The sequence below is a fragment of the Dipteris shenzhenensis genome, chromosome 8, assembly GCF_047967505.1.
Source record: "Dipteris shenzhenensis isolate YYH24624 ecotype China chromosome 8, Dip_SZ_1.0, whole genome shotgun sequence".
Classification (NCBI taxonomy): domain Eukaryota; kingdom Viridiplantae; phylum Streptophyta; class Polypodiopsida; order Gleicheniales; family Dipteridaceae; genus Dipteris; species Dipteris shenzhenensis.
The window spans coordinates 14,299,132-14,371,220 of NC_141603.1; the positions used below are offsets into that span (position 1 = coordinate 14,299,132).

General features: G+C 41.7%; 2 protein-coding genes across 2 annotated transcripts; one reads left to right on the forward strand and one right to left on the reverse strand.

The window, feature by feature from the left end:
• Positions 1-15,285: 15,285 nt before the first annotated feature.
• Positions 15,286-52,959, reverse strand: LOC147899156 (uncharacterized). Its single transcript, XM_087378397.1, has 7 exons — positions 52,862-52,959; positions 50,455-50,668; positions 50,215-50,296; positions 45,513-45,579; positions 17,706-17,891; positions 17,543-17,603; positions 15,286-17,360 (listed from the first exon to the last, which is right to left on the reverse strand). Exons 2-7 carry the CDS (start codon positions 50,573-50,575, stop codon positions 15,787-15,789), a joined length of 2,091 nt encoding a protein of 696 aa, XP_087234523.1. The 5' UTR covers positions 50,576-50,668; positions 52,862-52,959; the 3' UTR covers positions 15,286-15,786.
• Positions 52,960-67,701: 14,742 nt separating this feature from the next.
• Positions 67,702-69,295, forward strand: LOC147899157 (GDSL esterase/lipase At1g28640-like). Its single transcript, XM_087378246.1, has 5 exons — positions 67,702-67,975; positions 68,057-68,284; positions 68,399-68,550; positions 68,708-68,972; positions 69,060-69,295. The coding sequence occupies exons 1-5, from the start codon at positions 67,702-67,704 to the stop codon at positions 69,293-69,295; spliced, it is 1,155 nt and encodes a 384-aa protein (XP_087234372.1).
• Positions 69,296-72,089: the final 2,794 nt, after the last annotated feature.

Genomic DNA, 72,089 nt, shown 5'->3' on the forward strand with positions numbered 1-72,089 from the left:
CTTGAAAACAGAAATCCACTTCCCTCTTTCCGTTTTACATGATCATGCTGTCAGGTGTTTTTGGTTATTGTTCTAGCCCTTTGTCAGTAACACCAAATCATTTGGATACAGTAGTAAAATAATGACAAACGTAGCTATTTGGCTGTTTTCTTCTATTGAATATCTTAAATAAGGTTGGGAAGAGTGGGTAGCTTTATTTCACCATGATCTCACTAGTCAAGGTTTCATTTTCTTCCCTTTTGAGCCATCTACCGTACATCTTGCCAGCCTGATTAACGTATTTGCATATAATTATGTCCTTGGTGATTTACAAAGCTGACCTTCTATTCCATAAGCTCTACCTCGGCACTATGTCATAATGCTTTCATATAGAGTTCACAAAAAAGTTGAAGATAGCTTTTCTTTTTCATGAGAGAGAGAGAGAGAGGATATGAGTCTCAAAATTAGTTTTAAAAGTACTTACATCTTGATAGATGGTGTTTTGGGAAAGTATATGTTAGCTTCCTAACAAACGCAAGGTGTTTCAAGTCATTGGTAGAGTCATATGTTCTTACTAGTGATGCTCTTTAAGATGAGTGCGTGGAACACGTGTGAGCAAAGGGAACCTATTGTGTATGCATCTTGTGTAGCAAGTGGTACTCAAAAGTGCCCATGGAGATGTTTTGATAAATGTAAAAGATGCGTTGAATATTATCCCCTATAATGTAGAAGCTAGTGCGAAGGTTTTACAACTCAATTCGTTGAATAACCACTTGGTACCTTGGTTTGGTCTAGGGCATGATGTTGTTTAAGTTTCACTATGATCCTATTGATTGGCACACATTTGATAGTCTTTGTATTGGAAGCATGACATCATCATTTCTATGTTTTTGAGGCTTCTTTTGTCTCATTTTCTTGGTTCTTAATATTGTGCCTTTTATTATTATTTGTTTAATGGAGATTTTCATGTAAATATATCATGTTTTCTCTTAGGTTGATTCAAATTATTTCTTTCATCCCCCCAATGTGTGAAGATGGCTTTGGATTTGCTACGATACTTTCAAGGTGGAGCATTAGTCTTATAATAGTGACACAAAAACTTGATATCATTTATTTGATATTGGTATTGCTTGTATGTACACTTGATAAGGTTGTAAGGATCAAGCGGCAACCTTCTAGTTATCACTTTATTTCATTTTGCAAGATATTATAAGGGATTAAGAGGATGAGTGGAATGAATGATAGTAAATACTAGTTGTATGAAATGATAAATACCTTGTATAGGATGAGAGTTATTTGAGAGTAAGATATTATGGGGTTTTGAGATAGGAAAGTGAGTCATATAAAGAGGTGGGCCTTATATTCATGAGTGCTCAATAATATAAGAAAGATCACATGCCAAGTATATGGAGGGTATCTAGAGGAGTGAGGACTCAAGAAGGAATCCTTCCAGAATTTCTATGTGGAATAGGAAGGATGTGGACATTCGAAAAAGAGGGGGTCCCTATGGACTCCACAAGAGAAGACTCTTGACTGTCTCAAATTTTAAAGAGTTGTGTGCATCTTGAGATGGGACACTTCTCAAAATGTTCTCAAAAGGAAAATGGATGATGATCCATGCTCTTATGTCACCAAAGGATAAAAATATCAACTGACTGGAAATGTAACAAGATGTAGGAGGGTGAGAATTGCTCTATAAAAGGAGCTTCTCTTCTTCTTCTCAAGTGTCTCATTCTTCTCTTTGTAGCTATGTCATCCTCTTGTATTTAGTTTTTCTTATAATGCTTCCTTCTCAAGGCTCTCTTAATCTTGTAATCCTCCTCAATGGGCAAGTTTCTTTCTCGTGATAACTGAATCTATATTGTCCTTTTTCCTCTCCGCTTTAGAGCTGAGTGTGTCTACATGAGAGTTATTTCTAGATCAGTTATGATAGTATGATCTACTCCCTTAAGCAACCTGGAGTGTCTACATAAGTGAGTTGTTTCTAGATTTGTTATGATAGTATGATCTACTCCCTTAGGCAACCTCAATTAACTATACATCTTAGAAGCCACAACTCTAAAGAGGTAAATCACTACCTCTCCCTATAGTTGCACTTGGGTATGGACAGTTTTGATAGCTTTTCGTAAAATTGAAATAACTTTTCGCTCCAATGTTCATTTCTTATGAAACCTATATCAAAATCTTCATCTTTTCAAGATCTATTGTTTGATGTTCTTAGTTTTCCGTTTCGAGTATCATAGAAGAAGTTGTTATTGAATGATCATAGCATATTATTCTTTATGGATAATTTTGATAGCTTTTCGTAAAATCGTCATAACTTCTCACTCTGATCTTTGTTTTTTATAAAACCTATATCAAAATCTTCCTCTTTTCAAGATCTATTGATTGATGTTTTCAACTATTCGTTTTGAGTAGCGTAGAAGAAGCAATGGCTGACTGATAAGAGTAGATTGTTTATTGAGGATAGTTTTGACAATTTTTCGTAAAGTGGTTGTGACTCTTTGCTCCAATATTCGTTTCTCCTGTACATATTGTACGACTGTACGGATTTCTGAAGTCTATCGCAGCGCAGCTCCTTCCCGTACCATCAATGTGCACATCGTTCGTACAGTCTAAAAATCTGTACCTGTAGTCCTAGCGTCATTTCAGCACTCACCTTCCGTACAGCGCCGTACACTGTCGTACAGTTCCTCTCACTCATCCGTATTGTGTACGGATTTCGTATCATCGTTGAGCGCCGTACACCTCTGCAGGATTCCGTACATCCGTACAGCACTGTCCGTAAAACGCATCTTCCGTTATTTGCAATGCAAGCTTTGCCCAAAAAGAAACAATTACCACTAGTGGACTGCGTGGTGTCATAGTCTCCAACCCAATCTGAGTCATTGTATTCTTGGCTGAGCAAGAAACAATCTAAAGTGGCTACTTCCTCATGTGAAGCTGAGTACAGGGCAGCTTTCACAGCGACAGTTGAATGTGTTTGGCTGCGTCGTTTGTTTGCTGATCTTCATCTCTTATTGGAGGCACCTATATCTCAATAGGCAACAAAGCTTCAACCCCATAAATAAAGTGGAAACGAGGGAACTGGGTGCTTCCAGCCCATCCCATGTTTTCTCATGACTTTGAGTCATCTTTCTAAGCATGATCATTAATTCACCATTGAAAATTTCATTCATTCCATTGCATTGTGGAGAGTAAGGAGTGGCATATCCGTGTTTGATTTTTTAGCCTTTCACATAAAAGATCCATCAACTCACTCCAAAATCTGGATCCTCTATCTGACAAGAGCTCTAATGGTACTCCAACCTCGTATAAAATTTCCTTATACACGAACTTGCATACCTCCTTTGCATTCATTGCTTTCACTGCCTTAGCTTCTGTCCATCTAGATAAGTAGTCAATGGCTGTAATTATATTTTTCATCACGAGCAATCCTAGGCAATGGTTCAATGGCATCTATCTCCCACCATTCAAAGAGGTTATAAGCAAGCATGATGTTCCTTTGTTTAAGATTTAAACACCCTTTTTTCCATTCTCTGACATAGGAAACAAGATCAACACAATGTTGCACATCCTTTTGAATGGAAGGCCACACATAACCTTCCAATAATATTTTTTGCACTGTGATTTTAAAAGTAAAATATCCTCCACATATCTTTCCAAGGCAGCCTTCTCAATATCAAATCTGGTCGTTTCATGAAAAGAGCATCACCAATAATGCAAAATTTTTTATATTTCCTCACAAATTGATACCCCAATTGCATTTGGCACTATGGAAGGGTTAACATAAAATGTTTTGTCAAATTCAAGAGCTTTTAAATTTGAAATCTCTCCAACTATCTCTTTGACTTTGCCAAACACCTCCTCACACTCTTCATCCCACTAAAGAGGATCCTTCTTGATTGCCTGTTGAAGTGGATAAAACAATTGTGACAGTAAACGCATAGATTTGGACATATACTTCACCTTTTGAATGAGTGTATGGAGTTTCTTCATGGAAGTAGGAGTCAATGCTTTCACTTTGCTGGGATCAGGTTCTATCCCATTCTTTGACACAACATGCCCAAGAAGCTGAATTCTAAGATGAGCAATAAAATATTTCTCTAAAATTAACTGCCCACCCCTTGAGTCCAACCTTTGAAATATATGCTCCAACTTTCCACAAAGCTTCTTCCTTGAATTAAAAAACATAAATATCATCCAAGAAAACCTTAACGGAGCAAGTACTTCATCAGAATGTTGTTAGTAAAATGGATGAACCATTTGTCACACCAAATGGCATGGCTCAAAAACAAAAATAGCCCCAAGTTGTAATAAATGTTATCTTCTCTTAATCTTCTGGTGCAATAGCTATCTGAAATATCCTAAATATCTATCACATATACTCATTCATGGCCTATAATTTTATCTAAGATTTCATCAAGGAAATGTAATGGATAGTCATTTCTCTTAGTTTTTTGCATTTAATGGCTTCTAGTCCATGCATATCCACTATATGTCATCCTTCTTTGGCCTTATTGCTATTGGATTTTCCCAATCAGCATTCTCTACCTGATTAATAAAACCTACCTCCAAAAGCTTCTCTACCTTTGTCTTGAGTACTTGATTTTCTTTGGGTCCCAACCTTCTCAACTTTTGAAACACCTACCTTGCACCTTCCGTCAACGTATCCTAAAAGGTTCCCCTAAAAATCCCCTTATTTCCTCATATAAAGTGATGAAAAATTTTCAAACATCTTGAGGTATTCATACTTTTCTTGTGAAGTGAGGAAGAGACTCCTCTCCACCAATTCTTGCTTTTGGGTTGTGGAACTTCTGGTTACATTATATTTTCCATGGTTTCTAGTATTTCCTCCTCCTCAACATCAAATATAGCCATTAGCTACACTTCTCGAGGGTCTTCCTCGGCAAGAATGAAAGACACTTGACCTTCCTCCTCACTGGAATCCTCAACATTATATTAAAAAATTTTGGACTTTTTCTCTTGTTTTGGACTTTTTTCCCGAACCAATCACCTGCACTTGATATTGACCTAGTAGACTCAAAAAATGGTATTTTTACAACACTATATATATCTATCTCTGCAAATTATGATATGTGGAAGCAAAGATGCAGGTATAGTGAGTGGGAAAGTGAATGTGAGGGGCCACATGTGACACACCCCTTAATATGTGGCCACACAAGGCTTGATCCTTACATGTCAACCTAATACTTGAGCATTCTATTACTATCTAATTTTTAGTTATTTTTTTAAATTTATAATCTATTCTTTAATTATTAATTTCTATTTATTTTTATTATTTTCTTAATTAATAATTAATTTTTATTACTAATCCTTTTCTATTACTAAATAAAATTTTAATTAATTGTTAACTTATTCATTTTTATTACTTTTTGTTAATTCTTTAATTACTTTTATTACTAACTAGTTTTTTGATTAATTATTAATTAATATCTTAATTTAAACTTAATTATTAATAGATAGAATTCAAGAGTTGTTCATATCAACATAGAGGTGCTGTAAAGATACACCATTTTGGAAAACGATGTATAAGATCACCGAGAGGGGACCGCCACATAGGGATATATGATCACTGAGAGGGGACCACCACATAGGGACATATCTGCTCTTATGCTTAGGAATCTCTTTCTGAGTCATCAGACTTTGTTATTGCATCTTTAGTCGGATCAAGTCTACCCAAACAATGTTTGATATGTGCGAGGCTGCTGTCAAGGATCGTGATACTTTTTTCCACATCATCCCCATTGGATGATGCTACTCACGTCCACTTTAGCCAAGTCCTCTTTATTTAGAACCCATTCCCGTTTCTTTTCCAAACAACACTCATAAAGCTGTTTCATCGTATACCTCTTTGGGAGATTTTTTAATGGTTTGGGTTCATACCATAATGCTGTGAATGTGCTAGGGATTCCCATTTCATCCCTTGCTATCCAAGTAACCTTTGCAACCCAAATTGGTCCCCCTTGGTCATCCAAATCTGATTTTGGATTTGGATCTGCTGCACAAATGACAACAAAAATTCCCTCTTGGATTTCATCAGATGGTACAAACTCTGGCAAGGGCTTATCACCCTTTCTACCACAAAATTTACGAGACAAAAGGCATTGCTCAGCTTCTTTCATATCTTCAGCTATAGTGGACTCTCTAGCAAATGCAGAATCTTTTCTTGATATATCATGATCATGAAGAAGGGACTTTGGGATGATCTCATCCCGATGCCAAAGCATTCGTTGTGCTTGTATGTCAATAATTTGACATTCTAGTAAGTCACCAAGTGTTTCAAAATTTCCTTGCGGATACTTCAAATCCACTTCAAGGTGAATCACCTTAGTGATTATTATCACACACCTTTTCTCACCACAATGTTGAAAGTGACACAAGCTTATGGGATCAAGACTTTGTATTTGCCCAAAGGCAACCACTTCATTTTTTCTATACAATACCACATCTAAACCCTCTTCAAGAGTGAAATCTTGCATTGGAAACAAAGATCATTTAATTTAGTAATAAAATTAAAAAAATATAATGTAATTTCTTTTAAAATAATTAAAGTGCTTAAGATCTAAACCCTAACCCTAAAATCTAAAGACTAAAATAATATATTTAGTTAATATCTATTTATTTAAAAGTATTTAAATTAAGATTTAAATATAATATTTATTATAATTAATTAAAATATATTAATATTTTAATATAGTATGATATATTAAGATGCAAAGTATATCTTGTAATTTTTTAAAAACTTTCATATAAATTAAGATTTAAATATATTTATTTAGTATTAATAGGGATATCTATCTTCAAATATATTAAGGTTTCATTATATTAGCATATATTAAGATTCTACAGTTGTACATGTTGCTCCCACGTGGGGACAAAGAGTGAGTGAGAGAGAGAGAGAGAAGGGGGGGTGATAGATAGATAGAGAGAGAGAGAGAGAGAGAGAGAGAGACCCAGTGGAGCACATATCTAACTCATTGTAGAAAGGTCCTCGTACTCATCTTTCTTTCCATGAATCATGTAAGGATGGATTTCTAACCTATGTATGTATCTTTGATGGACATGATGCTTTGCACAAGACTTTACTTTAGTAAGATTAAGGCCTGTGCAAAGTATCAGACACCTATGCAAAGTATCAGATACCTGCAAGATCATTTGCATAGTTGGACATGCATATTTTCTTGTTCACTTACTTGAAACCATGCATCATGCATGAGTATTAAAAGCATAAAGCATGCTTCTTGTGTTTTGGATGGGCATGATACTTTACATAGGCCTTAATGCAAGTCCTTGCAAAGTATCATACCCTTGGAACATCATTTGCATGGTTGGACACACATATTTCCTTGTTTTTTAATTGAAACCCTAAACCCTAAACCCTAATTTAATGGTATAAAATTAGGAAAAAAATCAAAATGTACAAGTATTTTTGTAAAAACCCTATCTTTTTTAAATTAAATTTAAAAAAAATCAAACTGTGAAGAATTCTTTTAGAAAACCCCCATTTTATGCTATCAAATTGAAAAAAAAATCCAAATGTGAAATTATATTTTTTGGGGAAAAAATGCAAACCCCCATTTTGAGCTATCAAATTGAAAAAAAATCCAAATGTGAAATTATTTTTTTTGGAAAAAAATGCAAAAAAGTTTAAATCTGTCTTTTTTTAAGTGAAAAAACTCATTTTTGCTAATAATTTGAGAAAAAAGGAAAAATATCTAGAAACCCCCATTTTGAGATATAAAATTGAAAACATCATTCAAAAGTTCAAAAGTTATTTATGGATTTTGGACAGAAATTTATTAGAAAATCAAAGTAGAAACGTTTTCTTAAAAACCCTCATTTTTGCTATTAATTTGAATTTTTTTCTCAAATTTAGAAATATTTAGATGAAGGTATGGCTTAAGTCACACCTTCAAAGGAAGCCTTCTCTAAAACAACATATGGTGTATGCCATATCTTAGATTGTTTTCAATTAAAAATGGAAAGATTTTGATTTCTTTTCTTAGAATTAGAACTATTTAAATAAAGGTGTGGCTCAAGCCGCACCTTCTAAGGAAGCATCCTTAATTAATCTAATTAGAGTAATAAATCTAATTAATTAGTTTATTGCTTAAGTAATATAATTAAACTAATTAATTAATTATTGCTTAACTAATCTATGAATCTAATTAATTAATTGATTAATTAAATTTACATAATTGCGTTTCAATTAAATACATTAATCAACATAATGTCTAATTGAACTTATTAAATAATCTAACTGTAATGAGAGGGAATCCTTGCCACACTGATCTACCCAACATCTACGAACAAGAGAGATCACCACCACTAGTTTAATTATATTTTAAATTAATTAATTAATTTAATCAATTATGCAAATTAATATAATCAATCTAAATAGATTCATTAGATTACTCTAATTAATTTAAATGTATTGGAATTAATTAATTATTTTGCTTAATTTTGTATTCTTTCTCTAAATGAGCTAGATGGTCAAAAATAAGAGGAGATGTAGCGTACACCATATGTGAATTAATAATTTGGCTTAATTTTGTATTCTTTCTCTAAATGAGCTAATGTTCAAAAAAGAGAGGAGATATGGCATATGCCATATGTTTCACATTACCTTCATTTTGATTTTGGACTTTTTTCGGGAATCTCGCTAGAAGTTGAAAGCCTTCCCACTAGCTAGTACTTGTGAAATGACTGACACTCTCTTTATATATTCCTAGTCTTTTCAAAAAAACTCTTCCCGCCCGTCTTTCCCTCTCTTTTACACTAAAATTTTAAAATTTAAACACTTCCCCCCCTTGGATTAATGCACAATGACACACGCCTACCCCATCCACCTTTTTCTCAATCACGCACACCTACCCCATCCACCTTCTAAGTCACCATTTCAAAAAAATGCCTCAGATAGGGTTCCTCCCTTTCGCCACGTTCTAAGTCACCAAAATGATGAATGGCATGTATGCTACTACCACTGCGCCTATTGAAACGGTGCATAATCTGTTCAAGCTGCAAGTGTTCAAGGGCTACTCTAAATGAGATAGTGGTGAAAAATTTTGGAGATTGATGATGGCTCACGCACCCACCCTCCATTTTATATATTCCTACAGTCGTCTTCGTCTTTCATAGCCTCCATAGCCAATAGTCGTCTTCATCTTCCTAATATTTTAAAATACACCTAATAGTCGTCTTTGTCTTCGTCTTGCTCATCGCCTCACCTCCCACTTCATGCTCACCATCTCCATCTCCCTCACCTCCTACTTCATGCTTCCTTTCCTCACTCCCTTCCACCTCCCTCACCTCCCACTTTGTGCTTCCTTTCCTCATTCCCTTCCACCTTCCTGTTACCTTCTTCTTCTATACTTTTGTACTTTTGCCTCATGCAGTCAGTAATAAGTGGTTGTACAGTGGACTTTGACTCATGCTAGATCTGCTCCTTTTACACATGCATTGCAAACCAACTGCCGCAGCAACAGTGCCCATATAGCATCCTCTGTTTCTGAACGAGCAAGTTACTTGAGGCTTCAATTCCTGCAACGAGAATTTGTTGCGAGTGCTGTCAGTAAACAATTCAACTCATTTCAAGTAGGAAGTCTTCTATTATATGCTTTGGTTCGCAACCTTGCATGTTTCCTTGTGCTACAAGTTTTTGTGATGAGATTCCCCCCTGCGCCCTCAACTAGCTTGCTGCGACGATCACCATCCATTGAACAACCCCATGTCGAAAGCGAGGCACGCATGTGGACAATTTCTTCTTGGTAGCTGATTTTGAAGCATTTATCATCCACATTGCACCGAACGTATTGCACCCACCCATGTTACAATATACTCAGTGAGGTAAGGAGCTGAAGACGTAGACGAATCTCTTCAACCGAAGATAAGAGCGAACAGTTGGAAACGATTCTGAAGACTGAGGCAAACCAAAAATGAAGGGGAGGGAGGAGGGGGAGGAGGAGGCAGTGGGGGAGGCGGTGGCCAACATGTGGCGTGCGCCACATGTTGGCCCCTGTTAGTGGTTAGGTTAGGTTAGGGTTCTTTATTAGGTTAGGTTAGCTTAGGTTAGGTTAGTGGTCAATTTAGGGTAGAATGCGGTTTTCTGTTAATGTTGTTGTTGCTTCGGCTGAATGGACTGTTACTGATACTGTTAGGGAGGACACTATTACCGATCAGAGCATGATTTTGAAGTCTTATGGACTTTTTTTAAGTTGTATATACTTGACTCTACCATATTAATATAAACTCGCATTTTAAAAAAAATCACATATGAATTAGACTAATTTAGTAAGATGTAGTTTTATTTAGTTTAGTTAAGTTTAAATTATATTAATTTAGTTAGATTTAGCTTAGTTTAGCTAATTAATTTAGTTAGATTTATTTTACTTAGTTAGATTAATTTAGTTAGATTTAATTTAGTTTAGATAGATTAATTCAATTAATTAGATTTAGTTTAGCTTAGTTTAATTTAATTAGATTTAGTTTAGTTTTTAATTTACTTTAAATTAGTTTAATTTTATTAATAACATTAATTTTAGATTAATTGAAAAAAAGTAAGACTAGTTAATCTACTAAATTAAATTAATTAATCTATTAAATTAATTAACTAATTAATCTTATAATAAATTTAATTTAATTAATTAAATTCATTTAATAAATTTAATTTAATTAATTAAATTCATTTAATAAATTATAAGATTAAAATTTTAGATCTAATTAGATTTAAAAATATTAATTACATATTAAATTAAGATTAGTTAATTTAAATTAATTTAAGTTAATGATTTAAATTAATTAATTGAAGGTAATTTATTTAAACTAATTTATTTAATCTATTCAATTTAAATCAATTAAAGTAAATAAATATTATCTATTTAAATATATATGGTAGTGCTCAGATTTGTGTAATCACACAGTCATGTATGGAGAAGCTGGGATTCAAGATTCAGCTTAGTCTAGGTACAAAATCAGATTGGCCAATCATGCTAAAGTTAACTGCTTTTTGGGTATGATAATGGATTGGATGTGAAAGTTTTCAATATATATTGTAGATCTGAGTCCACCAATCTTAACAAGAAAGACTTGTGTGATTGGAGGCATTTGAGTGGCCAAACTGTGTGATTGGAGGCATTCCTTTAAGTCAATAGACCTACATCCAACCTATCTTTCCACTTAATATAATACTCAATTCTTGAGTTAATTTTGTCTTTTATGCCTTTCTCAAAAAATCAAGGGGTACGTTTCTGATCTACTTTTAAAATTTTGCCTAGGTTCAGCACTTTTTATGGAATCCTTAGCCTTTCAAACACGTCTTGCATGTCTATCAAGAAATCTTTGCTATCCATACCTTCATATTCTTAAGACCCAAGGCAATCGATGATCTAGTCCATGAAACTTTTCTTGCATATCTGTTAAGAAATCTTTTCCTATATATACCTTTATATTCCTAAGACCCAAGGCAATTGCTAATCTGTGACGTTTTCCATACACAAGTATAAATAGGCTATATCCTATAGCTACATACATATGTCACGTGTAAAGGGGCTATATGCATACATAATTATAAACACACTATATTCTAATATCAAGTCCTTAGCATCGTTATTGGGAAATTCCGTCATTGGAAGATATATCTCCCAATTTGATAGTTTGTTGGAGACATATGCCCTAATAATATCCTCCATAAATTGATTCACACTTCCATTTTGCCCCTCAAATTGAGGATGACTAGTCAAATCTCAAGCTTAAAGCAGTTTCCAATTTCTCAAAAACTATTTGCAAAGGTGCCTAGTAAACTTGGAGCCTCAGTTGACTATGTCAACAATCAAATATTAAAGTGTAAAGAGTTTATCAATAAGTTATTTTGCTAATGATAGTTCCTTTATCCTTGTCCTAGTAAGTATAAACCATGCAAGTTTGGTGAGTTGATCAACTACAACACAAAATGCTTCATTTTGTCTACCTATTTAAGGTAATTGTGTGACAAAATCTATAGATATATTTTCCTATTTAGCGTCAAAAAATTGTAGAGATGTAGCATGTCCAATCTTAGAGAGTCACCCTTTATTATTTTACTATTGTTGAGACTTTACCACATAGTCCTAGACATAGCTTTTGTTTTCATCTATAAAAAATTTTCTTTACGGAACCTTAGATCATTTTGTACCAAGATGACCAAAGTCTAATCTTGGAGAACATGATATCTTGTGACACCATGTTATGAGATATATGGCTTGTTCTAGAACCTCGCAACCAACCAACCTCCCTAATGAAAACTCATTGTGGGATGACATGATATGTTTTAATACCATGTTGTAAGCTACATGGTTTGTTCTAGAATTTGTAACCAAACTTCCCCACTCTAATTACAATGTTGTACTTTATGCAATTTGTTTTAAAAACCACAACCAACCAACTTATTTTGAGGGATCGCCGCCAAAAGCTTCTTGAATCACAATCCCACTTTGAGCAATTATTGACTACATAGAAGAAGAATAAAATGCACAAGTATTTGTGAATGTAGATCATAGGAAAAGTGGCTCTTTATTACACAGCTATCAAGGAGCTTCAGTCTTATTCAAATTTTATCAAACTAACACTTTGTCTTTGATAATAAAGAGACAAGGTGGATCTTTTGTGACTTGAATGAGGGCTTTAGTGGTATCCTTGTGCTCACTTACCTTGTAGCTCACGGTTGCTCCAACTTGCCTTGCAATTGCAATTGATTTGACTCACTCATAGCTTGTGATGACTCTTTGAGTTTACTTTGCTACTCCCTTCTTGTGTGACTCACTCAATAGAGTGCTAGACTGCATTGTATGATTGAATACTTGAACTCTCAGAGTTCCAACTTGTAGCTTACGACTCCCTAAGTTCAATATGCAATGTAGTGCATGAGTGAGTGGCTACTTGATGTCACTCCTTGAGTTTATTCCCAAACTAAGTTCTTACTGTTTGAGTTTGTGCATGTGTCTTTGCAACTCAATGTGTGTGTACTATCAAGCATCTATTGGCTATATGTACATAGATCGAGCTTGCTTCCCTACCAATCTTTGAGCAATTTTCTTATGGAGGTTAGGGCTATCTTGCCCCTATCTCTCAACTAAAATAGTTAGCCTTCAATGGCTCTTGACTTCATCACCATGAACGCCAATAGGTCAACCTAGCTTTTGAATCCAATTCAAGAGTCCTACTTTTTAGAATGGAATTTGGAATTCCTTTACATTTTCTTGACCCCCACTTGACCTCTGTGTAATAGAGGCTTGATGGATGCACCACCCATGCACCATTCATTCAAACCCTGCTTTTCAAACACACTCAATTGTTATTGTTCACATTTGAAGTACTTGTGGTGGCCAATACTATCGATGATAATGAAGAGTTGTGGACATCCATGTGTGTAGCAAGTGTGCAAAAGAATAAAAATGATAGAGCAGTCATTAAAATTGAGGATGAGAGACTAGAGGTTAATATTCAAAAAGAGACACTACCTTTGAATTGAAGTTATGAGAACATCAAGGATGATAACTGAAACTTTAGTGATAAGCCAAAGGTTTCCCTCACAAGTGCTTCACCAAAGTCGAGGGGGTTTACTAACCATGTTGACATCCAAGACTAGATTGATAAATATAGTGATGGTGCTCAAAAGGACACAAAAGTTATTGATGAAATTTGATATCCAAGATAGTAGTGAGCATCTTAGTGGCAAGGAGACTAAGGATGATGACTGCCAACTCACCATAGTATTTTGCCATAGATTATGAAAAGACAAATATCAACAATTACGAACTAGCATCTTGAGAATCAAAGATTGGGTTTAAGTGAAAGAGATACCAAGGAATTCACCATGTGGCATTACATAATAAACCATACATTGATAGGTGTCAAAATTTGTCATAGTAGTGGCACACAACTTTATTGCATCCCTCCACAGTTATCAACCCCAAATCCTACCCTCTTTGGTGGAAACAAAGTTTACAAAAGCATACATGAAAGCCATGAAGGGTCCTCTATGACTTAGGGGGTTTACTACGTAAAAAACCCATATAGCACGTGCGATCAAGGGGTATTAAAAAAATGCCTACCTATAGATTTTTAGAACCTATATGCATCCCTTCTATAAATTTTGAGATGATAAAAGTAAATGGATGTATTAAGAAATGACTTTTTGAAGTACCTCATAAGCATGCTACCTTTAGGCCTTTCATGAAGAATGAAGCTTTTAAATTAAGAGTTCAATTCTGGTGTAGCAACTCAAGCCCTCTCAGACTTTTTGGTAGTCATTCAGCATGGGGCAATTCTCCAGTGCTGCTGGAGAAGCAGGTTGTGGTAATTGCCAGTATTTTTTGTTTTGAATGGAGATCTACTCATATGGTCTTTTTTTTCGTTATATTCTCAGGTGTGCAACGTATCTCTCCAATTTTTCTTGTTCTTGCTGCAGTGAGACAAAACTACAGGTTTTCCAGATAAAGACAGGTCACTTTCTTGAAAAAACAAAGGAAAAGCAAACTGACAAAAATATCACCAACGGCATTATTCTCCAGTTAAAACATGTGAAGGCAATGAATTGGTTGCATAGCTTTCTAACAATCTTCAATGTAGAGTTAGTACTGATAGGGTTGAAGAGCAGTTTTGAATCCTTAATCCTCTCACTATTTTCTTCATAACTCTACCCTTTTCTCATAAATGAGTTCCTGGTGGTACGTATGGAGATCCTATTAAATTTCAATGCAGGCGCACCTGGATATAAGGTGCTGGTCAAAAAGAACACTCCTGTGAAATTAAGATAATCCACAGCATGAAAGTCAGTTTTTCACATGAAAACTAGGTCCTGGAGATTGTTGCTGGCAACTTTCATTTCCACATGCTGAATACATGGTAACTTTCAGTCAAATATATTATCTATACACACACTAGAATATATCCAATCGTGCTTTAAAGGAATTTTAAGTTGTTGGCCTTCTGCACCCACGTAAGATATTTCGATATAGTTGAACAGCTGTAAATACAAATGTTAAAGGAAATGTATACTGCTTGTAAATATTTCTGCTGTTTTAGCTTGAGTGTTTGGTACCGCATACGCAAAACCTGTTTATTGGAGCATCGAACGTTAGCTTCGAGGGGCTTGCCGGGGAAGCGCGTAGAGCTGAAAAAGTGCAGATTTGGCCGGCAGAAGTGGGTCTTCCCTAAGAGAGAATCTCAAGATATTGTGATGAATAAGAGTACCTCTTAATATACATCAGCCAAAACATACTCTACAAAGCTCAAGGATACCAGAACAAATCAAAAAAATTGTGTTTACGAATGAATGCTTAGATCCACTACCTACAACTATAATCCAAATTACAGATACACCTAAAAAAGAATATACTGAGCAATTTCAGTGTCAAAGAGTGAAGTAGGCTGCAATGGACAACATGCCACTTGGTACAGAACTTTTTGTGATCACTGACAGGCATCCTGATTGATAGTGTTCCTGGCAGTGAAACCATTGTTTTTCAAAACTCTTCAACACAATGCCCTGGCCCTGAAATATTGCCATCACAGAAGAATCTGACAACCAATATGGGGTCCAGCACATTTCATTTTAATCTCATGAGGTCATGGAAACTTTTGTTAAACTTCGTTTTTCCTATTCTCCTGACAGCAGCTCCAAATATGCTTGCATCAGTTCTGATGGGAGTACAATGAGTACTCATGGACTTCTGCTAATGAACTCACCCAAAATTTTGTCATTGTAAACTATTCTTGTGAAATCGCTTCCCCTTACCTCAATTAAACTTACGGAAGGATTGACTTGAAGTCCCAACTTCTGGGTTTGCTCTGAACCTTCTTCCACTTTTCATCACCATTACCAAACCTCTCCAAACTCAGCTCCTTTTCATTAACATCGCCACATCTCTCAATCCTCATACCTGAAGCACTAGCAGCAAAACCTCTTTGACCATTCCAGCTGTATCCGCTAACCATGTAGCTGTCAGAGGTTGACAAGTGTTTTTCCTTGTTCCTATGGAGGTAATTGTAGCTTGACTGATATCCGAGATAGTCACTATGTAATCTTCTTTCGGTGTGAAATCTGCTCAGATGTGAATAAGGCACCTCATTATTTTGCCATTTCATGTGAAATTTCCATTCACATCCATGCTCTACACTCTCTTTATGAGCTGATTCCCACCCATCATCAAACCTCTGGTTGTGCTGGTTGTGATGATTGCCTAAGTGTGCCTGTCTTTCTCTACTGACGGGTAACTGCCTTCCAGGATCCCCAGCACAGTGCATCGTCTTTCTATCCTCCCTGAATCTTTTCTTACTATGCAACACCCCTGTATGTTCCCTTCTCAAAAACCTCTCTTCATCTTCACTACCTAATTTTGTGCTGTGCTCGACCAGTCTATCCTCCCTGGAAGCCTCCGTCACTCGGCTCTGACTATGTGATTCCCATGTATGTTTCCCTCTGAAAGGCCTCTGCTCATCTTTGCTACCTGATCTTGGAGTCCAGCTACCACCCTGCCCTTTTGAGTGATCCAATGGCTGTGTAAAACCGGATCTTTCATTCGATTCAACACAGGTGCCAAAATGCTTTAATCTGCTTCCAAAACACTGTCTATCCTCTTTGGAAGCCCCTCTGATTCTTCTCTCATTACCGGTATTTTCTTCTCTAGGTGACTTCTTGAGGCTACAATGCCTACTGTCACCTTTTCCAGAACGTACATTTACACCATCAATATGCCTTTTTCTGATGTTATTCTCTTTAAGTGTTTGTTTGCAATCCCTCTGTGCATCTATTCTACTGGGCGAAAAGCCGCTCTCTCTTTTACGACGTCTCTTCTTCACTCTTTCAGATATATCTGAACTTTTAAACTGATCAGACTGTTCCACATGTGATTGGTTTTGCAAAGAATCCTGCTTTACATTTTCATCTGGATTAACCAATGTCAAATCTCTGTTCTTCTTTGGTCCATAGTCAGGTTTGTTCTCATCAGCAAGAACATCACGTCCCCCCTTAGAAATCTCCTTGACAAATTTGCATGTAGCATTTGGATTGGATGACTCAGTGACATCTTGTAAGGGCTGAACAGGACACTTACTAAAACTACTCTGGCCATCGGTCAGGTGCTCTGTATCATTCGTTTCTTCAGCATCGTTTACAATAGCATTTAAGCTTTTCAGTGCCTGTCCAATACCATCCCCAACTTTGGTAGCTACAAAATTAACAGTTACAACAACCTTACTCAAGTAACTCCAGTAAGGGCTTGCTGAATTAATGCTTGGTTCCCCAAAGGGATTTTTTCCAACATAAATCTGCACATTTTCAGCATCACAAAGCCCTTTCAAGTAATCTCGCAATGCATATCCTGCACAATTGCATTAAGAATTCTATAAGTTACTGGGCAGGGCTTGTCCTTTCAGGTTTACGTTGATAGACAATAGATACTCTCCTAGGACTTTTGCTGATATCAAAATTATTATCTCCATTTGAAATCAGTCAAGACAACACAAAACAGACTTAAGATAATTTGAGAGAGAGAAACCCCACCTAGGACATTATCTTCAGATTCACGAGCAGTGTAAGGACGAGGAAATATTCCTGTGTTGGGCTGCAAGGTTCAAGAAATAGATTAGAGGGATCATGCTGCCCTCAAGATGCTATACCATCAATTATTAAAATAAAAGGTCTGTTTAACCATAACTAGGCTTACAGGATTCCGAAGGGCTTTGTAGGGAGTATCATCAATAAGAAGAGAGTTGGAAGGACCATAATCACCCTCTCTCCAAGGTAGATTTGGTTTAGCTTTTCCCCACAACTTCGACAGTTCCTTCAGGAATAGAGGCTTCTTTTTGTTATCAGGAGCTTTCAAACCAGAGTCAGTACAATCTGCCTGATTCTACATAGACATACAAACAATAATACCCATAAGAAAAATTTAATGTAGAAGAGGGACAATAAATAAAATAACATGTTTAATACCAAATCTTCCAGTTAACTCCTAGTTGCTATTAGGTCCATAGGCTTTGGCTTGCGTGAAGGAAAAACATCAGGAAGTGACAAGTGAGAGAAAAATATGTGTAAGTACCTCATGGTGCCAAAATCTCATGTTCAAGATAGTGATGCATACCAGGCAGCCAGACGTAATTCCATTAGACTCCGTGAATTTAAAGATTTGCAAAATACAGCTCTTGAGGATACCCTTCCAACTTCCCAACTTTACAGTGTCTATGACTTTAACAAACAACCAAAATAGAATTGCAGGTATTAAACAGAACGTGGACCACTAAAAGCTAATCAAGGAAGTCTACCAAGAATAAATAATAGGTAGCACATATATCTCGATGAATCCAGGAACATGCCCAAGCTCATCCTCTAAAAAAACAACTCACAGTGCACATTCAATCTCATGATAGTCACTGATAAAGTTCAAAACCATAAACTCCACGCATAGCAGGGACTAGCTACTACGACATCCCCACAGATGCCATCAGCGCCCAACAGTGGGTGTAGACCATAGTATAAACATATGCTTTGAGCATCCATTTATACAAAGGTCTTCATACTGAGTTTTTGTAGGCACTCCAGAGGTGAAGGGCAGACTCAGCGACAAAGGCTAGCACTAAAGGAGACGACTAATAAAAAAGTAATCCACATTCTCTTCATTCAAGCTACAACTGCTAGTGAAGACTATACGATTTCATTTTAGTCTCTCCCAAAAGAGCATCTAAGAAAAACAAAAAATATCTTAGACAATCTAGCTAGGGCAACACACCACTTAAGGTGGAAAGAATTTATCACAATATCAGCGAGCAAGCACCGCCTTACGATAGGCTGTCCAGGGGAGAAGCAGGAACGCATGATTGCGGGGTACCATTGCTAGGCCCACACAAGCTCTAGGAGAGCAATGCAGGCTGACAGGAGCTCTAGGGTCCACATCTAGTCAGCACCCTGCTGAATCCTGATGGAGGGTGGTACATTATGCTCTACATTGCTGTTTCTACTAGCATATTAATGTCTACACATCTAAACTAGTACACACCATCATGGATAGAAGTGATTTGAAATAGCCACTGTACGATTCTTGGGCACTATCCCGTTTATCTATCTTCCATTGTTGCAGGGAGTGTTGGCCTTGGCAAGCAACATCCATGGCCCTCTGTTTTCTATTATTGTATCAAAGCCCTGAAGGAGATGCACAAGTGTTGGGACCCTGAAGGTGAGAACCTTCGAAAAGGAGGATCTTGGTTCAAGCTCATGGAAATTGACTTCTACGTCTGAAGGATAAGTGCCCTAGAAAGAAAAAAGGTGGCTTAGACTGGGACAGGTGTACGCTCCTAAGCCCTTCATTTCCTCATCATGGCAGCTACTAGACTACCCGTGCCCGACTTTGTGAAATTGGGTAAGCTCAACGGAAATAGCCACCCATTGTGGAAGATGAAGGTCTGTAGCCATTTGGTGGTTCAGAGGAGTTGCATCTAAGCAAAACAAAAAAAAGCTTAGACAATCTAGCTAGGGCAACACACCACTTAAGATGGAAAGAATTTATCGCAATATCAGCGAGCAAGCACCGCCTTACGATAGGCTGTCCAAGGGAGAAGCAGGAACGTGTGATTGAGGGGTACCATTGCTAGGCCCACACAAGCTCTAGGAGAGCAATGCAGGCTGATAGGAGCACGAGGGTCCACATCTAGTCAGCACCCTGCTGAATCCTGATATAGGGTGGTACATTCTGCTCTACATTGCTGTTTCTACTAGCATATCAATGTCTGCACATCTAAACTAGTACACACCTTCACGGATAGAAGTAATTTGAAATTGCCACTGTGTGATTCTTGGGCACTATCCGTTTATCTATCTTCCATTGTTGCAGGGAGCCTTGGCCTTAGCACGCAACCTCCATGGCCCTCTGTTTTCTAGCATTGTATCAAAGCCCTGAAGGAGATGCACAAGAGTTGGGACCTTGAAGGTGAGAACCTTGGAAAAGGAGGATCCTGGTTCAAGCTCATGGAAATTGACTTCTACGTCTGAAATAAGTGCCCTAGGAAGAAAAAGGGTGACTTAGATTGGGACAGGTGTACGCTGCTAAGCCCTTCATTTCCTCATCATGGCAGCTACTAGACTACCCATGCCTGACTTTGTGAAATTGGGTAAGCTCAACGAAAATAGCCACCCATTGTGGAAGATGAAAATCTGGAGCCATTTGGTGGTTTGTCGGAGTTGGAATCACTACAAAAGTGGAGCTATTACCACTACTGCTGCTAGAGCACAGACACAGGCAAATCTCGGTGAAGTGAACTGCTTCATGCAGAGGCCCTTGCCATTATCATTGGCATGACTAGATATACACTCCTCCCACATATGTAGCTTGTGGTACATCAATCATCCTAAAGGACATGTATGAGGTGAATAACAATGCGAGGATCCTTGACCTCGAGACAGAGCTGTATGGCATGCACATGGATGAGGGGGACTCAATTTAGAAACAATCACAAGAGCTATGAGAGCTTTGTTATGACTGTGATTGTAGGGCAGCGGTCAGCACCAGTGACTTTCGAGGAGCTAATGCCTTTGCTTCTACAAGAGGAAGCTCGGGAAAAGAAAGGCCTTCAATGTCAAGGACAAGAAGAAACAACAAGCAAAAGAGAAATAAAAGTGCTTCTACTGTAATCAGCCAGGACACTTTGCAAAGGACTGCAAGAAGAAGAATCAAAAGGACAAGTCCAGAAGAAAATCAAAAGGGACGAAAAACAACAGCAAACGTTGTAGTCCTCCAGCTTTTCTTGGTAAACACTCTGAGTGCTATTGAGGTAAAGTACTAGTATGCATGTCTGATATTGAAGGTGGTCTGAAGAGGAATCAACAACCTTTGTGAAGGTGAAGGACAACGAGTGTGCTCAGATTGCTCTGAGTTCAAAGATGGAATCACTACATGACGGATGGCTCTTTGGATGGACAGGGTTAGATAAAAGCTGGGATATTGAAGAGAGCAAAATAGGACTACAAAAGGAAACTATGAGTGCCTCCATGAGGTATATGGCTTGTTTTCAAAGCAAGCAAAGAAACTTGTATGTGCATTCATTGTATGTTCCTTTAAACCTTCATAGCATGCTATGAGCAGATTCTAGGTTGTGAGAAATTGGCGGGAGAAACTCCTACAAGGTGGAAAGGCAAGACTAGCTATTTCTTTGAAGCTCAGATGCAAGTTGCTGGAAGGAGAATATGGTGAAGCCTTCAGAGTGGAGACAGTCACATCAGCAAAAGAGTACTTGCTTGAGAGCTCCAAGTCAAGGATATCTGGAGCTATACTTGGTTTGGGGATCTCTGCAGTAGGGTCTCATGTTTACTTGGCTACGGACTTTACTCATGTGGAGATGGGTTGAAACAAACCTCGGGAGAGCGGTACTTGGAAGACTACAAGCTGCTCACTTATTGTGAGGGGGACATCTGGAATATGGTTGCCCAAAGGTTGTCATGATCACCGGGGAGATCGTGACCAAAAACGGTGATGCCATGGTGTGGTACTTACTCCTGCCAAGAGTATAACTGTGAAGTATGTACCAAGGTGGTTCACCTCCATAGGACCGGACCTAGAGGAGCAAGAGCCACTAGTTTGAGAGACCAATTAGCAAGGAAAACTCCGACTTGCTCCATAGGGCTTCCTAGAGAAGCTAATGGAGCATCTTCAACGACGAGTGGGATTGGCCCACTAACCCACTTCAACGACGAGTGGGATTGGCCCACGATGGGTAAGTGAAGGGGGATGTTGAAGTTTAGATGGTCACCTCCCCATCTGTGAGCCCCCAAATGAGGAAAGCAGGGGCATTCTATATTCCATTGTACAAGGAGTTTGGTGCCTAAATTGGAGCTGCCACCACTGCAGCAGGGAGTTCCAGATCTATAGCACGAGTCTTCATGCCTACACAGCAACAAGTGAAGACGAAAACAAGGGACACTTGTGCCTCACCATGGGGCTGCATTCATAGCAGCAAGGAGGTCGAAAATTCGTGACTGTTTGCAGGCCGCCATGGAGGCACATAGGTCATGGCTAGTTACAGGGGGTGCGGGGCAGTGTTGGCCCACCCTCGAGCTCACTTGTTGCCACCATGTGGGCGCCACATGGGCACTGCCTAGGCGCCTGGGTTGGGGGCCAACCAAGCCCCAACCACCGACCTATTGGTCGGGTTCCACCCCTACCTTGGTTGGCCAATCCTAACAAACTGGGTCGGCTAGGGGACCCCTATAAATAGGGCCTCTCCCCCCTTGTTGTATTCATCTCATTCCTTGGAGGATTTGCCCAGCACTTGACAGCCTTTTCCTGAGGTCTTGTGTAGTCTTTTCGGAATTCATTGCTTGTGGTGTTTGCTCTCTCTTTAATGTTCATTTTCTGCTGCATAGTCAGAATTTGAATTTTTAGGGTTTGTAGGTGAACATGGCAGGCTGCAAGCTGAGCTCATAGTAGGGCCAGCTGGCCCAACCACTTGGCAATAGGAGGGAGCAAGTGGCAAGGAGGAGAGGGGCAAATGTAGAGGTCAGCTCACCATTTGGTGGGCTGAAAGAGATGCCAAATTGAGCCAGCCCAACCCCCAAAAACTTGCCATCTTGGGCAGATGGTGGGCTGGGCCTATAAAAGAAGGCCTACCACCTCCACACTCTATCGAAGCTCCCTCCACTCAAGGTCTCCAATACTCCGTTGACCATGAACACCATAAGCACCCATCGTAAGGGACACCAAGACACTGCCGAAATGTGCACCATTTGATGGGTAGACCAAGGAATCTCAATGTGATTAAAATCCTTGACAAGTGATGCTTGGTTTCCATGTTGATCACTGTGAACACATGATGCTAGGGGACATCGAATACCAAATGCAAGTGCTAATAAAGTGGACTCCTAGGCCACCTCGAGCTGCCGATGCACAGCCCCGCTTCCTTTGGACAGTAGAGATTGCGCCTACAGGGGACCTTGAACACGAGAGGGGGCCAAAAAAGGCCCTGGGGGCACTAACAAGAGAAGGGCCTTAGAGGCACTGCCACCAACCAAAGGGTGGCGTGAGAGGACTGATGCCTTGAGTGGCTTCACGACTACCCAAACGGGCTCAAAAACAGCCTACTGGCATGACTACTTCGCTACTGATGTTGGGTGCAGGATGCTATGGAACAGGAGTGGAGTGCGGGAAGCAAACAAGTTGGAGCAAAACGTAGTACTGCTCAAATGGATAAGAGAAAAATACAAAGGGTGGCCTATATGGCCCCTAAGTCAACCATATGGTTGACCAAAGAAGTCAACTCATAGAGTTGACCTGACCTACAAGGCTCATACCAAGGCTAAGTGCTAACAAACCCCCCTCCATGGTATGGCTTAAGCCTTGAAATATCTCAAGATTACCTGGAAACTACATCATGGTTGCACATATTCATCCCAGAGGGAAATAGCAACCTACGATAAGTACAGAGTGATCCCTCACGTAAGAAAAGGAGCCAGTGTAAAGCATGTCAAAATGCCTCAAACTTGGGCCACGGTAAAGCTTTCATGAAAAGATCTACCAAGTTGTCCTCAGTCGGAACATAGGACAACTGGATGTCTCCACCAGACAGACGCTCTCAAACATAGTGATAGTGGACTTCAATATGCTTTTTGCGTGCATGAAACATTAGGTTTCTAGCAACCGCCAAAGCACTCTAGCCGTTGGTGTAGATTGTAGTAGAGTCGCGCTGAATGATATCAAGACCTACAAGTAACTTGCGAAGCCAAACGCACTCTACTGTAGCTGTGAAAGCTGCTATGTACTCAGCCTCACAACTGGATGTGGCAGCTGTAGGCTGCTTCTTGCTAAACCAAGAGATGCATAAAGCTCCAAGCATAAAACTATTGCCGCTATGTGACACCCTAGTGTCGTAACATCCTGCCCAGTCACTGTCCGTGAATGCATGCAAAACAAGTGGGGCCTCTGAACCATAGAGTAAACCCAAATGTTGCGTGGCCTTCAAGTATCGAAAGACCCGCTTCAATGCTTGCCAATGCTGCGTACTAGCCCTAAGCCTTGTGCATGTACCTGTTGAGCTGGGAAATGGCATACTGAAGATCAGGCTGGGTATATGAGGCAACCAACAGCCTGCTGATAAAGGGATGGACTTCCATCCTCGGAGGAGAAACGAAAGCCAAGCTCCAATGGAGTAGAAACTGGCTTGCAATCCTCGAACTAGAAGCGATCAAGGAGCTGTCTAATATACTTGGACTGACTCATCATTATACCCCTCAACATTTTTTTTTGCGCAAAAAGTAGTGCTAGTTATATTACTTGAAAGCGAGAGTACAAGAAGGCCTTAAGGCCAGCGGGCTGTAATCACAAAACGGATTCAGCCCGAGAAGTCAAAAAGCTAAATACAAGCCTCTTAGGGCATAATCATCGGAGAGTGGACAAACAGCCACGGTGGAGGGGCATAATGCCACTGAAGACTCTGAGTGGAGTGCTGGAAGAATAACTCCCAGTGATCCCAGTCGCGAAGGAAACGTCGTCTCTTTTCCTTCCCTGCCCGGGACTCTCCCTGGATCTGATCCCACTGACCCTTGAGCGTGTGAATAATCGTGCTCTAGATATCTGCTAGGGTCTGGGTAGTAGAAGTAGTCTGAGCTCCTACAGTCTGCGCGCATCTGGAAGTCCAGATATGCCAGCCTGCGATGCTCCCTATGATCTCCCAAACTGGGTGTCGAGGCATCGCTCCTGCATCTGTCTCTGTCAGATGCCATGGGAAGCTGTCCATGTAAGCCCAAGTGGCCTGCGTGATGAAAAAGACGGGATCCTGTCTAGAGAACTCATAGGCCAAGTGATGCCCCGGCTTAGTGCTGCACCAACAAACGGCTCCCCAAGTGATTGGTCCTAGCTCGGGTGTAGCCCTAGCTAAGATCCCCATGATTCCTTTCCAAACCCTATAAGCAAGTATTCTGATTTTGTGTCAACTCTACTCTTTCCTTTCAGTATTCCAACATGGTATCAGAGCCATTTGATCCTCCTTGAGCCCATTTTTGCCACATCATCATCTTCTTCCTCTTCTTCTTCTTCACCATCTCTCCCTCTTCTTCCAAAAATTTGCTTGAGCTTGTTCTCCTCCAATTCTCACCCATTTCCCACGCCCTTCCAGCTGGAGATCCCTCTTGTTGGGGCAAATTTCGAGCTGCAAGCAATTGAAGAACTACGCGCTCTGTTGGTCGCCATTGCACGAAGTTCGTCGAATCTTCTTCCTGCGTTTTCTCTGCGCCTGCTCCGTCTTTGTCTAATTCCTTTCAGGGCAAGCTTCTCCATCCTAGAGCTACCTTGTGCTGAAATTTGAGCAGCAATGGCTGCATATTGAAGGAGAAAACAGAGAAAAACCAATCGACTTTGTTCAAGAAGGTGAAGGCGACCTGACGCATATTTTCGCCTCTTCTTCCCAGAGGATCTACTGTGGTATACCAGCTTTCTTTTGCCTCAGAAAGCCCCCTTTCTTTTGCTTTGAAGAGTGTGCTATGAGCCCTCCAAGTTCAGCTCTCTAGTTTTGACAGTTTTGACATGCTTATGAAAATGATGCTACATAAAATGCTACTCTAGCATTTCTGGTCTTTTGAAGTTTTCAATAACTTCACTACAAGTGTTGCTTCAGTTTTGTTTTGACTTGCTAGACCTGGTTGTGATTGGAAAGTGTTTATTTCATCCACGGAGATCTTCCTCGGACGCCAGCTAGCCCAAAGAGTCTTCCAAAAAGTGCGAAGAAAGACCAAGGATATCCCCTGGGCATACCATCTATGTGCCTGTGTGGGTAGCCCACGCTGGAGAGCTCCAAGGGCACGCCGACCCGTGCGTGCACTGTAAGAAAAGAAGGGGGTAGGGTTCTCTGAGGTCTTCGATGGTGGCCAACGCCACTCCCCTGGGTCCCACTCCACCTCTGACAAGGAGCGGCCCTCCCATATCCAGAGTCTCCAATCCTGGTCCTACATAATCAGGGGGTCTATATGCCACGTCTTCCCTTGCAGCCCTACAATGCGAAGGCGCTGCCAGGGAAGCTGTGGGTCGATCACGGCCTCTCTGCTCTGTAGGCGACTGTCATCAGTGATGGAGAAGAAGTGTACCGAAGAGTCCGAGAAGAGGCCGGCCACCACCAAAGGAATACCTCGTGGAGTGAACTGTCCAAGCCACCTCTCATCTCCCGAGAAGAGCGGTCTGGTGTCTACGGGGATCCTCCAACCTGCAGGGATGGCAGCATCAATCTCCGCTCGCTGAGCCTGGATCCCACGTGCCGTACCTACTGCTGCTGCCAGCTCGCCTGGGCTCAGCTGACTATAGATGTCCCTCCAACCCCGAAACGAGCGCGCGGGCCCACGCTCCCAGAGCGCCCAAGGGATATGGGATCTCTCTCCAAGCTGACGACCTGTATCATCTATCACCTGGCTACTCCAGATCAGGGGCTGTCTGTCTGTCTCCTCTCGGCAGCTAGGAGGGACCTGAGAAAGGCTGTGTCGCAACTTCCTCCAGACCGAGATGAGGCTACGGAGGAAGGGGGAACGGGGCTGAGTCAAAGGTGCTGAAGTGAAGATCCAACGGATAGAAGGCTGCCAAACACCCCCTAACTGGGGGGTACACCCACTGAGACCATGCTGTAGCAAGAGCTTCCACGTCTGTCCTCCTGGGGTCAGGCCGCGGATGACTAGCTTGCCAAGAAGTGCCTGACTCTGAAGCTCTGGATCTATCATGCCGAGGCCGCCCTCTGCCTGGGGAAGAATGACCGTCTGCCAGGCGACCCTAGCTTTGGTGGTGCCGGAAGCGTCTGAGCCAGACCATAGGAAGTTCCACACCAGTCTCCTCAACTGGGCTACACAAGACCTCGAGAAACACCAGCAAGAGGCTATATACCAAGCAGTGGCAAGAAGGACCTGGTTGACCACAAGGGCCCTGCCTGCCAAGGAAAGCCGAGCCGTGCTCCAGAAAGCAAGCTTCCGTCGTATGGAGGCTAGGACCGGCAAGAACTGCTGAGCCGGTGTGATGTCCAGGCCTACCTGGAATTCCAAGTAACGTGTCGTCTGTCCTCTGGGGATCCAGCGAAACCCCAGGAAAATACCCCACTGTGAGCTGGCTCCCGGGTCCGTAAGAAAACCAACTGACTTATGCCAGTTGATTTTCGCTCTAGCCGCAAGGCAAAACATCTCTAGGGACAGTCTCACTCGCTCCAGTGACTCGACATCATCCTGCACATATAGGGCTGTGTCGTCTGCATACTCGGAGTCCAGCAGCTCGGCATCCTCTCGAATAAGGAGACGCATCCCGTGAAGTCCAGTGGTGCGAGCTCGAAGGAAGTGTGTCATGGCCTCCGCAAAAAATAGGAAGAGGTAAGGCGCTAATGGACAGCCCTGACGCACCGAGCGCTCGAGTGTGAATCTCTCCCCCATCCTGCCGCTAATGATAACCCGACTGGAGGCCGATCTGTAGAGGCTAGCAATTCCTCTAATCCACTCGTCCGGAAAACCGAACCGAGCGAGTGTACCTTCCAAGAAGGACCAGTCTACCCTGTCGTACGCCTTCTCAAAGTCAAGAAGGAGTATGGCAAGGTGCTGGCCACTGTGCTGGGCCCATTCCGTCGCCTCTGAGAAAGTGAAGATGTTGTCCAAGATGCTGGACAAAACCAGTATGGGTGTCATGAATCAGGTCGTGTAGCAGGGGGCAGATGCGACTGCTGATCATCTTGGCGAGGATTTTGTAGGCGGTCGGGAGGAGGGTGATTGGGCGCCACTGTCTGATCTCCTGGCGGTCCCCCCCTTTGGGGATGAGGCAAATCAGGCCTGTCGCAAGGCTCCTGGCATCTGCCCGCTGGAGAAGATGTGCTGGAAGGCTGCGAGCAAGGGCCGGTGGATCTGCTCCCAAAATGTGGTGAAGAAAGCTCTAGAGAGGCCATCCTCACCTGGGCATTTCTGCCCATCAATAGCACTCACTGCATCCTGCATCTCCGCAACAGTGAAAGGTGCGAGAAGGGTATCGCTCATGCTGGGCTGCACGAGTCTCGGTGTAGATCTCCACACCTCCTCCCTGCAAATGAGACCACGAGGGCCTGGGGGCTCCTGCTGGAATAAGGATCTGTAGAAGTCTGTCGCCAAGTCCCGGACCTCGTCTGGATCTGTCCTGACACTACCATCCTGCGCCCTAAGAGAACGGAGCTGTTCCCCTGCTGACCTCTGTCCATGAGTCCTGAAGAACTCCCTGCACATCCTGTCGCCTTTCTGTCATGTGCACGGATTGGTCTCTGACGTGTACTAGGTACACAGAACTAGCTCAAGTTAGCCTGGGGAGGCTTAGAGCTAGGCAGGCTTGATTCTCGGGTTGAGTGGCAAGGGTACGAACTATTTATAGGTCTTCGCTATTTTTGGCGCCGGGGCCCGAGTCTATAAAAGAGGCCCAGGGGGTTCAGTTCTCGGTGTGCAGTTGGGAGCAAGTCTCGTTCCCAGGTGCTAGGTCTGATCCTAGATTGTGTCGCGGACGCGCGCCTACATCTTAGCGTAGCCCAAGGCCCAGTGGCAGATCCAGGGCTTCACAGCGCCACCTGGTGGTATGGGACACCAGGCTGGTTTGGATCTGATTGGGAGTTCGTGCCAGTAGCTCAGCTCGTGGCTCGGAGGGGACATCTTCTGATTCGGGATCACATCCCGTAGATGTCACGGTTGGGTGGTGAGCAGCCTGCTCAGTTCTGATGTTGTGTGTGGTTGTTTTGCAGATCAGGGGTTTCAGGAGTGCTGGGACGTGTCAGTTGGTATCAGAGCCAACTCCTGAGGTAGGAACTTCTGATGGGAGAATTTTGACAGATTTCTCTTCCAGGTATGCCCTAAAATTCGAAATTTCCTGCTACGTTTTTGCTGGCTACCTGGGGTAGAAGGGGTGAACAGATATCTGGAAAAGCAAGAAGAATAGGAGTGAGAGAGAATCGAAATTTCTGAAGGCCTCGGAGAGAAGTTTAGAGGGAGGAGAAATAGAGCAGAAAAGTAGGAGAGATGGGCTGGGAAAAGACAGCAAGGGAGGAAGGGATGCAGAGCCTAGGAAGGGGCGGAGTAGACGGGGCAGTAGAGGCTTGACAGCCTGTGCAACAGGCTGTCCACAGCCAGCGCAATAGGCTGACTACAGCCTGCGCAACAGGCTGCGAACAGCCTGCGCCTAGGGCTGCGTGCAGCCTGCGCAGGGGGGAGGTGCTTTTTTCGAAAAAGCACCCCTCCAAAGCTGGAGGGGCTTGGCCTTTTTTGGAAGCTCAGCTTCCAAATAAGGCAGCCCTGCACCCTATATAGGTGGGGGCAGGGTGCTAGGCTACCCACAAGCAGCCTCGAGTTTCGAGCCCCTACCTCGATATCCGTGCCCAGCCAGCCTCGTCCGTACGGCCTGCGTCAGCATCGCCCTGCTCCGATCAGCTTCTCGCATCTGCCCTTGCCTGCGTCAGCCCTGCACAGTTCTCGAAGCCTCTGCAACAGTCCGTACAGCTTCTGCAACAGCCGTACAGCCTGTACGGACTGTTTCGCCAGCCCCTGTACCTGCTGCTGCATCGAACAGTGACTGCACCAGTACCTGCAGCCGCCGTACGGCCTGCGTCAGCAGCCGTACAGGCCACGTCAGCAGCCGTACCAGCCACGCCCGCAACAGTACGGCCTGCGTCAGCAGACCGTACAGCTACTACTGCAGCCTGCGCATCCGGCTTGCGGGTTCGGGGAGGCTCCGTGACTCTGGGTCTTCCGATTCGCCAGATTTCAGCATCTCCTTCCGTCAGCTTCATTCGGGACGGTTTTCTTCTGCTCCATCCTCCTCTGTGCTTCGTTTCAGTCAGTTATTTCTCTCCATTTGTAATCAAATCAGATTTCAGCCATGTCTGATGCTCAAAATCCCGAGTTCACCATGGGAGAGCAGGACTTAGATTACACTCCAGTGGGAGAGGAGGATCAGGGTCTCTATGACGACCTGATAACTAAAAAAGCCTTCAGTGAATTTACGACTGCTCTTGATGGCAAATTCGAGCAGGTCAATGCTAATCAATCGGGGTTGACACAGCAACTCCAGGGGATACAAGCAACTCTGACTCTTCTGGCTAGCACGGTTCAGGCACTCACGCATGTGGATGCCATGGCTTCCGTGCTAGGCCCGAATATCACTCCGGATCCTTTTCCAGGTGACCAAAAATCAAGAACAAAGGAGGTAGTTGACACTTGGTTGCACAAGTGGCAAGTACACTTCAAATTTCACCCCTATCCAGATGAGAAAAAGATTCAGCTTGCAGCAGGGTTTATGTCAGGTAAAGCCTTGCTTTGGTGGAAAGAACTCCAGCCTAAGCCTGATACTTGGACAGATTTTGAGGGCATCTTCAGGAAGGAGTTCCTGAAGAAGGAAGATGACTACGATATCGTCGGCAAGCTCAAGGCCCTCGATATGTCAAAATTGAATTTGACCTTTGAAGTTTATCTTCAAAGATTTAGGGATCTGCAAACCAGGGCCACTAAAATGGATCCTGTAACCTTGTTAGGTTTTTTCGTGGATGGTTTGCCAGACTCCTATAAGTTACAGATTAAGAATAACAAGTGCACAACATTGCAGGAGGCCATGACATATGCGCGCATATATGATGATACCATGGCCGGTACCAAGGCAACCACAGTTACCGAAACGAGTGGAAAGAACAAACGCAAGTTCTTTCAGCATGCGACTGGTATTGGGGAGACGAAGTCTACGGACAACGCCTCCAGGAAAAGCTTAACTCCTGCGAAGAATGGTAAAGGCCGTTTCCTTCGCACTCTCAGGCTCAAGAAAGAAGGCCGATGTTTTTATTGCGAGGAGCGGGGCCACACAAAGAATGAGTGTCCTAAGCGGAAGAACCAAAAGTTGGTGCTAGGACCGAAGCTCCAGGCGGGTCCACGTACCGCAGCCAAGGGAGCCAACCAAGTCACGATGACAGGTATTTCAGTAAATGTCATTACCTGCCCCCTTTCTTGTAATTGTACCTTTAATACTTCGTTGTTTGGTTCCCATGATCTTTTCCGAGTTTATGGAGAAGTTAGGGACCAACAGGTTCACATTCTCTTTGATCCGGGCAGCTCTCACAATTTTGTTAATTACAAATTTGTGCAGAAGATGGGGCTGTCCACAGTACCTAGCGACCACACCTACGAGGTGCAGCTTCCAGCTGGGAAGCAGTTTTGAGATCGCAAGGTTGAAGCGCTTCCCATCCGGATTCAAGCCTACACAGGAGCTCTCACATGTTATGTTATGCATCTAGAGCATGTAGACTTGCTGATCGGGATAGAGTGGTTTAAAACCCACGATATTCAGATCGGATGGACGGAGCATACGCTTTCTTTTGTAGACAAGGACACCCAATTTTGTATTCAGTGTGATCAAATCCCCCCTTCTCAGGGGCCTATTGTATCTGCGATGCAGCTTCGGAATATATTAAACAATTCTCATTATGATGTTTATCAGTGTGTTTTGATTCCACTTTCTTCATTTGTTGTTTCAGTAATTAACAAGAATGAATTAAGTGTGTTTGAACACCGGGAATTGAGAATGTTGTTAGATAATTTTAAGGACGTATTCCCAGCTCAACTGCCGGAAGGTTTACCTCCAGAACGGGCAGTAGATCATCGCATAGACTTAGTCCCAGGGGCTCAACCTATCAGTGTACCACCTTATAGGATGAGCCAGGTAGAGGAGGATGAGTTAGCTATCCAGCTTCAAGATTACCTGAATATGGGCTATATCCGCCCAAGTAAATCACCTTGGGGTGCACCTGTCCTCTTAAGAAAGAAGAAAGATTCTTCCTGGAGAATGTGTATAGATTATAAACGATTAAATAAGGTTACAATTAAGAACTGCTATCCTTTACCTCGTTCTGATGATTTGATAGACCGTTTGGCCGGAGCGAAGTATTTCACTAAGATTGATTTGCGTACGGGTTATCACCAAATCCGTATCTATGCTAAACACATAGATAGGACCGCATTCCGGACTAGGTATGGTCATTACGAGTTCCTCGTATTACCTTTTGGTTTAACAAATGCTCCTGCTACTTTTCAGCAGATGATGAACGATTTGTTCAGGGATTTTCTGGGCAAATTTGTTGTAGTGTTCTTAGATGATATCTTGGTATATAGTAAAACGCTTGAGGATCATATAGGACACCTTCGGGTTGTCTTACTTGTTCTAAGACAGCATAAGCTTTATGCCAAGATGAGTAAATGTGACTTCTTTATGAAGGAGATCATTTACCTAGGACACAAGATTTCTTCTGAAGGTATTAGCATTGATCTGGATCGTATCCAGAAGGTTTTAGAATGGCCTATCCCTCAGACTGTGAAACAACTTCGTTCTTTCCTCGGATTTACGGTATTTCTTCGGAAGTCAGTGCGTGATTATTCACATATCACGGCACCCTTGACCAACATATTGAAAGGTCGTGGACGCAGGTCTACCCAGCCAATCTCTTGGAATGATGCAATGAACAAGGCTTTTGAAACCTTGAAGTTTTCTATCAAGAAAGCACCCGTTCTTGCATTACCCGATCCTACCCGGCCTTATGTTTTAGAGGCCGATGCGAGTGATTATGCGATTGGGGCAGCTCTATTCCAAGAGGGCAGACCTGTAGCTTTTGAGAGTAAGAAGCTAGACGACACCCAGTATCGTTGGCCCACACTTGAGAAGGAACTTTATGCTGTAGTGTATGCTCTCAAGGTTTGGAGACACTACTTGTATGGTTCAAAGTTCCTTGTATTGACTGATCACCAGTCAATTAAGTATGTGTGTGATGGATCAGAATTGAGAGGAAGGAAAGCTAGATGGGCAGAGCTAATGCAGGATTTTGATTTCGAAATACGTTATCGTAAGGGTTCGTTGAATAGTGTGGCGGATGCCTTAAGTCGAGTTAAGTTTGTAAATGCTTTGTCATTTACGGAAATATCCTCAGACCTATTTCAATCCTTGAGAGGGCTATACGCAACTGATAGTCATTTCAGTTCTTATTGGCAGAGAGTCCAGGATGGGAGCTCCATGGTTGACCAGGACTCAGGGATTGTGCCACCTAGGATACAGGCGGCGGGAGGTCAGTGGATGATTAGGAACGGCTTGCTGTTCCGAAATGAAAAGATTTGTGTGCCTGATGTTTTGGACCTTAAATCCAAGATTCTCTGGGAGTGTCATGATGCTCCTAGTGCGGGACATCCAGATATACATAGGACTCTGTCTCTTGTGAAGCATACCTTTTATTGGCCTAAGATGCGTACATTTATTGAGAACTATGTAGTAGGTTGCCGAGTTTGTCAGGTTACTAAGGCTGAACGCCTTAGAAGCGCGGGCTTATTACAGCCATTACAGATTCCAGGTAATAAATGGGAAAGTATTTCCATGGATTTTATTACTGGTTTACCTCGAACGCGCAAGGGTCATGACTCTATTTGGGTCATAGTCGACCGTTGGACAAAAATGGCTAGATTCTTACCTACAAGAACAACTATTTCAGCTGTTCAGTTGGCTCACGAGTTTGTGGACCACTTGTTCAAGCTGTATGGTTTGCCATCTGACATAGTCAGTGACAGGGACTCAAAGTTTACAAGTAACTTTTGGACACTTGTATTTGAGAAGTTAGAAACTACTCTAAGTATGAGTTCCTCGGATCATGCACAATCTGATGGCAGTACAGAGAAGGTCAACCAGTTGGTTGAAGACATGCTTCGGGCATATGTATCAAAGAGACAGTCTTCATGGGAAGATTATCTACCCATGATTGAATTTGCTTACAACAGTGCAAAGCATTCTAGTACAGGTTACAGTCCTTTTATGCTTATGTACGGGTTTCAACCTAAGTCACCAGTTATGGTTGGATTAAAAGGGATTCAAAATGATGCTGCTAAGAATTTCTTGCAAGACATGCAGGAAATGTTGCAGTTTGCCAAGGAGTCTATTAGAAGTGCCCAAGATCGGGACAGATTTTATGCTAATAGACATCGTTCACCTAGAGAATTCTATGAAGGAACGATGGTATATTTGAGAATTCCTAAGGAATCTAAGAGCCTAAGTACTGGTTTGGTTCCGAAATTATCCCCCAGATACTGTGGCCCATTCAAGGTCATTAAAAGAATTGGACCAGTTGCATATCGACTAGAATTGCCTCCTGATGTTAAAGTACATCCAGTCTTTCATGTCAGTAGACTGAAAGAAGTGTTGGGTGCAGATGATCAACTTGTTTCTCCTCATGAGATTATAGAAGTTACAGATTTGACTTTTATTCCTCACGAACCTGAATCTATTCTTGAATTTCGTGAAAGACCGATTCGAAATCGTACTATCACGGAATACAAGATTAAGTGGAAGGATCATGTTGAGGAGGATGCAACATGGGAGACATTACAAAACCTCCAAAGAACATTTCCCGATTTTTTAGCGAACTCAGGAGTGAGTTCTTAGAGGAGGGGGAGTATGTCATGTGCACGGATTGGTATCTGACGTGTACTAGGTACACAGAACTAGCTCATGTTAGCCTGGGGAGGCTTAGAGCTAGGCAGGCTTGATTCTCGGGTTGAGTGGCAAGGGTACGAACTATTTATAGGTCTTCGCTATTTTTGGCACCGGGGCCCAAGTCTATAAAAGAGGCCCAGGGGGTTCAGTTCTCGGTGTGCAGTTGGGAGCAAGTCTTGTTCCCAGGTGCTAGGTCTGATCCTGGATTGTGTCGCGGACGCGCGCCTGCATCTTAGCATAGCCCAAGGCCCAGTGGCAGATCCAGGGCTTCACAGCGCCACCTGGTGGTATGGGACACCAGGCTGGTTTGGATCTGATTGGGAATTCGTGCCAGTAGCTCAGCTCGTGGCTCGGAGGGGACATCTTCTGATTCGGGATCACATCCCGTAGATGTCACGGTTGGGTGGTGAGCAGCCTGCTCAGTTCTGATGTTGTGTGTGGTTGTTTTGCAGATCAGGGGTTTCAGGAGTGCTGGGACGTGTCACTTTCCTAGCCCAGAAGGACTTGGAAGCATGAAATGAAAACTCTGAGCGACGCCGGGTGATCTCCTCTAGCATGGCCCGGGCCCGAAACTATTGTTGTCTGAGCTCCTCAGAGCCTGGAGAAGACTGCTGCATCCTCTGAATCAAGGCGAGGTCACGTCTGAGACCCCTCTCCCGTGCCCAACACCGCTGCCTGACTTGAACCGCCTCCTGCTGGCAAATGCGGCTAGACTCATCAAGTGCCTGAGCTACCTGTGCTGCCATATCCCTGGTAGGGTCCCACTCCTGCTCCCAAAGGTCCACTATCCTGCTCTGAACCGCTGCTCTGGTGTAGATGGAATCTGGGATCCGGCATGAACGTGGAGGTGAGGACTGAGAGGCCGAGTCCAGGGCTAGGATGACTGGGGCATGGTCTAAAAGTGTCGTCCCTGGAACCACTCTTGACTCTCCTCTGCCAAGCGCCCAATCACTGACATAGAAATGGTCCAGTCGCTCCAGGAGTCTACCTCCCTCCCTCCTGTAACCCCAAGAGAAGTCTAGACTCCCACGCCATCTGCGAAAGGAAGGCTCCCTCCAACTGTCCCGACCTCCCACTGCAAAGAGGAAGGAGTCCCAATCTGCCTGCTCTGCCTGAGCTATACCGAGGAACTCTGGGCCCCTTCCTTGCTGATCCTCTAAGGTCTCAAGGTTGTTGAAGTCCCCTCCTACAATCCAAGAGTCCATCTCTCGCAATAAGTCTGTCAAGGATCTCCAAAAAACGGATCTACGTCTGAGATCAGTCGGGGCGTAGATATTGAGGATGCTGATGCGGGATCCCTCAATATGCAAGCCCACCCAAAGCGCACGTCCTGGGATCAAAGTACAAGAACCAAACACATGCTGAACTAGAGAAGCGTTGATGGAGGTACAGACGCCCCCGCTTCTCCCTTGCTCGCCAATCGAAGGTTCCCAGTAGGTGTGGGAGCGTCCTGTGAGGACCTTCCCACAAATACTAGTCTGTGAAGCCGAAAGCTTGTGTTCCTGTAGTAGGAGCACATCTATCTTTCCCACCAAAGCTGGCTGGAGCTCCTGTCTGAGCACCATCTTCCTGGGGCCACGGGTGCCTGATGAGTGGAACCCGTTGACGTTCCAAGAGATAATGCGTAAACTCATGAGGAGGGAAGGTGGGCCACAAACAACTGTCTGCTTGCGGTCGAAGTCGAAGTGGTCGGAGGATGTCCTGTGTGGAGACGAAGGCGCTTCTGTGAAGGTTTCGAAGGAGAGGCCGGATCATCGGACCCATCCTCTAAAACCTTCAGCAGAGGGGAAAGGCCCTTCGTCCCGTGTTGGTAAGCTCTCTCTAACCAACTTGACGCCTCTGTCAAGGAAATGCTGTAGAAGCCTGCAACCTCTGAAGTCCTCCAGGGGCGAAGCCCTTCCGCGTAGGCCCACTCCAGAGGTGGTCTAATAATGACCAGGAGTCGGAAACGTTTGGCGCTGTGGTGCCAACGCAGACGAACATCTCCTTCCTGCCACTGCTGCTGAAGAAGCTCCGTTGCTCTGCTACCAATCCAGTCTTGCACCTGCTCCTGGGTCTGGTCTCGTATCGTCTCCCAAACATTTTCATTTGTCCATTGCTCATTCCCTTCACTGGAGATAGTGAAGGAATAGCTAGGACCATCGTGCGGTGGACACCTTACCCTCCGCTCCCTTGCGGAGGAAGAAGATGCTGATGTCTAGGCATGCGGGAAAGGAGCCAATACCCGCTGCATCCAAGTAGTCCCAAGGACCTGCTCGGTAGAACTCCAATGGAAGAGCTCTAGGAGCAGCCCTTGGGCTTGGGGATGAAGATGAGGAGTCTGAACCTGAGGGAGGGGTGCTGGCCACCTGTGGGGAAGGGCCTATCCCCGCCGTCGGGCCCGGAGGGATAGACGAGGGTGAGGACTGTGCAGGCTTCGGGGCTGAAGGTGGCGCAGGTGGGGGGGGGGATTCCTTCTGGATCATGCTCGAGGAAGAGGGTGGAGCGGGAACCACTGGTGCGGGGGGGGATCCTAGAGGGGGGGGTGGGGGTCGGAGAATCGAGGAGGAGGGGGGCGGTGGGGGAGGGCAGGGTGAGGGATGAGGGGGAGGCTGGTTGACCTTCTCCTTTCCCTTCTCCTTCCCCTTACCGGGCTGCTGATGAGTAGGGATCATCTGAGGGGGCTCTTGCTGTGGCTGGGAAGGTTTTTGGGGGGGTGCCTTGTTGCCCTTCCGTTTGCGTTTGACTTCCGTCCAGCCTTCCCTTTCGGGAGGGGATGTCGTTGACTGGAGTGGAATATCCTGAGCTGCCTGAACGGGGGTCTTCTGAGATTCTGTACCCGTGAAGCGAGGACATGAGCGCCCCTGGTGCCCGAAGCCATGGCATCTCAGACACTGGTTGGGGCGACCAGTGACCAGAATGCGCTGCGTTACCACACCCGTGTCTGTCTCTATCTCGAACTCCGAAGGGATGCTCTGTGGGTCAAGGACTGCCACTTTGACACGTGGCACCCCTTGGGCTGCCGCCGCATCAACGTAAGTGTCCTGCATAGGCCAACCAAAGTGCGCCCCCAAGTCCTTGATGATCGGGCGAAGCTCGGTTGCAAGGCCTGGGAAGATAAGGGTGACTGGGTGTCGAGGAATGCGAAAGCGGGAATCGAAGTCCGCTACACTGAATCCCCTGTACCAAGGAACCATGAGGATGATCTTCCCACCCACAGAAGTAGGGGATCGCCTGACTATGTCGCTCGCAGCCTGTGCTGAGGAGAGCTTAAGCCAGAAAATGCCGCGTCCCATGAGTGACTGTCCTCGAGGTAGAGGGTGGACTGCAACCAGTCCCTGATGTCTGCTCGTGAAGGCGAGTAGCCAATGACCCTCCCATAAACTGATGTTTGGGAGAAGTCCTTGGCGGCTTGCTTCACCAAGGAGACCTAGTGCTCTGTCAATGTAACGCGATAGGCTGGTGGAGGGGGGGGGTCTGTCTGGGCCACCGGTTCCGGGCACGTAGCCGCCATATCGCTTGACTAACTGCTAACTCCCGAGGCGGGTGAAGGGAAAAGAAGAGGAGGTAAGGGACTAAGGGTGGAAGAGGTGGGTGGGGACTAAGGGGGTGGCGGGGGAAAGGGAGGTGAGGTGGGTCAAAAAAAAAAAAAAGGGCGGGGGGGTGAGGTGAGGTGAGGTGAGCGGGGTGGTGTGAGGCGAGGTGAGGTGAGGTGAGTGATGTGGAGCGGGGGGCGGTGAGAGGAGCGGTGAACGGAGTGGAGCGGAGGGAAGGGGCGAGGTGAGCGGCGCGGTGGGTCGAGGCGGGTGGGCGGAGAGGAGTGGGTGGGTCGAGGCGGGTGGGCAGTGGAGCGGGGGGGTGGGTCGAGGCGGGTGGGCAGAGTGGAACGGGGGGTGAGCGGAGCGGAGGGGGAGGCGGGTGGGCGGAGTGGAGCCGGGGTAGCGAGAGAGGGGGAGAGTGGTGGAGAGGGGGAACGTAGCGGAGAGGGGGAAGGTGGTCTGCGCTGCAGCAGCCGACGGAGGAAGAGAGAGGCCGGCCAGATAGCAAGGGGGGGGTAGACGGGGAGCGAAGGGGGGGGGAGCTCGCAGGAGCTTATACCCCTCAACATATGCAAACTGTATGCCCAAATAATAGTGCAACCGGCCCATATCTGTCATGCCAAAAGCCTGCTGTAAATCAGCGTTGAAATCTGCAATTTGTTCCATATCTGGCTCAGTGATAAGCATGTCATCCACATATAAAATCAGAATTAAAAATTCTGATGCACAATTTCGGACATAAAGAGTAGCCTCGATTGGGCTATTCTGAAAGCCAGGGGCTGTCAAAAATACATGTATCTTCGCATACAATAGGGCTTTTCTGAGCCAGCAAACCATATTTTCAGAACCTAATTGTTCAAAACCAGGTGGCTGAGTGAACTTGACCTCTTCCTGAAGATCACCATGAAGGAAGGCAGTCTTGATGCCCAGCTAATGAGCCTTCCAATGCCGATGAGATGCCATAGCAATGACACACTTGATAGTAGTGCGTGAGGTGGGAGCAAAGGTCTCCTCAAAGTCAATGCTGTGCTGTTGTGCATATCCCTTTGCAACCACTTTGAGGTGGCCAACACCGCCATCAACTTTCCTTTTCACCTTGTAGACCCACTTTGTGCCAATGGCACGCTTGCCTACTGGCAAGTCACACAACTCCCAAGTGTCGTTTGCATGAATGGATTCAAGCTCAGCCTTCATAGCATCCATCCATTCATTGCTGTCAAAGGCATCCTTGTGACATAAAGGTTCCTCATTGCAAGCAGTAGCAACCAAAGCTACAGCCAAATAGTTGCCATGCATCTATTTATGCGCACCTCTAGTGCGGGCTGGCAAAGGCTCAGCTTGTTTGCTGTCCCTGAGTGCATCCAAAAACCATCTCGGGACTGATTTTGCTGTCTAATGACAGCACTCTCCTATGCAACTTCCTGCTCAATAGCATGATCGTCAACTAAAGGCATATCAGACTGAGCAAGAGCTACACGAGGAGAATGGACACTTGCACTGCTAGAAGTGTATGGCACAACACTCTGCGCTGGCTGCTCTGGATCTGTGGGTGACTGAAAGAGAGGCAACAATGTATCAAAGACATCTGAGGAATCAACAATAGGCGTTTTTTGCATTCCAGCCAAGGTAAAGGCACATTTTCAGCGAATACAACATCCCTACTGACACTGACCTTGCCCGTGCTGGGCTGATACAACCTGTATCCCTTGCTCTCTGCACTATAACCAATGAATATGCATTTTACAGCTTTGTCTTCAAGCTTATGCCTCAGCTGAGATGGCACATAAGCATAAGCCAATGACCCAAACACTCGCATATGAGAAATTTCAGGTTTGCGACCGTGCCATGCCTCGTAAGGTGTGATAGTCTTCAATGCCTTTGTGGGTGCCCAATCGAGCACATAGTTGGAGCACATGACAGCATCCAACCAAAACTTATTTGGCAAAGAATTCCCTTTGAGCATGCACCTGCCCATTTCCATCTCTGACCGATTTTTCCTCTTTGCCAACCCGTTCTGCTGCGGAGTATAAAGCACTGTGCATTAATGAATAATACCCGAGCTGCCAAAAAATCAAAGAATTCACGGGACATGTACTCTCCCCCGTAGAGTAAGGAACTTGTTCCTTATTTCATTTTCAGCCATGGCAAGCCAATGTCTGAAGCATGAGAACACATCAGATTTGTCATTCATGCCATATATCCAAGCAAATCTGGTGTGGTCATCCACAAAGGTAGAAAAGTAAAGGTAGCCCCCAAGAGATGTTGTCCGCATCGGCCCGCACACATCACTATGCACAAGGTGAAGCTTCCTAGATGCACCAGCTATCCCATGCTTTGGAAATGAGAAACAGTGCATTTTGCCCAACAAGCATCCCTCACAAACATGTTTAACACTAGTTTGGTAGAAGGACATAAAAATGTCCTAGGACATTTTTATGTCCTGTTAACTTAGCTACTTCCTACAATTATTCAAAAGAATCCATAAGCTATTTTGGGGATTTTATTATTTTCCATAATAGCTTATATGCTGAAAAAAACTTAAAATTATTATGGATCGGAACTTGTACCTATTACTTTGAGTTATACCGAAAGTTTTAAGGTCAACCTAACACCAAAACCTCAAGCTGCTTTCTTAGGTTTTAGATAAAATAGCCATACTTCTTCATTACCATGAGAATTTTTATATTTTGTAACTTCTAGAGTCTAAAGATAGCTATAACACATATGTCTAGATTGTTTTGGAGATAGATAATCATACTTATTATGATTTATGGCCTCAACCATAATTTTAGAGAATGCTGATAGCGAGGCAAAATTTGATCTTTTGCAAATTCTTTGACATGTATAACAAGTTCCAAACTCAACCATACTTTGTATATGTCTTAAAAAGGATATTATGGAGTAGCGTGAGTTTTAAGGGGACCTAATATCATGTAGAACACCAAATTCAAACCATATTTTGATTGTTCATTATGTTGTAATTCGTGCTAAATTCAAGGTACAATGGTTAAAGGGTATCATAAGAACCTTCAAGACTTTAAATTATACTTATAGGGTTCCTCTAATCATGAATGAGTGATACCAATTCAAAAAAGTTATATGCAGAACACTTATATGCGAGATAATTCAAAACTATAAAAGTGAGGTTTAATATGGAGCCGGTTTTGGTAGTTGAGATTAGGAGCACATATTCTATTTCAATTTTAGCCTTTACTGTGATGTCGTGAATTTCCTTATGATATAACATTATTATAGCTAAGGTATGACACATTGTGGCTATTATGTGTACTATATAAAGATGCTTCTTTATGAAGTGCGACTTACAATGCAACCCGTTAGGCTAACTACTCTTGTTAATTGCTAAATCAATCCTGCCAAAATAAATTTTTAATAAATTTTTGTCACTCTTATGTGTTTTATATACTTATAAACACTCTGTAAAAAAATGATAGCTCATTGAAATCATTTTTATTTTCAGGCATGCTAAATAAAGTTTCAAATTTGAATACTGTTTGCGTGAAATGCTGTGTTACCATACATTTGTGACCATTTTGTAATCACATGTAATAGATTTTTGTGCTCCTTATATTTTTAGAAAATATTCCTATGAGTCTACCTTAAGCTCAAGAGAGGAAATCACCAAAAAGCGCATCTACATCAAATTGTGATTTTTTTGCCAAAACCTCAAAAATACACTTTTATGTCATGTTATGCTACCAAACTAGTGTTAACCGTTGCATGCATGGGTAAGAGAGCCACCACCATGTTTTGTGAATGCATTTTAACTAAGCTTCTGTAGTTGAGGTGACCCGACCTCACATGCCATAAGTGGGAATCTGAAATTACAGATTCAACTGAAATTTGCCTCTATAGCAAGCTGTTTGTCATAAACATCAAGATGATATAGCCTTGAAGAAAGTGACCTAGTAAGTACTATGATGTCATCGTACCGGTTGTCATACACGGCACATCGATAACCATCAAAGAGAACCCGAAAGCCATTCAAGGATATGGCTACAATGGAGATGAGGTTCTTCTTGATACCTGGGACAAACAAAACATCCATGAGCTTAAGCATATCACTTGAACCTGAAGTGACCTCGACCTGGCCAATCCCTTTCACAAGATATGATGCATTATTGGCACGTCACTGTGCCATCATGTGGAGCAGCCCCCAATGTCTGAAAGAGTGATCTGCAAGAAGTGATGTGCTTGGAAGCACCACTGTCGAAGCACCAATTTGACTTAGAATCTAAGACAGACAAGGATGTAGCATGCTTCTCTGGATGGTACTAGCATGTCACCGTGAAAGCCTACTCCTGGTGAGCAATGTTTGCTGCCTCATGACCATCATCTGGGGCAGCAGTAGTAGTAGTGACAGCAAGTCCCTTTTGCTGCTTTTTGCGCTTGCGACATTCAGAAAGGTCATGTCTTGGCTTCCGGCAATAATTACTACGTTCGTTGTTTTTCTTCTTTGCATCATACGGGGCAGAATTAGATGAGTGTCCAGCAATAGATGAGCCTCCAGAAGGCTTGGGATTGCTGTAATTTTGCCGGTTCTTTCCCTTATTTTTGTGATTAGCGACAAAAGCCTGATTTGCAATTTGAGAGGCAGCACAATTTGTGCGACTCTGCTCTTCCTGTAGGAGAAGGAAAACAAGCTGGTCAAAAGTATAAGTGTTGGAATTGCCCATGGCAACCAACCTCAATGTAGTAGCGAACCCCTGGTACGAATCAAAAAACCCATTGAGTGTCGTGGACACTACCTGAGCATCTGAAATAATTTCATCCACATTAATGAGCTGCTCTTGAAAGTCCTTGATTTTTGTGATGTATGCATCCATGCTGTCCCCCTCTTCCATTTTAGCATTCTCCAATTACCTGCGTAAGAAGTAACACGTGCCTCATTGCAAGCCTAATAAAGGTGAGCCAATATGTCCCACACAGCCTTTGATGTTTTGCAAGACCGAATGTGAGGAATGATATGTCTCTTGACTGAAAAAGCAATAATAGAATGTGCTTGGGTATCTCTACCATCCCATCTGGCCTATTCAGGTGTAGGAGGTGTGGCTGGAGTAGTAGTAGATCCAGAGGTGGCTGTAACAGCTGCACCAGCCGTGGCAGTAGATCCAGAAGTGGCTGTAGCAACTGCACCAGTTGTAGCAGTAGCAGAAGTGGATGCCATAGAGGAAGGTCGAAGATCCGATCCTTGGACAATACCCCAAAATTTTTTGGCAACCAGCAAATGTTTCACTGTGTATGACCACATGGGATAATTGGGTCCATCGAGCTTGTCCTTAACTGAGAACATACCCATCCAATCGTTGCTTCCCATGGCAAAAATAAATCCTTGAAGGAAAAATGTGTGCTCAAGAGTAGCCTCAAGGCTTTCATTGCAAAATGAGCTGGCTGTCCAAAAATGACAGGAAATGTCAAGCAGTGACCAACCAAAAATTGACTGCTCAAACAATGAGTTAAATGCACGTGTTGTCCCCAAAAATATGACCTGCAAAACAATATTTGTCCGGTCAAAGGACCCCCCTACGAAAGATAGCTGTCCTGCAAAAATATAAGCCCAAAACAAGGGGCAAATGTCTGCAAATGTATCCAATGATCAATTGAGCTGTAAATGTCCCAGAAGGAGGCTGCGTGTCTCAAATCTGACAAGACAACAACCCCAACTCAAGGTGCATAAAGCAAATGTCACTGCAATGGACAGCAAATCTGACAAAAGCCCCAAAATCTAAGAGGACAAATATGCCAAAAAGAGGGCAAATTGGAAAAAGCCCCAAATTGTGTTGCAAGGATTCAATGTGCTGCAATTCCAAGCCAATGTCAATGGTCTTGCATGTCAATCTCTACCAAATGCCCAGAATTGGCTGTACCAAGCCAATGTCACTGCAAATTTCAACAAAATTGACAAAACCCCCAATTTTTGCTAAGGCAAAACTGTCAAATTTGGGGCAAATGACCAAAAGCCCCAAATTTTGCTGAAATAAAGTAAATGTGACAAAAATAAACTGCAAATCTAAAAATATCCCGCAATCCATCAGCAACAGATCCAAAATCCCCAGTGTCGGAGTGGAAATGAAGTCAAAATAGGGTAAATACTGCAAAAGCCCCAAAATGTGACCAAAAAGAGCAAATGTCAGTGCAACATCTCCCCAATCTCTAGAGCAAAATCACCTCAATGTCACTGCAACTGCAACGTGACATAAAAGAGAGTGAAGAGTTTCAAATCCAACTGTACCAGGCCGATCTGAGTCAAGAGGAAGAGAATCCCAACCAAATGGTGCTAAAGCAGGTTGGAGCACCTAGAGGAAGGCCCGAATGACTGAAAAGAATCCAGATCTAAGGAAAAAAGGAGAGCACGAGGGAAGGCAGGTAGGAGCAAGAGAACCTGCTCTGATACCACTATTGGGTGCAGGAAGCAATGGAACGAGAGTGAGTGCGAGAAGCAAACAACAAGCTGGAGCAAAACGTAGTACTTCTCAAATGGATAAGAGGAAAATACAAAGGGTGGCCTATATGGCCCCTAAGTCAACCATATGGTTGACCAAAGAAGTCAACTCATAGAGTTGACCTCACCTACAAGGCTCATACCAGGGCTAAGTGCTAACAACTGCAACCAACTGGCACTTTTTCCGTCAAAACATAAGAACAAGCTCTAGGGGGTTTCAAAATACAGTTCATGTAAACGTGTCACGCTTGTCCTCATATCAGCACATACCAACAAGACCTGAATCCGAGATTGGAGCCAAGGAGACTTCTAGAAAGACTCAAAAGACCCATCTACAATTTTAACACATCAGCACGAGATGCAACCACATGCACCAAATCACACTAGCAAGGCCCTGAGTAGACTCAATTCAGTAAAAACTCGTCATTGGAGGCTAAGGCTATAAAAGCTTCCACGAGATTGAGGCAAGCAGCCTGCCACAACTTATACACATCCATTTGAATAGCCACTAAGGAGCAGGATCGTCATCTTCTTCAAGCCTAGAGCAACAAGCTTGGACAAATTATTCCAGCTCTTGGAGCCTTAATCTTTCAGCCATTTTGTGAATGGTTCAGGGTTCATGCTTCCTTGTTCTTCAGTTCATTCATGCTGGGACAATTGGTTAGAGCAGCAGATACAAATGTGTAGAATCACAAAGTAGTCAGCTGCTTCTTACAACCTCTATGCTGCTTTTCCTTTATCTTTTGGTTGCACAAACCATTGGGCATGGACTTGATACTCTACTACTTCAACTCCCATTTTGTTTGGAAATAATGCAAGCTGCTTTCTACAATTTCATGCATTTGTCATCTCTAAGGCACCTTACAATTTGATGTTCTACGCAAGATGAAGGATGCCTAAATTCAGCATTTTCTTGTTCCAATATCCACCATCACTATTCAATTCCCATCCTTTCTAAGGCATGGACACAGAATAAAACATGCAATAATCAGACTAACACGTTTGACATTTGATGTGTACAAAGAAATACGAAAATATGCATACCCAAGAAAATGCCAATTGTTGTTTCAAATCTCCAAACACGTAGTTCACCAGATTATTTACATTGTATCTGCACAAGTGAGACAAACATGTGATCAGATGCCAAGATGCAAGCATGATGTTCAGGGGCCCAAACATACAAATTCCACCTCATCCTGCCACTTCAAAGTTTCCCCCGGCAGATACAAGCTGACATTCAGCCTTTTAGACGCTAAATCCAAGCAGGCATAAACACCAACAAACTCGACAAATACAACCTTCAAGAATGTGTAGAGAAGCTAGCCTACTGCCTGCTAGTTTACTCTAGTTTCACAGTCTAAGTAAGCAGGAATAACAGTAGATAGTGACAAAGGGAAAGGACAGCATGAAATTCATGTGCAAATTCATATTGGCACTTGGGATTACATGTAGATCCACAGCTAGTGATGGGCTGCACTAACAACAGGCTAGGAAGAGAACTTATTAGGCTAGGATACAAGTCCTAGTTCGGCAATGTAGGCTCAGCTGGAAAGAAGGTGTACTTAATTGCAAATCATGAATGAATGTGTACAACATCAAGGAAACCCCCCCCACCGCCCCCCCCCCCCCCTTCTTATAGGTTTGGGTCCAGCAACAATAGCAACATGGCTTATGGGACAGCCTCCCTAAGATGCCACGTGGCAACATTTGGCTGCCCACTTAAATGCTACTCAATTACAGGCCCTTTTAAAAAGAACCTACTATACTAAAATAACTAAGGGTCACCATCCTCCATCATTCATGGACAGCCTCAGCCCTGGCTCTACGGGAGTGAAAATTGAACCTCTGTAGCAGTCCCTGAATATAATTGGACTGTTTGAGAAAGAGGCCTTTATCTAATTGCATAAACTGAACGGGCAGGTAGTAGTGTAATAGCCCCAGATCAAACATCTCAAATGAAGCTTCAAGATCATTCTTGAACTTGTACTTGTGGGCAACGTGGGCTTGTTTGAGTCCGTAGAGTGCCTTACACAGCTTGCATGCTTTGTCTTCCTGACCAGACATCTGAAAACCAATAGAACAACTCACATACAATTCTTCATGCCAGTCCCCATCGAGAAATGTTATTTTCATGTCCAATTGATGCAGTTTCCACGCAAAATGAGCAGCCAAAGAAAGAACACATCTTATGGTGGTCATCTGTGCATCAGCATGTGCTGTTCTGGAGTCCCCTCAATGGCCAGTGGACGTCACCCTTCAAGACAGCTTGAGAACATTTATGCAGCTGTCTATCAAAGTCAATACAGACTGATATGAGTTTTCTGCAAAAACCATATCTTTACGGACAAAAACTTCTTAGCCTAAGGATTGTAGAGACCGTAAGCTTTACTCTCACTGATGCAGCCAACAAAAATGCACTTAACGCCTTATCATCCAGCTTTCTTCTCAACTGACTAGGCACATGTGTGTTTTATGCTATGCAGCCAAACACCCTGAGGTAGTCAACCTTCGGTTTTCTGTAATACCAAGCCTCACAAGGAGTAAGGGGTTTTACGCCCTTGGTTGGACATCTATTCAAAATGTACGTTGCACACATTACCGCCCCCATCCAAAATATGTGTGCAACACACAATTGCCTCCATCCAAAATATGTGTGGTCTTTTCCTAACTTGCTGCTTCTACTCTGAGGTGAGGAGATGGGATGTAGGAGAGGCCGGGCTATGTCTCTTATTAAGATCTCATATTTGCCCCTCTGGGACTTTCATACTTTGGAGCTACTTTGGAGAATATTATCAAGCAAGGAATGAGGCCAGGATTTCTTATTTTGAAAAATAGCTTGAAAGTGTTAGGATGCAGAAAAGTGATTCAATGTCAGATCATTTGACTAGGACTCAGAATCTTAGAGAATAGTTGTTGAAGATTGATTAGGCGATACACGACAGCCAACTTGTCTCCACTACTTTGAACTTGTTGCCAGAGTCTTATTTGTCTTTTCAAACTGCTCTAAATTCCATTTACTTTCCAAGTAGTGGTGGGACTGGTATAGCATGAAGAACAGACGAGAAAGAGAATGTCTATTGATGTGCATGATGGGGATCAAGCCTAGTTGGCAAAGGCAATTCATTGGTGGCCATCAGTCTAGGACTAGTTCAGGCACAGCCATCAAAGATAATGCAGGTTCAAAAAGAGGGTATGTGTCATTATTGTAGAAGCTTTGACACCATATCAACGCAGGAAGAGGTTGAAGAAAGAAAAGAAAAGGTGCTATTTCGACCACATGTGCGATAGATACTCACCATAGTCCAAAAGGATGCATAACACAGTGGCAAAAAGACTCGTATTTTATGTGGACAAAAATAGTGACAATATATTTGTGGAGAAAGTTAATAATGCTCCATCCCTCTTCCCACCTGCCCGACCCCCACAACGGGACAATATCCACCTGATTGGAAAATGGTGGTCATTTGAGAATATAAGATGACCCGCTCAAAATTTACTGAACTATTGATTAGGGGGTTTCACTTTTAGTTGGATTGCTATCGTTGTCTATTTTATTCTGGCTTATACTGCCATCCATCCCTCGATGGAGTTGACCATCCCTCTGAATATCCGTCATAATTCAGCCGTCAACAAGCGTATCATCAGTATAAAAGGCACTCTTCTCATTCAGTCCACGAGTGAATTCTTTCTCAGAATCGCTTCCTTCATCTAACCACCATATGTGCAATCGAGGCTTTCAATTCTACCCGGCGATTAATCTCCTTAATAATGACCTGAAGGCTGAGAATCATGATGGATCCTTTCAAAGAGGAATCAAATTGTAGTCCCAGGTGAAAGGAAAGAACTGCTCCTCAAATGCTGCTGCAGTGGATCAGGAATGAGCCCAAATGGCACCCTTTATATAGGGGCTGGTAGCCCCTCCAAAATGGCCAACTTGGGGTCTAGATGGTTCGACCCAGACAACCAGCCTCTCAGTCCGTAAAACCAACTTGAGGCGGCTCACTTCTTGAGGCCTTGCAGCATGCAAAATGGGATCAATTGAGAAGGCATGCCCTCCCTTTGTGAGCCATGCAGCCATCCTGCATGTGGAGTCCCGCTGCATTCGATGCATGTAAGCCACAATCCTTCCATACCAGATCTGTCCTCCATAGGAGCTCCATCCTGCCAGGTATGCACTTGTATGTGCTGTCCACACGGCAGCCTGTGTGTTGCCCATGTGGCAGCCCCTTTACATGTCTTTTCTCTGTAGATATGCTGCCCACACAGCAGCCCATGTGCTGCTCTTGTGGCAGCCACATAAACCCTAAGTCCACCTCGCCCATGCTCTCCTCATATGGGGGCTTACAGATGGCAGGTGACTTCTCCAACAAACAAAACCTCCAAATGCAAGCAAAAGGAATAATTCCTTATCAAGGATTAGCTCCCATCTAGCATGCCATGAGTCTTTTGCTCATCAAAGAAATCCAAATCCTCTGCATGCTCTTGCAAATGCCTTTTGCATACCTTGGGAATTGTATCATTCCCCTCAACCCACATAGGAAGATTTTAAAGCATTATCTAGAAGATTGTTTATGGACAAGAACTTACTCTCAAAACTATCTAAAGCTCTTCAAACGGTGATCAAGCACTTTAAGATTCAACATGAGAACTGAATGCATTAAGGGAATAAAGCTCCCATAGGCTAAGGCATAGATAAATGACCATCACTTGGTTGTTAGACCCCTTACCAAGGTGTATTTTGTGGATTGTTCTATGGATCTCATAATGAACATTGATCTCTTTGCAACAGACTTGGCTAATATCAAGAACAATGGATACTATGAGCCCTTTTACCTCAAATTCAAGAATTGAAGCTCATCAAAACCACGTGCTTGCTCTCATAAAAAAGCCCATGATATGCTTGGTCAAGCCCCATTGCAACAATGACCATTGTTTCTGAAACCCTTAACCTCTCATGGCAATTTTTGGATCGCTAGGCAGTTGCTCTACAATGCACCGAGCCCAAATCTAAGAATGTACAAGTGTCTACCTCAACGCTTCTAGATCATAAGGAGGGTTGTCCAATGCATCAGTAGAAGCCTTACACAAGTCCTACCATTTCTACATTAGATAGAAAGACTAAAGAAGTATTATTATAGCATCATGAATTGGGAAAGCATATGTATCAACATCACAGCACCACACACAAGTAAAACATGTAGTCCAAAACAAAAAAAGTTGACATATTCAATCGTCAACAAAAATTGGACTAACATACATTTACACATGGAATTGCAGATAACATAAATAAGGAAGAAGAAAAATCAGCCCCACAGGTCCTAATTATATTGAATGTGAACTAGAACAAACACAAAGATGGTGGTCCAAATGAGAGAAACACAAATTGTATAATGAAGTCGAGATGTTGTAAAAGAACAAAGTAAACCAAGGGCCCTTATTCACATCTTGCCTACGGCTAAGGATGATATAGAACTAATTCAGAAACTAATTCTTACTAAAAGCTAGCCCTTGTCCTGGTATTATCGAATGACGAGCCCCGCCCCCCCTCAAAACAAAAAAAGCTTGGAAACATAGGCAAGTTATCACAAATTGTCATAAACAGAGCACGTGCTAATCCAAAACTTGAATATATTAAATGCACTAGTGTTATACATATATGTCATAACTCCTTAGTTAGAGAGTAAATGTTACTTCTCACTCGTTGTTACTCCTTAAGCATAGACTGTTCAAAAAGGGAGAAACATACCCTCGTGCAGAGGACCATATGCCAACGATGAAGTGTTGTAGGCAGAACTGCAAAAACTCTCCACAGAATGGTCTCTTGTACACTGTAGACATGGCAAATAATAGTGTGTTACTTTAAATCTGGAAGCAATGGCCATAAGCCATCCGTTAAAGATCTTTCATTCAAAATATTCAAAACATGACAATTAACATAACAATCGTGTGTTACTTCAAATAAATACCATATGGTTCAATGTCTTACCATAGAAATTGCCAACTTTGGCATGAGGTGATTGATTTGGGAGTGGCTCTTGGTGAAAGTAAGTGTCAACAAGCAGGCCATTAACATCTAACACAATAAGTTTTTTGCGTGAGAGTTCCATATAAAATAAGAAGTTATCCCCCACAATGTGAAAAATTGGTTTGGTCAACTCCTTGATTGCGCCTCATAGATTCATAAAAATCCTTCGAAATCCCTATACCACCGGACGATAAAATTTGTCAACTTTTCTACATGAACGTTTCAAATATGCTAAAATTAATAGGGAACTAAAAATACAATCCTACTTTGATAGAACCAAGACATCCTTTTGATACAATTTTTGTGGGGCAAGCCATGGCAAAGTAGGTAAAAAATATACTTCACATGAAAGACTACCATTATTTAAGAAGCAAACCTACTTGCAAAGTAATCCATGACACAAAAAATACACAAATATGGTTCAAAGTCAAGAGTCGCATATATAACCCTTGACTGCAATAATAAGAGACATCTTAAAAGAGCTAAACAATAAGAGACATCTTCGTAGAGCTAAACAAAAATAAATAATGTATTTCATGGCTCAAATGACACCCTAATCCTTCTGGTCTCAAAAATGTAGGACTGTAACCGCATTTGTAAATATGAGATTGAGCATCAAGTGAGCTTGTACTTCAATTCACATACATGCATGGTATCCAATGGCTATCCAAGAGCAATTTTACTTGCAGAACATTTTGGCTCTCACCAAGACAGCACAAAAACAATGGTGTTGCTTGCACATTTAGAAGTAAAGCACAAAAACTAAGCATATCGAGCTATCTTTTATTACATGTCACAAAGACCGGATTATCATTGCCTCAAACAATTCATAGTCTAAGCATTTACATGAGAAGCCTAAGTCGATTACTGAACTTGATTTTTACATATACAAAATACAAGAGGTCGGTTATTAGTATCCATGCATAGCCAAAATAACCTATTGTAGCATACCAATTGTGTTGAAAAAGAGTCCCAAAATGAGTACATGCAACATGCATCAACAGATGAACCCCTTAAACGCCATACCGACTTTGTTGAAAAAGAGTCCAAAATGAATACATGCCACATGCATCAAGAGCTGAATGCCTAATGTTCATAAATATTAACTAACACGACGAAATTCCATTGCTTCTTCTTTTTTTAATGGCGGAGTCAATCAAGGACTAGACTACCTCTACAACGTTGTGAGCTAATCTAAAAAACTTACACAAGGATTCACTTATAAAAAACAGTCCAAAAATGAGTGAAATGGTGAGTACCATTGCTTCTTATTTTTTTAACAGACTCAATCAAGTACTACACTACGTCTACAACGTTGAGCTTATCTAAAAAATCCTTACAATAAATTTCAACTATGAAAAAACGCAAGAATCACATTCGAGAAAAGACGAAATGGCATTACTAATAATGTGAGGAATTTGCATAAAGCTGAGTCTGCAACTTGGAGCAGAGATTAATACAGTAAAGACACATGAATAAGAGGCACAAGGTTGTTCCCTAGTTTAGGATCATACCCATTCACAAGTACCACACTTACCAAAGTCCACTCGTGTCACTCCACATTTCATGGAGGAAAACCTCAATCAGACTTGGCATAGTAATTTCCATTTAGGTAATAGCAATTGAGAATTAGAAAACGGCATTACGTTTTCGTCAGTAAACAGCTTGGTTTCCTTGGATACAGCGGTTGACCAGAGCAAAGCCCCCCAAAAAGACAGCTCTTTTGAGTCATGAGTGAAAATGCAGTGATTTGCAGGCAGTGAGCCTCCATGCTTCTGTACCAGAGAACAGGTGGTGAGAAAAGCACACACTGGACTCATTTGTGGGGTAGATTCAATTCTTCTCTGAAATCTTAGAGACAACTAAATTCGCCTGATGATGCTTTGTCACGTAGGGGACAACGGTACTTGCCACAGAGTAAGCTGGGCGTAATTAGCAAGATATTAATCGTACCAGGTATGTGAAGGTGGGCACAAAGCGACGCAGTGTCGCAAATCTTCCTTGGCCAGCGATAAAGTTTAAATTCGATGTCAATCCACGGAACTGGGATTTTAAAAGTTGAGCACAAGCAAAGTAATGAAGAATGGCACTTCTTCACCTGATAACAAACAATGAAACTCCCAAACCCCAGAGATGAGTCCCAAAAAAGGAGAGCTTTCGTTTCCGTGGGGGACAGGATGCAAAATTCCATGTAAAGGGAGACTCCCGAGACTCTAATAGCAGACAAGGGAGAGAGGGGAAACAAGAAAGGTACGCTTTTGCGAAGAAATTCTCTTACAAAGTAAGATTTTTCGCGATACAACCAAGCACAGAAAAACAGAGTCGGAAGGAAGATGAAGCAAAACGATCAAAAGGAGACGAAACAAACCAATAGGGATGAAGATCCAGAAGAATTGGAGGAAGCCCGAGCTTGTCTTGCTGATATGAGAAATCCTAGCTCTGCAAAACAGAGTTAGCTTTACAAGCTCTTCCCAACATCCACATACATCAGAAAATGGCATTATAACTTATAAGTCCAAGATGTTCTAAAAATGAAATTTCCTAGGGAATCCCCACAATTCCCCATTGCCTGGTCGGAGGTTGGAAGCCGGTTGCCTCAGTTTTCGATCAGTTTTCGTCCGAGATCGGTAACCGGCCGGATATCCAGTCGTCGACGTATGGGGGAGGTGGCGACGGACACGTTGCACAAATCAGACAGATAATGCGATTTCGAGGTGAGATCTTATAGTACTCCATGAGCCTGTCCTCGAGTGCGTCGACAGAAATATGGCGGCCATTAGATTTGAGGAAGATCCAACGGCTTGGAAATGGCGTTGATCGCTCGCCATTACATCTTCCTTAGATCTAATGGTTTAAAAAAAGGCACTCTAGGCATGTTTAATGGTTGTGAAGAGGCGCAAGCCAAGAAGCGTTGGATGAAGCAGTCATTTATTACCAGTTGAAGAGAATGGCGCTAGTCAACATGTGGGCGATTGTCCGATTCAGGAAGATCGAAGATCGGATGGCTAGGATCCATCTTTCGTCGACCCTAGCCATTGACGAGGGGGGGTGAAAAGGAAAATGGGAAGGCCATGATTAAACAATGGGATAAAAGGAGGCATTTCGATTAAAGAATAATGGAGGTAAGGGGCACTAAAGAAGGAGCTAGGTGAGGTGAGATTTGGGAGGGGGAGGGACCACTTATGAATGGGGCATGAAAGAGGAAGGGACATGTTGGGGGAGAAGGGACCATTTATAATATTATATTTACCTTTAGAGATGCTATACTACTCTATAGCTTAGTGGTAGAGCTCAAGCGTGTGAAATAAAAGATTATGGGTTCGAAGCCCCTCTTGAATTTCAAATATAATGTGCTCCCCTCTTAGACATAAGCTTTAAAGATTAACCTATGCATAAAATATATTAAATTAACAACAAACATAGGTAAATTAGTCTCCATGGGCCAAAACATTTGGGAATGAAGTTGAGTATGTCCCCTGTGACATTAAAGTTGTGGAGAAAAGAAGAGGAGTGAAAAGGAAGAGGGCAAGGCCATGATTAAACTAAGGGATAAAGGGGGAGGGCAAGACTCAAGAGTTTCAATTGAGAAATGATGGAGGGTAGGGGGGGCATCATTAACGAGGGAGCTACGTGAGATTGGGGAGGGGGGAGAGGGACCCCTTATGAAGGGGGCATTAAAGAGAAAGGGGCATGCCAAAGGGGGAGGGGGAGGGGGGACCATTTATAATCTTTAGAGTTGTGATACTACTCTATAGCTTAGTGGTAGACCTCGTGTGTGTAAGCAAGAGAATTCAGCTCATGAGCACATAGACAATCATAAAATGACTGTTATAGTGACATCGACTTGGAGAAGGTTGGATTACCAAAGACCCTATAAATCTAGCTGACAAGCACACAAACAGATTCGTTTCCTCTACAATGCTCAGAAGTGACATCGTTAGTAGATAGCCAATAGTCTAGCATGCTCCTCATGACTCCTCTAGTAGCAAAGTAGCCTCCCTTGTTGAGAGGCAAAAAAGCCTACACAACGAATCCACTATGAACGAATCAGTAGTGTTGTAGTTCCAAAGTAGCATTAAAGACTTGATCCCCTTCCTTTGGAGACTTCTTGTACTAGCCAAATCCAAGGTAGCCAAGGGATTTCCATCTTTAAGAAGTGCTCTACTACACCAAACATTGTCAAGAAGCTAGCATCCCCTCTAAACCCAGATCTACCTTTCCAAGCTAAAGTACCCCCCAAATTCTTTCCATGCAATAACCATCCTTGACAAAATCGCCAAGCTAGACATCTTTAGTGGAATCCTTCCTATTATAGTAGGTGAGTAGAAGAGGTAAAACGTATAAATAAAAATATTGGTGCTACATGTGTGCAATTTTCATTTCTATAACGAAGACTTGTAAAGAGGATGAAGCATGGCTCAGTGTCCATTTGACAACAAAACCCTAATTTTATTTTAAAATTTAGAATTTGGCTTTAAAAAACAGCCCAACATAAAACAAAACTTGAAACATAGTAGTAAGCCTTGTAAGAAATTTAAATGTAAAATAAGCTACAAAAATATTTATATGGGACCTTATGGCATATCCTTTGAATAGATATATACCAAGGATGGAAAGAGCGTTAAAGTCTTATATGGGTTGGCCAAAATAACTTGCTTTTCTCTTGAAAAAATAAGGCTCCAAAAGTGCGTATATTTTTGGGCCATCTAATGACCGAGGTGTGATACCGTTTTCCAATACTCTAACAACCTAGGTGTGATATCATTTCCCATGTACATGTGGATTCATAACATTGAGATATGCTTTTAACCATGATTGTCTAGCCAAATACAAAAAGCTTTTATACCATTCTTTGAACTTATATATGATCATCAAGCCCTCCTATACTTAATCGACAAGATGATAATTCAAGGAGACCTTGTATGGTGGATGTCACACTTCTAAATTCATACATAGTAAATCCCTTTGCTAAGTTGATATGATGGTTTCATATGAATATATATCTCATATGATGGTTTTATATGATGAGGACAATGTAACAAATGAATGACCAAATGAGATCCCATTTGTGGTCAAAATTAGGAACCTTAGATATCAAGAATTACTACAATGTCTATTGATTGCAACTTTCTCCCATAATGACTCAAGAACACCACTTGCTAAGGAACAAATGACCAACCTCTCAATGTGTCATGGGGTGTGTCCAAGAAGAGCTTAGCTTCTTCTAGTCCTTGTTTGAGAGTTACATTGTACAATGACATCCACAGATGTCACCTCCATAGCTCCTAGATTGCATTTCACTACTTGCTTCGCAAGAAAAAACATGCGGAAGAGAGAGAGGATAGGTGAGAGCTGAGCAAAGACACCAAAGCTTGGAAGCAAGAAAGCTTGTATTGTCCACAATGCGCGAGGACCTCCAATGCCCAAAAGTTGGCTTTATATATGAAGCTTGTCCAAACCCTGATTCTGACCTAATTCAACCTTTATTCTCACTCTTTTAGACCAATGGGGCCCAATGGCTCTATTATCCGCTAGTCCTAGTGGAGGGAAAAAGTTACATGGATCATCTAATCAATGATGTTACATGTCTTTTCTTGCAAATCATGAGATATTAAAGTATTTTCACACATTTTTACTAGAGACATATTGTTAACCAATCGGTTAACATGCCTCCTTCTTGTTCTCAATCCAACCCCAAGCATATGCAAAGGTCATGGTTGTTGGAACGTTGTCAAAAAAGATCATTCCTTTTGTGCACTTGTTTAGGCATTTCTTGGCTACATTGCTTCATAGGTCTACAGTTTGTTGTGGGATTGTTGCTGGTAGGATTGATAATTTCTTCTAGTGATGTGTTGCTTCTAGTGGAAAATTTTGATGTAAATGGCACCATATGTCACGAGAGATTGCAGTGGCTAGACGTTGGATGGATGGGAGGGAGCTAAGTAAGAAGAAAGAAGAAGTAAAATAAAAATTCAAGGTGTAAGTTATTAGGAAAATGGCACCATACGTCATGAGAGATTGCAGTGGCTAGATGTTGGATGGATGGGAGGGAGCTGAGTAAGAAGAAAGAAGAAGTAAAATAAAAATTCAAGGTGTAAGTTATTAGGAAGAAGGTGCTAGTAGGGGGGTGATGTCAGATCCTAGTGGTACTAGAGTAAGTACCATTGTATTATCATGCTCCTTATCAACTCCAACATTTGATCTAAGTGGGACTTATATTGGATTCTCATTAGATGTGTTTTTGACATGCCATATTTGTAAGTTCGAAGTTGTGCATGACATTTGTTTCGTTGAGGCTTTTGCCTTGAAGTTTCTTTGATATCTATAAGGTTGTGGCATGGTCAAGAACTCTACTTGTCTGAGTCATTAAATCCAGAAGAGTCTGATAATATGGCATACAAAGTCCTAAAATGAGGGCTATGATTGAAGAGGTTTATAGCATCTTGGATTCTAGGAAAGTACTTTATGTTACAAGTCATATTAAATTAAGAGGCTCAACTGGTGAAGTGGGTACTAGTTTTAATCAGCAAAAAGAAAAAGAATAGGAAATAATAGAAAGAAAAGGAGGATTTGGAGTTAGCCAATAAATGGTGATGTTAGTAAATGAATGTGGAAAAAAGCGTTGAGGCTCTCAAGAAAAAACCCTTTTTTGTGTCATCAAATTCATCCTCCAGAGCTATTGGTGTAGAACCACTTGTTGTTTTGTGTATGAACTCATGCCTTTGTTAATCACATCCTATTGCATGTTCCACTTCCAATGTACTCACCATAATAAAGTTATATGTTCTATGTATCAAATGTTGGTAGAATTTAAATGTCTTGGAGATCTTTTGTTTTTGTTGAGCCCAAGTTTTTGCTATGAAATTTATTAGTAAAGATAATTTTTCAATCACATTGGAAGGTTCTTGTGTGACTTCCATTAATTGGTATAATGTGTTCTTGTGAGATGCCATGAAGGTTGATGTCAAATTTCTCACTAAGGTTCTTTCTTGTGTAGCTCCCAAAGTAGATTCTATTTTTGTATTGGAAAGTTCTTGTATTATTATCTCTTTTTTTGAGATAGGTTTGTGTGTAACTGTTGTTACCTTAAAGATGGTGCACTAAATTCTTGTATTACTGTCTCTTTTTTCAAGATAGGTTCTTATGTAACTACTCAGTAGGAGGTAGATGATAGGTTCTTATGTAACTACTCAATAGGAGGTAGATGATATCCCTTGTGTGTGATCCTCTGTATTGGTGTCCTTGTGAGCAAGTTCTTGTGATTCTACCTTTGTCAAAGTAGGTTCTTGGGTTTTACCTTGTCAAGGTAGTTTCTTGTGGCTTTGCTCGCCAATTTTTGCCTTGATTTTGCATAATGCATAAGCATGAAATTGATGGATGCCTTTCATTTGTTAATGATGCAAATTGTGGATACTTTGTTGAATAAATCATCGTTTCTTCTTGAAGATGATGGAATTGTACTTATTACACATAGTACCTTGGGTACCCAAATTAAGTGTTTCCAAGGTAATATCTATGGGTCTTGAATAGTCCTATGGAAACCAATAGTAATCCACCTTTCTTTTTTGATGGCATCGTCTTATTTTTCGATGTTGAGGTTTGTTGTTTTCATGGTGGGGTGGCTTGCAATGTTGAGGTTTCTTTGGAATCCAAATATATAATTCACCTTCATAGTATCCTTGGGCCTCTAATAGATCCTTTCAGATTTACATTTTTTTGGGAGCTCTCTTTCTTTGTCTTCTTTGTTGGTGAGGTTCTTATAGAGGTTATGAGGTGGAAGTAGATGTTGATGCCATTGCTGAATGCTAGTTAATTTACTAATGATTGGTACATCTCAAGGATTTGATTATTCATAGAGCAATACCGTGGAAGTGTTACCCTTGGGTTTTAGGGTGGTTATCCTTTCATGCTAATGAATTTGGCAATTGGAGGCTTAGATACAACTTCTACCAATAGCACTACTATTGATGTTAAGGTACCTACATGAGTTACCATATACTCGCAAGGCACAGGGTGATTGTCCATGGAAACATTCATAATTAAAGGACCAATAACATTAAATGAGGTACCTCTTATGGATTGATCACATACTTCAAGAAGTACCTAGCCATGAGTTTTTAACGTCTCCCCAGAGATGAGCTTGTGCCTTGCTCGATTATCTGCCACAGCCTGTATTCGATTATTTTAGCTCTATCCAAAGTTAAGATGGAGTAATACTTGTCTCATGATCATAAATGGAGTTATCACTTGCATGTTCAATTTCAATAGGTATTACTGCTCTTATGGTATAAAAAGGTGCAATGGAGTTATGTTGATCATTATCAAGGTGCATAATTTGTTCCTTTAGGAGTTGGCGGATCTATTCTGGCCAAGTGTATGCATCCGATTTAGTGAATCTTCTAGCTTGGGTAATGGAACACACCAAGAGTCTTGACCATATAATCCATAGAAAGCAAACCAAACCCATATGATGCGTGGCTTTTCTCCTTGGGACGAACCACATTGGATATTTCTTCTAGGACATGCTTTTTGTGATACGCCTCTGGTAATATTTCATCCCCGTCTGCAACAGCATCATCCATACCAACGTCCGCCCACTGAGCCAAAGGGGCACTAATATTTTCAGAGTTAGCCTTGCCATCCAACCGTGATTCCACCTGCACATGCACCTTTGTTTCGTGTGCAATGGTAGCCATCTCTCGATTTGAACTTTGTCCTTTAGGCTGATACAAAGAGCCATCGTAGATTTCCTGTGTCCACCTTTCTTACCAACCAGTTTCCACTTATTCTCCTTCTCCACTGGCTCCCCAGCTCCCAGGGGATGAACAAGCTGAGCTTCATGGCTGCTGACTGTATGTCACAGTGGCTCCTCAACTTGTATGCCAACCCTCCCCACTTTTGGACCACACCGGCTCGCCTTCATATCCAACTCCAACATTGCCCCCTGACAAGGCTTGTAGCTTGCTTCTCCTCCTCTGACTCTTTTGAAGAAGGAACCAAAGTCTTCTCAGGTATCACCAGTTCTTCCCTTTGATTACCTTTGCCAACCTCCTCAGTTGGTCCTCTAGCATGTTTAGTGTTCTCGGCCCTTCTAGGGCACCCTCTAGCGTAGTGTCCCAATTCTTTGCAAATGTAGCATGCATTTGGGAAGAGGTCGAACCGTGTTAGGTTAATAATATGGTTACCTTTGCTCCACCTCCTCTGCCCTCTAGTCTCCCCTCACGATTGCTCCACCTCCCCCTCCCCTCTCCTCACTATTGCTCCCCCTTCTCCCATGTTCACTCACCCATTCCCCTCCACACCTGTCCTCTCACCAACCCCCCCTTGCTTCTCTCTTAGACCCTTCGTTAACCCCTCCTTTGCTTCTCTTAAACCCCCTCACCTTTGCTCCTTATGACTAGTCTCTCATCCCCCCTCACCTTTAATCTAACTCGCCCTCCCCTCTTCTCATAGCTACTCACTCACCCTCATCTTCCCTCTCGTTGTGTTTAATCCCTCACTTCCGCTCTCCTCTTGGCTGCTTCCCTCATCCCCTCATCTCTGCTCACCTTTGAACCACCCCCCCTCCTCTCTCCTTATGGGTTGCCTCCCCTACCTGAGCCTGGTCTAAGAATTTTTGGATAAGGGGACAAGGCTTAGTTAGAGTTGGCAATGTCTAAGAAGGAGGAGATCAAAGGGAGTAATGACAAATGAATAACATGGAATGTTGCACCACCTTCAACATGGCAAAGATTAATACATGAAGAAGCATCCTAGAGAATGCTTGATTGGTCATTGTTGCATTTCTTGAAAAGAAACATAAAATCTAAGACTTTTACAAACTTTTAAGGCTCCTCCTATTGTGCTTGTGCTCAAGGAAATGCTCTTGCCCATGCAATTGCGCCTTTGTTCTATCTTTACTTTTGCTCTCGATATTGTGCTTGCAATACTACCATATGCATGAATGATAAAAGAATTTGCCTTATGGGAAGAACATTGCTATAATTAGAAAGCCACATGGGCAATGCCTTGGTTGCAAGGTAAGAAATTTATTAAATGGTTCCAAACTTCCCTAAAAAATGTATTTGCAAGATCCCCTGCCTTGAAGTTTTTCTTCATTAACTTGAAGAAAAGTTGGCTAAACAAAATCATTTTAGAAGTTATGATCAACATTCTGTCCTTTTCCACAAGGTTCAAAGACTTGCATCTGTAGTCCCTTGAACGTTTTTTCATAAGATTCATTTGCTTGAAAGAAAAATGTGTATGCATGAAATTCCAAAAAGATGGATTTCTTGAGGTAAGAATGAAACACAAAACCCATCTATGAGGTGACTAGATGTTACAAAGAACTCAATGGGTTCCATTACATCCCATGAGAGCTCCTAAAAAGTGAGCCAAAAGAAAACTAAGGTCTACAATATGAAGACCACCAGAGCTCTCCAGAGCATTTTGAGCACTTTCCTTTGTGCGAGTTCAAGGAAGCAAATAACTCTTCAATCGACCGACTTGGCTTCTTCAAACATTTCCAGTGTTGATACCTTCCCTAGCTATAGTACCCAAGAATTAAAAATCCAGCTTTGAAATAGAATGTAGAAGATGATCTCAATAAGAGAACCACACAAGAGAGGATTCCCTCTCTTTCTCCTTTTGCTTCCGTGTCGGTTCCTTACTAGCTAGTTGGATCATCCTTTTGGGCTAAAGACAAAGGCATGAACGTGACCAACACTTTTACAAGCTATTTTAAGAAGGGAAGAGAACAATGAGCCATAAAATCCAGTGGAGCTCCTTAAAAAGAAAATTGTGGAAAAAGTATAATGCTTCTTACCTTCCCCTTACCTTATGTTGATGAACATAGTTTTTGCAAAATACGAGAATAACTCTAGCTTCATCATCTAGTCTTGAACACTCTTATGCCTCATCTTTTGAGGTGGTGCCCAGTTTCGGACAAAGCCCAAATGACTTCCACTAGAGACACACAATCATCCCATTTTTGAGCAGGTGGTTCTTGAATCCCTTAGCTTCTAGAAGCTTCAAAAGCTTGCATGTTTCTTCATGTGAAAGGAACCCTTTTGTCCCACCTTATGCTTTGGCGGGTGTCTCTCCTTGATAATGTTATAGAACTGAGGCTAGAACAGTAGCCTTGCCATAGGGTGCCATCACTCGATGTAATGCACTTGCACAAAAGCCTCATATGCATAAAGGAAGAACCTACCTACAACTCTACATTCACCATTCCAAGGAGATCACCAAAGCATAGGGAATTCACTCCTCTCCAACCATTTTCTTACTGTGCAGCTCAGATTCAAAGTCAAGAGTGAAAGGAAAGCCACAAGGTTATCCAAAAACAATATGCTACGAATGTTAACCTCCTCGGTCATAAGATAAAGAATTTTAGCAAGGCAATCAAGTCACAATGGAGAAAAAGATCCTTGAATTGAGCTAAAAAAAAAGAGTGCATTCATCCATATCATCCACCTCAACATTGGAAGGGATGAGAAGGCTATTTGAGGTGCTTGCATAGACTACTTCAATCAAGTTGATTGCCATAGCTAGGGAGTCATTGATTATGTTGTCTATCAAAGTCTATGTGGTTCCCTTGTAGACATCTCCCTCTCCCTCTTTTGCGCTCTCAAATTCCACAGCCACCATGAAGGAGAATCTACCCTTGGAGAAAAAAGAGCTGTTTCTTTTGGGCATGGTCTATGCCGGATCAAGATCATAAGGAAATCCTTGCAAGTATGCATCCAATCAAACATATATCTAGATACCTTGATTTGAGGAAGGTTTTTCATTCAAAAATTGGTGGAAGAGCCTTCCTCCTCCTCCTCGTTGTCCTCTAGACAACAACAAACTGACTTTGAAGATCTTACAGAGAGGATAAAATGCGTCCACTTGCACAAAAGAAACAAAGAGCACTTCTCTGTAAAAATAAGAGATGAGACGTCTAGTAGAGATAGAAAGGGGAGTTATTTTTTTGAAATAACATTTGGGCAAGAAAATGCATCGTTTCCCTTGGAAGGCAGTGTTGAGTAAGAAAATGCAAGGAAAGCCACCATGTGACACTGCTGCCATGTGGCACCTTAGAAATGAGGAAATATAGATATAGGTTAATATAGTATTAGTATAATATAGGTTAAGGTAAATATAGCTTAATATAGTATTAGTATAATATTAACCATATAATATAGGTTAATACCTCAATGGAGGTATTAGTACAAGTATTAATATAGATTAATATTAGATTAATATGACTAATACCTCGATCGAGGTCTTAATATAAGTTAGGTTTAATATTACTTTAATATAGTTAGTATTACTAATATAGCTATATTAGGTTAATAATATAGTTACTATATTAGTATAATACAAGTTAATATAGTTATTATTACTAATAACTCGATCGAGGTATTAGTATAGGTTAATATTAGGATTATATCACAATGTGACCCTCCGCGGTTGGTTGCACCCACTTGGTCATACAATCGCATCCTGCCCATGTCACCATGTGGTGTACCATGCAATGCCATGAAAATAATGTGGGTTGCTTTTGTACTCCTTGGGAGTTGCCATGTGCCCTCTCTAGAGTAAATGTACTAGAGGGCTTCTTGATTTTTGAGATGATTCTATTTTACTATTTGATGTTGCTTTGGATTAGACAGGGATATCTAGAGTACTTGCAGATAGGTGAGCCCCCAAGTCACTTCATACAAGCACTCCAGGATACATGACCTTATCATTTACATTGTTTTGACTAGTGACTCTCCTCAGGTGGTTTTACCCATTTCCCATATGAGGATGGGGATTCTAGCATAGTTTGACTACCTCATGGGATGACCACCGAGAGCTGACCATACTTATCTTGAGAGGGCCGCATCTACGCCCTATGTAATTTACGGGAGGTTGAGTCAAAGAAGCATCTTGCTTTCAGCCACCATTTGATATTTCAGAGATCGGTTCGGACCCCTTTCCGGCCTCTTTATTCACCTAGATCGGAGATGATTACCACTTCATTCAGGAGTCTGTATGACACATAGAATAGTTTCTCAACACATAGAGATGAGATCGTGAGACCCAACTAGACTCCACTCAGAGGGTGATTATTGATTTTTTTCATTGAGATAGCATGGACCAACAGTCCCCATGGACCCATACACATACTCACACACATCTGCACGCATTGATCAAGCCTCACTACATGGTTTAGGTGGAGGTGGTGGATTCTCCTCAATGCTTGGCTTTACTCTTGCCAAAAATTGCATTAGGAAAGGTGGTGTGTCCTCCTAGGCCAAATGGAAATTCCAACATATTTTGCATTTTGTAGGACATGGATGTCCTTGCTCTTTGAGTGCGATAATCAAGTATACGACCATAAAATGCCCCTTGGATGCAAGGATGCCTCTGTGCCTTCTATGGTTAAAAATAAAAATAATAACGAGTAAATGCACTAATCTATTCAAGGAGTTGCCACGTGCTACAAGGTATGTCTCATCATCCATCCACATGTCATTGTGGCACTGCCTTGTGGTATTGTACCTCGATCCTCCCATGCTGCCAAGTCATCTAACCACACTGCTACATTACTCATTACCACATCCTCCATGCTGCCACATTGTACACATACCTCAATCAAGGTTTCCAATGCATTATGCAACATCATCTATTCGAGGTTTACGCTGCTATGTCGTTTGACCACACTGTCGATCTCGATCGAGGTAGATTGCCACATATGAATGGGCTACATACATCTTTATTGTGCCACATAGACCTAGTATGGCATGTTGGAGTACCTTGATCGAGGTTGTGGGCACGTAAGATGCACCACGTAAGATGCGTAACTGCCATGTTGGCAATAAATACCTTGATCGATGTAATAGCAACAAAATTGCCACGTAGGATAAGTTGCCATCATTTTCCACATGGAATACATCAATCCATGTATTGAAATATACATATGATGCCACGTAGGATTATCAAACCTAGAGGTTGTGCCACATGTCAATTCCTTAATGAGTGAAATATTTTGATCAAGGTATTGCTACCCGCTGCCCAGTTTTCCTCTTCCTTTGTATTTGGAGTGTCTTGTTTTGCCCGAGACTAACCAAAATGTGTACTGCTAGCTTGCAACCACCCTAGTACAAATGGGGCCAAAATTGTGAGGAATCTAGGAAATAATGCGAACAATAATCCCACTAGTTTTGGTCCCATTTATGCCTTTTCACATTTAATTTTTAATGGATGTCACATTTTTAAAATCCGTACCCCACCTATGCACCCTACTAGGATGCATCATTCTCATGTTGGACTATATTAACAAAAATGGGACCAAACTTGATAGAAATATAGATCATAATGTAAGCAAGAACAGTATGGATTTTGGTCCCAATTATACCTTTGTACATGAAATTTTTAATGAATGTCATAGTCTTTAAATTCATACCCATCTAGGTACTAAACTTTGGGTGCATCATTGATAAGTTGGAATAAATTAAGCTAAACAAGACCAAACTTGGTAGAATTCTTGCACATAGAGTGAAAAGCATCCTACCAACTTTGGTCTCATTCAAAACTTTGCACTTTACTTTTTAATGGATGTGAGTTGGATTTCATTACCCCACCTAGGTACTAAGTTTATATTCATATTTGGAATATTGGGCCACATTGACACAAATAGCACAAAACTTGCTACGATTATAGGATTCAGTGTAAGTCATGACCAAGCATCATACAAAGCTTGGTCCAATTTTTACCTATGTGGTGTACTTGCTTTTACAATATCTCCAATATCCTACATTCCTTTACCATATATATCTCAAGCTAGTTTAATGCTTGAATTAGGAAATTTGGTGAGCTTTAGCAACACGTGTGCCAAACTGAATAAAAGTTGATCCTACATAAGAACTTACTACTTTAGGCATCAAAAGTATTGAAATTTCATGCACATTCACAAAGGTATCATTTTATACCCTCGTCATTGGTAAACAAGTTGCTATATGAGAGGATGTTCAAAGTTTTCACTTATTATGTCAATGTTAGAGATTTTTTTGAATTTTTTTTTGCTGCTTATGGACATTTAATTGGAAAACCCTCTTTTGATGTGTATTTTAAAGTTTGGGTTCTTAGATGATTGAATTGGGATGTCTTGGTATCTTTTCACTACCATCTTTTGCTTTACAATTGAGATGCTTATGTGGTTGTCCTATTCTTCATGAAGAGATACTTGTGATTACAAACAATATAAAGCTAATAATTAGACAATGCATTATAGCCATGACACATTATGGTTGCTTCTAACTCTGATTGCTTTGAATGAGGAGGTATGATCAAAGGTTTTTCAATGTTGCTTTCTCCTCTTCACACACCATCACTTGCCGTAGGGAGAGTACATACTTCCATTGCATAAACATGCTAGTTAGCTGTGCATCATAGGCATGTCCTAAAGGAAGAGCATGCCACTAGAAGAAGACAATCCCATTTGCATGGAGACAGTGAAGAGGGCATGAAATGAAGAGGCTTTAAAAAATTAGGATCCACTTTTAATGAGGAGGTTGATAAAGGCTTTGAGCTTTCACATTTCATGTATTAGTTTTGGAATGTCACTACTACATCATTGTCAATTTGGGTTTTTTCATTTTGACATCTAGATTAGCATGGTGACAATGGCACTTAACGATTAGATGGTTGATTAAGAATACCTTTACGTGGTAAGTCATTCTAAATCTTTAAAATAATTATAACTTGTGAGATTTATTTTCAAGATATAGAATGATTATTTGCCATGTCTTTTCATAAACCCAAATGATGGGAATCATATGCATACACAATTCAAAACATCTCTATAGGCTATGGGGCTATTATGGTTCAACCATGCAAACTACTAGAATCCTAAATTCATTCTAAACATTAAATAATTTTAGTAGTAACAAACACAATGCATCCTACATCTAAGTAGTTTCACAAAGCATTCATACATCCTTACCAAAGGCTTTAATCATTGATTGAATTCTTATTCAATGATAATAATTGTTTATTCGATCCTTTTGTTGGCAATAATACCGCTACAATGTTTGGACCACAACCAAGGAAAAACTGTAATTGTAAAAAGATATGATAGAATGTAATTGTAAAAAAGATATGATAGAATGTGACTTTATATAAAATATTATGGATAGTACACCATCGATGATGATATGAACATATTATTCCTAATAGTAAAATTATCTTTTCAATCATTATGTCAATGCTAGGAACACTCTTTGTTATTAACATCAACAACATATGTAGATTAATGGAGGTTAACAAAATTAACTTGCATTATTGTACTCTTATCGTAATGGAAAAATTCAATTGCATTATCATACTCTAATCGTAATGGAAAATTTGTAATTATCATCAATATGCAAAATATAAAGATGGTCCTTGGACTCCATACCCATAGTTCTTAAAAGTAGGGTTGGCATTATCCATTTTCCAAGTGCTAGCCTTGATTATAGGGGTTGCTATAATACTCATAGAAAGCAAGGAGAGAATCATAAGACCAAGGTAGTGATAGACATTCTATTTTTCGCACAAGGGAATATACTCTTAATAGATCCGTCAACTCTTGAAGGCGAAAACTTGTTTGCATGGAGTACCCATGAGGACTATGGACGAGAGCAAATCTTGTGAATACTTTGCATTGCATATAAGAGGTCCCCATCACTCCCTAGAGTGAGCAAGTCACCATGAGCTTGTTCACGCAAGGCAGCGGGTTTCAATTCCGAGGGGCCTGTAGCTGCAACTACTAGTTCTTCCAACAATACTCTCAGCTTGTCTCCTACTTGCATGGGCTAGAGCCAAATGATGATCTCTTGAGCCTCTCCTTGGGAGGAGGAGGGGTCCGTGATGCAACGTGTTTTTTTTGCGAGCCATTTGAAATGAACCTAGAAATGGCAAACCAAAAGCCTTGCATGACGGGGCAAAGGGAGACAAAGGTGTGGCTCAAGGGTTAATATAGACGGGAAGCCATACCTTTGGGAAAAGGACTCGCTATTGATAACTTATACACACTTTGATTGCTGCGTTGTGATCTCTCCATCCTTGCTTTAGCGTCTTCTTTGTGTAGCGTTTCTTTTTCGTTGGCTGTCTTCTTACAAAGCCTTGGTTGATGCTTGATCAAATCCATATTATCGTCTTTATCTCCTTTCATCGATCCATCTCCTTCCTTGTTTCCTCATGATATCTCGTCTCGCCATGGCCTCCTCACGCACTAGCCTCATCCTAACTTTCTTCCTGGCTGCTCTCCTAGCTCTCACTTCATCTCTTCCAGAAGACGGCCCTCCAAAATCGCCTGCATTCCCTGAGATCTATGCTTTTGGTGATTCCCTCACTGACACCGGTAACGCACTTCTAGCTTCTGGAGTCCATTCCAAGAGTCAAATCGAAAACTATTTGCCTTATGGAGAAACTTTCTTCCACATAGCCACTGGCCGATTCTCAGATGGCCGCTTGGTGGTGGATTTTGTGGGTGAGTTCCACCTCCAATCTTTGTCTTCTAACAGTTCTTGCATTCTTCTTTTCAAACTGACCTGTTCGTTTCTTCTGTAAGCTGAACGGATGAGCGCACCATTCCTTCGACCTTCTCTGTCGCTGGCTGCAAAGGAGCTTGAGCATGTAAACGTATCATTTGTTAATTTTGCTGTTGCTGGAGCTACTGCTCAGAGCGCTGCTTTCCTGAAAGCCACTCACAATATTACTTCGGCCACCCCATACTCACTCGACGTGCAACTTAAAGGGTTCCAAGCTTTCTTGGCAGAAACGAACAACCACAAGTCTGGTAAACTTTTCGTTCACCTTGGTTTTTCAAGTTCAAGTCTACTCCTCTTTTAAGTTTTGTGATAAAGCCACATTAAGTTCCATAGGAGGGTCCTTGACGTGCCATGCGGGACAGACATGGAAAACGAGACTTTGTCAGAGAGTCTCGTCTACTTTGGAGAGATAGGAGGCAACGACTACAACTACGCACTGGCCTATAGGAAACCGATGAATGTGGTGCTAGACTTTGTTCCGAACGTCACGGCTGAGATCAAAATCGCGTTAGAGGTAAGCGCATGCATGAAGAGTATTTGGCATGAATTTCTTTCAATGCAAAGCTTGTGGAAAACAAGAGGATGGACGAAAGCAAAGTATTCGTTAAAGCAGTGCAGGTGCGAGCACACAAAAAACAACAACTAAGATTACAGATTTCCTTTCCATGCAGTCGCTTATCGAGATGGGTGCAAAGAATTTCATTGTACAAGGTAACATGCCCATGGGCTGTGTGCCAGTTTACAGGCAACTCATGAACTCTGAAAAGAAGGATAAATTTGGGTGCATAGAGCAAATGAACGAGCTCAGTGAGCTCCATAACCAGCACTTGGAGAAGGTGATATACAAACTGCAAAAGAAGCACAAAAATGTTAGCATCGCCTACTTTGACTTCAAAAAAGCCTTCACCCAAGTCCTCAAGAACTCAACCAAATATGGTAAAATACTCTCTCCAAGCTTGTTATATGCAACGACTTTGAGTGCTTGAAGGATTGAGTGTTAATGGTCGATTTTTTGTTATGCAGACATTACTAACACAACAAATGCATGTTATGACGTATCGAGTCTTCTCAGCCCAACTCCAACTTCCAATCTCACGTCCATCTCCAAGGTTAAGGCCTGCCCCAACCCTTCTTGCTACATCAGTTGGGATGGAGTCCATCTTACAGATACCATGCATAAGGCACTCAGTGAGCTATTCTTTGAAGAAGGCTTTGTGAAACCCTATCCAAACTTCCTTACAAAGAAGCTCAAGCAATGAATCTTAGAAGTCTCACTTAAATCCTGAGGGTGATTTTGAAAATATATTTTTATATGACTTCTTGTACTACCCATTACATTACTTTTAAAGATAATGTGGAAATTATCTTGCTCTCTTTCTTCGCTCTATGAGTAACTTGGAGGACACCTGTGCATGCTATTTTTAGCTCCTATTCACATTAAAGATCTCTCTCTGTCTCTCATGATTTATTAAGCTCTACTTTATATTGATTAAATGTTCCTTTTTATCTTAAGTTGATAAGAAGAGGGATCATAAGGCTATAATCCTATCCTAACTATATTATATTCTCATTATATTCTTGTGATTAAAACTCCACCAATCACTACTGTATGAAGGCTCTATGGAGGCCATAGAAGCTTGTATCTCTTGCACATGTATTTCTCTAGAATTTGGTAGGATGTTTCCATTTAGGATTTATGATGTATATGTGATTGTGTATGACTCTAATTGATGTGGTTGAGCTTTTATGGCAATGTTTTTTTGGTAAGGATAAATGATAAAGATGATCATCTTAACTTTAAAGAAATTGTGTATATCATTTGATCATCTTAACTTTTAAAGAAATTGTGTATTGCCCCAATAATGAAATTTGAAACAACAAAAATAAGAAATGTAATATAAACAAAAAGTGGAAATAAGCATTGAAAACATAAAATTTAGGAAGTAGTAGTAGTAGCTAGAGTCTAGCTCCTTAAATAGAAATCCAGTAGGCATTTAGGAAATACTAATTATAGGAAAAGTCTAGCTCCTTTAGTAGACGAAGAAGGTTCATGCACAATTATGTTTATACTTAAGTAGAGCTATTCCTAAATGATAGCTATGTGAATTAAGAGATTTAATAAATAGGAAGTATTGGAAATTAACTATGATTTTAATTTATCTGAGTAGGTATCTTTAATTACCCCTTGAAGGCACATGGTATGGGCAATTGCTATATAGCAACCCCCCCTACATGGGAAATCTTTTGGTGAGCTTTTTATCATGAGATTTTTTAGAGACTCCCCAAAATTTGGTGAGATTTTTCTACTACCAACCCTCCTAATAGTAAACCATGATTGCCTAATTCAGAAGATGCACACTTGTTACTCAAGACTAGTTAGCACCATGATATCCTACACTTTGTATTGCCTAGTTATTTGTTTATAATAAGTCAAGGACTTATGCTACCAAGAAATTAATCAAGTACTTTGATTTTCCTTATCCAAATTTTAGGTTTTTCTTGAAGAAAATCAAATTGGAATTGTGGATTAGAGACCATTTTTTGGAGACCAACAATAGTATTCACCAAGACTTAACAAAATATCAACAAATGCATAGTAATTACAGATGAAAGTAGATCAATCTTCTTATATTAATTCATCCAAAGAGGCAAAAAAGATATGCTTACATACTTGAGGTAGTGTTTTAAAAAATATCTATGGTCTTTTAATATGAAAAATTACTCTAACATTGAGGTAACCTATGCACCCAAAAGGGTTGGTCAATGAAAATGAGAATATCTTTGGTCTTATGTAACCCAAAATATAGAGGAACACATAATACAAATGATTGCAAGCTATGTATGGTTTTTTAGCGAGAGATCTTTTTTGGGCATCGAGGCAACTACACATCGACTCTATCCCTATGTGCACATCATAGCTGCCTCATTTGTAATATGAAACATACAATGTTAAAGTGTCTCAATGGTCATCTCTCCTAAGATAATTGCATTCATTTCATCCACAGTTGTAATTCTCTCAAATTACTCCTTTAAAATTCTAGGTCTCCATTAGGAGGACCTTGTAGCACTCTTTTGGGTACTATCTTGATTTTGTTGTTCTCCAAGGATCTCTGAGCCTGTAAGACTAGAGACTATATAGTTTGAGATACATCAAGATAGCAATTCCACCCAAGATGGTTTCATATTTTACAACTTGAATAATGCTAGATTTGTAGATGATGTATCTCTGAAGATGTGATATTTGTTTCCACATCAACCTTCCAATATGAGATTCTCATCCACATCTTCTCAATCTGAAGATGTGGTATTTGTTTTGTCTCTGAAGATGTGATATTTGTTTCCACATCAACCTTCCAATACGAGATATTCTGATCCATATGCTAAATGTGCTTGCAATCATCAGCTAAAACCACATCCATTGGGGCTTTGGTCCATTTGGGGAAAAATGATGAAGAAACAAGGAGCCATTGCATTGTACTTTATCTTCTTATCTATGAGGCCAACACACTTCACCTTTGAATGGAGTGTCCTTTGTATGCCCACATAGAACAATTGACTGCCTCCTCTATGGTGCTAAGTCTATTTGTGAGACCCTTAATTCTTCATTGTTTAGTGCTGGTTGTGCTTCTCCTACTTGGGTACATTTTCCTTCATCATTCATCACATACTGTAATTTGTGAGAGCTATTTGCAATGGTTAAAGCCTTGCATCCCTTCCTTTGTATAGCCTCCTTGTGTCCATGAAGTACCCGTGCATCTTAAAACATTTGTGTTGCCACTTCCACTCCATGTACCATCCCATGCAACTTTGGGGGGTAGGGGTTAGTTGCCAAATTGTCTTTGACTTATATCTTGCAGACCATACATACTCTCTACAAGCTTTGTTCTTGGAGTTCGTGCTTCCTCCAAGGGGCTCTTCATCACCTAAATAAAAACAAGCAATACATGTGAGATTCATGCTAAATGCTACCTTAACTCTCAAAATGGGTAATTGTTGATGAGGACAACAATCTTACTATAGCCATTAGATTCACCTAATGTACAATGCTTATTT

Coding starts and splice junctions, on each gene's coding strand:
- LOC147899156 (XM_087378397.1), bottom strand. CDS start 50,575: ATGGAACTCTCACGCAAAAAACTTATTGTGTTAGATGTTAATGGCCTG. Junction 45,580..50,214: donor ATATGGTCCTCTGCACGAGG/GTATGTTTCTCC, acceptor TCACTTGTGCAG/ATACAATGTAAATAATCTGG. Junction 17,604..17,705: donor ACAAAGCCCTTCGGAATCCT/GTAAGCCTAGTT, acceptor TGAACCTTGCAG/CCCAACACAGGAATATTTCC.
- LOC147899157 (XM_087378246.1), top strand. CDS start 67,702: ATGGCCTCCTCACGCACTAGCCTCATCCTAACTTTCTTCCTGGCTGCT. Junction 68,285..68,398: donor AACGAACAACCACAAGTCTG/GTAAACTTTTCG, acceptor CATGCGGGACAG/ACATGGAAAACGAGACTTTG. Junction 68,973..69,059: donor CAAGAACTCAACCAAATATG/GTAAAATACTCT, acceptor TTTGTTATGCAG/ACATTACTAACACAACAAAT.